The sequence below is a fragment of the Gymnodraco acuticeps genome, unplaced genomic scaffold (assembly GCF_902827175.1).
Source record: "Gymnodraco acuticeps unplaced genomic scaffold, fGymAcu1.1, whole genome shotgun sequence".
Taxonomy (NCBI): Eukaryota; Metazoa; Chordata; class Actinopteri; order Perciformes; family Bathydraconidae; genus Gymnodraco; species Gymnodraco acuticeps.
The window spans coordinates 4,586,706-4,658,794 of record NW_022990501.1 but is presented as its reverse complement, the minus strand read 5'-3'; the positions used below and the strand labels follow the sequence as shown (position 1 = coordinate 4,658,794).

Below are 72,089 nucleotides of genomic sequence, written 5' to 3'. Positions count from 1 at the left end.
GCTGAGCATTTTGAATCGGTCTGTCCTTTCTCCTGCCACTATGCCATAACTCTAACCACCAATGTGAGGAATTTCAGAGGGAGCTCATGACAGATGTGTCACTAGATAATAGAACCGTCACTCTGCATTCATCCAGGAACATTTCTTTATTAACAAGCACTATTTTACAGATAAGACATTGTTGCTAAATATCGAGAAGGCACATTCATCATAGATCATGTCACGATGTCATCTCTGTGGAATCTATTCAGCTGCTAGCTAACTGCCTGTTTAACAGAGGGATGAGTCATTGAAAAGATTGAACTGTCTGCACACTGCTAAAAGAAATAGCTGGGACTCAGGAGCAACACTGCTGCCCAATGACTTTACCTCTTCTCATTGAACACATTGTAATTGCTGGTTATCACTTAGTACACATGTCTAAAAAACACTTTTAGACCCTTTAATTATGGCAGGTTAACAATAGGCTTTACTTAAACTAATTATTACCTTTTTCCCCACATAATCTAGTTCATAAAGAAAATTGATCCAAACCTGCCCTCTAGTGAGCACATCTGTTCCACACAGGCAGACTAACACTTGGGTTACACACTGCCACCATCAATATGACATTTACTGAGGACAATCACCATGCATTTAATGACCGATTCTGTATTGTAAAAAAACACATAATTCCAAGAAATTGGACCGAATTTGAGAAGTCAGGGGGACTTCTCAAATTCGGTCCAATTTCGGTCCAATTTCTTGGATGGAAGCCATCAAAAAGCTCTTCAGCTTATAAAAATCCCAACTCTTTCAAGTGCAACAACTATGTTTGACGATATTGCATGTCTACATTTGTGTGGGCTTAAGGAACAATATGTTAAAGCATAACCACAGCCTCGAGGTCATGTTAGTGAGAGAGTCAGTTCAGGTCTCAGTTTGAATGTATTCATGTTGTCTGTACAATACATGTGTTTATCAGGAATAGCAGAAAATATCATAAACACAGAGAAGATGCCTTTTTCAGTTACTCCCTTTTTAATTTAAAGTAAAACAGGAATATAAAATCATCAAATCAACATTTATAGACAGGGAGATAATATATGACAAGGAAAAAAAACAAAGAATAAAATTGCATTTACATTGTGCATTTATACTTTACATTTTATAAATCTTTGCTATTTATATCTGGGTCTACTCTCTATTACAAACTGGGTTAGTTTAGCTACTGTGTCACTGTACCAGTACGGCAACAATTAAAATCACACACCAAACACGTTTTGTTTTTCTGAATTGTAATCAACAGATTTCAGTGAAGTGCTATTGTATGACTGCAGGTAACAGCCAGAATGAAGCATGAAGAGTCAGGCGGGGAAACAATGCAGAATGTATTCAGTATGGGAGAAAGACAGTGGATCTTTATTGTTAGTATAGGGATTTACCTTACATCCCAAAACATGTTGTCAGACAGAAGTTGATGGGATTGTTGCCGTCCTTCTTACGCGAACATCGGACTCATTTGATGGTCCTCTTGTGTGTATTCACCCAAACATCCAATGTACCAACTGTAAGTTCTGCATCGAAAAGAGAGCAGCTGACGCTCAGCAAACAGAAAGCTCCATTTGATTGGTTGACCAGGAATTATGCAATCATCTAAGCTGCTCCAACTTTAAACGTGTGACTCAAGTTTAAAACCTCTGATCCGCTAACAATCAGCTTGAAATCAGGATTGAGTTAAGAAACAAGCAAGGGAACGTTTTGGTTTTTTTTGCTCCGAAATATTATTTAGAATGTATTTTTCTCTCCTCCTCGGCCAGAACATTTTGTTTACCCGAACAGCAGTCTGGAGACGTTTATAAAATAGAGGATTTGGCCAGGTTGCACAGCATGTCACATTTACTACTCACATGTGTGCTCTTTTTAAGAATGAAGACAATCTTTTTAAGAAAAGGTAATTACATTTAAAAGAATAATGTCACAGGGGTTCAATGATTGACTCTCCCAGACTAGAAACAACAAATAAACCTGTGTTATGATAAGTGACTGTAGGAACTAAAGGGATGAGCACAGTTTGAGAGGGGGAAAGGGCGTGCAGCTTTCTAGTAAAGCACCCACACGTGTAGGCAATAGATCCTTAGGCACCCAGCAGCTAACTACGACACAGACACACAGGAGAAAAACCTTCCATATTTGATTTGAAGTGATGTGATTTTCATTTTGCCATAAAGTCCAGTTTCTAAAGAGCACTGAAAGCAGAAAGAAGCAGAATGAGTTCATAGTGCAAATCAGAAAGCAGGCTGCAAACTGTAAGAGGAGATCATAGTGACGGAAGAGAGTCCCACAGCACTAACAAACGCCACGTCTGTGTTCCGCAGCGCCAGACGGCAAGATACATCCAACATTAAAAAGCTGTTGAAAATAAAATGATTTTCTCTTAAAAAATAGATACTCCTTGGAATGTATGAAAATATTTTGAGCATCGTCCTATACAAACACGTGAATGGAATTCATTTAATTTAGAGAATGTTAAAAGTCTTATACCATTATATATACTTGTTTTTCTTTGATCAGGGTCGTTGCTTATTTTCTAGAATGAAAAACTAAAGAAAGGGGATTTTCTCAGCTGAGGACTTGGCAGCAACATAATCAAAGATGAATGCATTCCAGAACGTCCCATTCCTTTGAGGAGAAACGTAGTGGAACGTCTGTTTACCCACTTTAACGAGGTCCACTGTATCGCTCCAGTTTTCTTAGCCTAGCAGAGTGAGAGTTTGAAGGGAGTGGTTGTTCTCAACCTGTAGTCATACATGTCAATTCAAGATATTGATCCAACTGAATTTGCTAATCATATTTTAGTGCATGTAATGGGTGCGTTTGTCTCACTGTACAATATACACCATTACATTTTAATTAAGCACTTTAAAGTCAATTTTGTGCAGTTTCATCTATTCAGTCTTAATAGACTAAACTCCACCAAACCGGTACTTCAAGGTGGTTAAAACAAACAGAATAACTCACAACTGCATTCTGAGTCAGACTGTTTGCTCCCTTGAAACACACAGCTATATTTAAAGCCTCTCTCACACTGCAGCAATCTCAATGCAAACAAATGATATTTACATTCAGAATTTGCTGGAAATTCCTGCCCTGTTTGCTCAGACACTCACTACAGGAGGGTGAGGTGCATGCTGGGCTTTAGCCGTCCTCTTCTTGGCTCTGGGTCGGGGTCTTCTCTGGATGAGAGGAGCCTTCGAAGCGCTGCGAGGCCATGATGGCTTGGTGAGACATACTCTTCCTCACGATGTCGCCCTTCCTCCACAGGGTGATCTCCTGCAAACACACAAACACTCTTTTTACGAGACACGTTTTGTTAATCAGGCATATCAGCTAACCAGAGCAAGAAGCTAACGTTAGGCTATAAAAAAACGACATAACTGTCACATGACTTCACGTGAACACGGCTAAGCTAAAGGCAGCTATTGTTCGGTGTGATGAAGTTTAGTCGTCTAATTTTGACGTTTAGTCAAGCGCCTTTAAGACATGTTAAAGCTTCAGAATGACCAGAATGGGGTATTTACTGACTGATTTGATGTTGTAGAAGAATATGTAAAACATTTTTAAACTTATATTAACCACAAACCTTATTTTAGGGATCTTCAAAAGGGAGATGGAACAAGCCTGGAACTATGGTGTTGATAAATGATCTAGTGATTTACTCGATTCATCGTTTAACCCCATTATCTCAAAGCCCAAAGGGACGTCTTAAAGATCCAAACCCAGATATATTCAGTTACTGCAACAAGACAGCAGCGAGCAGAAGCTGGAACCAGATAGTTTGATTCAATCCAATGAATCCTAGATCTAGTTAGAAGTGTTTATTATGCATCTGGGAGCTGGAAATACATTACAACAACAAATCTTTTAGTCCATAAACATGGAGGATTACAAAAACAGAACTGTCAAAGGTAGCATTGCCAGAACTTACATTTCCCATAATGCAACGCAATATGTCTTTCATTAGAACCTGATTGTATTTATTTTGAATCAAATCCAAGTCCAGTATGGAATAGGGCTGCACCATTTAAAAAAAAGCTGCATGTAACTTTTATTGTGGTCACAATATAGGGAATGGGATTGACCATTTTGTATCATTATTGTCATTATCATAGAAACGTATATAATGATCATGGTTTGTTGTTTTAACAAGATCTGTACCTAACAAGTATTTGTGTTAAGAATACTAATGGCAAGCCGGGATAACTCTGGAACTCCTCAATACTTCCTTCAAACATTATATTTGACCAATATTGGGCTTCCTAAATATTGCACTAAGATATATCTTCAAGCCCAAGCCAAATTCTGTCACATGTTAACTCATTATGGGTTGATTCTGAAACTCCCTCTGGTGCTACAGGTGACGTTACACACCTTCATGTGATATGTGCAAGCTGAAGTTTACATTTGCGTGTGAAGAGAGTGATACAACATGAAATGACAGCATTACCAAGCACAGAATAATACTCTTAATTGATGTACCTGAGCATCAAGAAACATAATGAAGCAGCAGCTTAAGTGAACAGCCAAGCAATCATGAAGCCAGAGTGCAGCATCTGTACCTGCTGTTTGAAGTAGCGTCTCTCCTCCTCATCGATGAGGACCAGGTTGAGGTAGTACCGCACCGAGTACTTCTTGTTGATGTCCCTCATGCTCGGCGTCATCTCATAGCCTGCGAGGAACAGCCTGATGGGGATGGACTCTCCTGCAGCACAGCCAAGCAGAAGCAGGTAACATGTTTAGAAGTGGCCTTCAACAGATCCTCACAACGGCTCATGAAGACAGGACAAAGCTGCTTTACCTCTGACTGGTGCCCCGTCCATGATCTCATACTTTGCTATGGTGTCGTTCTCGTGGTACACGTTAGGACCTGTGCCGGTTGTCTCCCGCTTGATGATGTCAATCTCCATATGTTTGATCTTAATCCTCACCAGCAGAAAGTAAATCTTCCCTACAATCACATCTTTAAGGTGATACCTGCAAGCAAATGGTATGATCCGTCACACTCAATCTTCTGAAGGGAAAAAGTCTGATCTACATTTCAGTAGATTATTTGACATAAAAATACATACTTGGATTTATTGTACTCAAACTCTATGTGTAGACAGTCCTCGATCCCCACTTCCATCTTGATGGAGGAGTTGAGCTCGGGGTATGAGCTGAGTGTGTGCACCACGATTTCCAGCTCTTTGCTGATGTCATTCAGCCTCCGGCTCACTGTGGCCCTCAGGAAGTAACTGGAGAGAAAGAAAGAACGATCACATGACTATGAAACAAGACTGTAACACTGTTGTCACAGAGAGGCCCTGTAAGGCTCCACATTACAACTATGAGTGTTACTAATATTCTCCTCTGACCTGGAGTCCACAAAGAACACATACGTGTGAAACTGTTCCTTTAACATTAGCGTTTTCCATGTTACACGCAAAATGTTCACAAGTATGTCAACACGTCACCATAGAGTGGTGCGAGACGATGTGTTTTGATAGGTCGAACCTGAAGATAGCAAGACAAGAGCTCCCTCCACCAAAAACGATGGGATTTTTCTTTGGACTTTGTAATATTGCAGAACATTTCTGAAATATTTGTCTCCAAATATTAACACCACTTTGACTATTTTTCAAAGATGAATGAAATGATCAGAATTGAAGAGCTATTAACAAACTACATCCCCACCACTAAGGCAGCTCATGATGTCTCATTTAAGAGCCAAAGAAGCTCAAGACATTCACCAGTGGTATGCCTACTGACTGACTGTATTTGATGTTAACAAGTGTAGAGATACCATGATGACAAGTATTCAGTCATTACTGTTATCTGAAGTGTTGAATAAGTAGAACAAAGACATGTTTTTTATAAAGTCACGTAATAGATCGGAATGTTGTGACATTGGGTTATAAATAAAATGGTCTTGACTTACACAAACACTGAAACATGCAATACATACATCTGCCGCTGTGTCCTACATTAATGCATCATGAGATCAGCCGATTGTAAAGATACACTAAAACCAATAGTTGAGGAGAGTTAAGATTCAATGCTATTACTATTAGATGATTCGGTGCATGTTCAACCTACATTTCAACATAATATACAAGGCAAAGGATTTATGCAAACAAAGCTTACCGTAATTTGACGTTCTGACCGGTGTAAGACTCGTAGGGTTTCTCCACATGTGTGAACTCAAAGTCAAACGTCTGTGACTGAGTGAGCTCCCCGGGCCGCGCCAAGTCCTTCACCAGAGACACAAACTCATGGTGGTTCCCTCTGTCGTAGTACAGCTCTGCAGAGGACACAACAGAAGCAGACAGATCCAGAGGAGCAGGTTGAAACATTGTAATAAAGCGTTTGCACTATCTGTAACTCCTCCACCATATTAACTAACTCGCTTTCTAAAAAGGCCAATTTTTATTCTGCCACTTTGCCCTTTATCCCCGAACCAAAGTACTTCTGCTTCTTCTTTATTTCAGACAAATGGTAGTGAACATAAGAGGGAGGGACGCGTGCAGCATTGTTGATAATATCAATACGCAACTGTAATGTAACAAAGTAACACCCTACTGTTGATGTACAATCACACTAAAGCTTATTTACAGTATTTTGCTGTAACACTGTAAATGTCCCTGCTGTGGGACTAATACAGGAGCAGGTGGCCTTTGTTTTGTTAACGGAAAATGAAAATAGAACAGTACGCCCTTTTTAGTTTGTAAACAAGCTGTAGTTGGGCTGAATATCTCTTAATGAAGTGAGCGGCGTTACACAGTGCAACCTTTGTGGAATTAGCCTCTGATTCTAAATGCATATTTCACCGTTTTACTTCAAAACAACCAAAAGTTCCCGGCTGATCTCATTTGTAAAGGAATGCTCTTGATTCTTTGATACATTCCTGAGTAGATGAAGGGTGTTTGAAGTTTTGTTTATCAAATTAAAGTTTTGTAATGTACTTTTGGTAAAAATCAATGACAAAACTTTGTTGTCAGTTAAACAGTCCAAACTGGGACAGGGGACACAAATTACACTTGGCTGGAAACACTGTTTTCAACACATCTATTCTGTAACCATGAGAGGATTACAAAATTGTAGAAATATTAAAGTACTATCATCAAAGTGCAGTGTAAGTATCAAAAGTACTCATAATGCTAACTCATAAGGGAGTGCTTAAGTTTGAGCCCCACTGCAGTCAGCATGTCGTTGTGTCCTGAGACACTTCACCACAAAGTGCTCCTGTGGGGATTGTCCACAGTATTGAATGCATGTAAGTCGCTTTGGATAAAAGCGTCTAACAAATGACATGTAATGTAATAATGCAGCTGAATGGTAGGACACTTGTCAACGTTAGACTTTTGATGTATTATTATGGGGTCATTATTGCTGATGCATTAACATATAAAAGCATGATAATGGTTCAGCTGGTCAATGTGGTTTTACTTACTCAATATATTACTGCGCGGTTCTATTTTGTTACAAATGTTTTTTTTCATATAAACTCGTAAATGTCATAGTAACTCGTAGCTTAAACTGTAAAATTAATGTTTTGAAGTTAACAGTATCTATTTTCATTTGAGGAAAGAAGTATCAAGAACAGTAACTAAATACACTTACTTGGCTACATTTTCACACTGCTGAATCAACTTCAGTTCCAGTTTGTTGTTTTTGGTTTGTAACATCATGCTCAGTGTTTGCTAATAGCAAAATAGCAACTTTTATTCGCAACCTGCGACTAATTGCGTTATGTGTAACCTGCACTCTTATCCAGAAACTAGTTACTACTTCCTATGAAAGTCACAGTTGTAATGTGACAGGACAGGTTTTAGAAACAAGGGTCAAAGGTAAATGAGACAGCTAGCCAATGGCTGTGTCAGCTGATGTTAGCTTGCACCAACATCTGTCACGAGACCTGACACTTCAAACTGACACTTGTGGGCCGCAGTGTGGCGTTCAAGTGCTTCACTCGTGAAATAATTAACGTTACACTTTGGGAGTGTTTGGTTGTGTAGTGAGCGCCTGTAGCTAGCTCTCTAACGTCTCCTCTCGTACTTTGTCTCTCGGCAGGCCCGCAGCCGCTCACCTATCTGGCCGACAAACTCAATCTTGATGCCGTTGTGCTCGAGCCTCTTCCCCGGGTACTTCAGCGTCACGTTGACTTTCCCCGACACCGTTTCCCCATCGTAGAAGAGAAAGTATTTGTCCTTCCTGCCGTCTTCGGTTTTGTGCTCAGCTTTCTTTCTCGTTTCGGCGTCATTCAGAACTATATCGATGTCCGCACTTTGCCCGAAACCAAAGAAGCTCATGGCTGTCACTGTACTCTAATGCAGCACACAGGCTCGTGCTCCTGTGCAAACTGCTCCCAGATTATTGAATATTTCCAGTTACAACAGTGTGAGTGCGCATGCGCGACTGTCACGTGAAGGAAAATCTTCTCGTTTTTAACGTTTTTCATAAACAAAAGTGGCATACTCTTCATTAACACGACGATATATGGTTGTATGTGGCTATTGAAATTAGATAAATTATGTTGTAATCGCTACGTCTGCACTTTTTCGGCGCAGTATCAACAGGCGGAAGAAACTCACTCAGTCTTTATTCCCGGAGTGCTGTCTTTCAGGTACTCTTCACTGTCATGTAGAAAGGGTCGAACCCAAATCATTGTGCGTTCGGATCAATAGTTTTCTCCTTTATAATCAGTAAATGTCCTGCACTCAAAACGTAATCAAGTAAAAGTACAAAAGAGACATTAGATAATACTCAAAGTAATACAAGTAAAAACACTTTACGCAGAATGGTCAATTTCAGAATCATAATGTAGGCCTATTTTATAAATAGATTACAATAAGTGATTTATTAATGTGCTTATCTCTTGTGGCAGATGGTAAATGTCGAGCTAAATTTAACAAGGCTACTTTTTGTACTGTTGGTTAGCTTAATCCATAATCATGTCCTAATTTATTAGATGATTTATATTGTATTGTATAAATTCACATATAAATACAAGAATAAAGGTAAAGACTGGCCCAGAGTTCCCTTTCATGCAAGACAAATAGGTAAGAACAATATACCTTCTCTTATTAAGCCAGAATGAATTCCTTCTTCCTTGTTCTATTTCATAGATGACATCTTGTTTCACAGCGGTTGTATTGTATTTAGTTTGCGTGTGTATGATTGTTTCTAGATTTTAGGTCTTACTTTTATAATGTAAGCCATTCCATGTCGATCACCATGTTGATAGTGTGGTTGACTTTGGAAACACCAGGGACAATGATGGAAATATGTGCCTTGAATTTTTGGCTAAATCCCTAAAAATATGTATATGTGTGGGTTTTTTCATGAATTGTAGAATCGTAGAGAAAAAAAAAACAATAAATAGATCTTAATATTGGTATTAACCTTTACTCTTGATTTTAACTTGTTTACTTTGCATTGACCTTTGTTTTGGATTTTACTCCAAGAAGAAATTTGAGTGTGATGTCAGTGCTGCACCACCAGAGAGCAGAGTTCACTAACAGGAGACAGATCAACCATCTCCACTTAACGTTTCCATCCCTGATTTAGTGTGCAATATTCAGTATTTTAAAGAAAATCTATTCTGACAAAGTACTTTATTTTTTGTTGTTTTAAGGTTTCATTCATACAAGTGTATCTGTGAGAGAATTAAGCAAATCAGTCAGGTTATCAACATGTCATTGTCTCACTGAGAAAGCCTTTAAATCACAAGCTGCCATTAAAGAAACCCCATTCCTTACAAATAACTTTATATTCTAGCAGTTGTACAGTTTTGCATACATAAAAGTGTATCTAATAGTATATTTGTACAAGAAAAAAGCAAAAATCAATGATGTTAACAAAAATGCTTTCACTGAAATAGCGTTAAAATCACAAAGTGCCTTTAACTTGTTAAGCCCTGAGCCTGTTTTTCAGGTCTCAGGCTCGAAAATGACATTCCCAGAACAAATGACCATATCTTCCCTTCTAAAAGGGTTAAATTAATAATCTTTTTTCTCAAAGCAAGGTTACACCTGTGAGTTGGATGTAGAAGTGTCAGAATCAATATAGATGTTTTTATTTTAAAGTAAATTCAGATTGAACACAGTCAAAAAAATTAGATTATTGTGTCCGTCCAAATTTTTTTTTTTACTTATAGTGAAAACCACCCTTGAATGATGGGATGGTAGACTAAAAGCTTTAGAAATCCAAACTACAACATATAATAAGTACCCTGCATCAAGATTGATGCAAAACAAGTGAAATTTGACATTTTTAGCGAGATTTAGCAACAAAAAAAACACTTCTGGGGTCATTTGGGTGGATTTGACCTATCTCTGGCCCCCCTTGCTCGATTTTGCTGATTGACATCTCTTTCTAACCGTCAGAGCCGAACAGTGTGTGTGTGTGTGTGTGTGTGTGTGTGTGTGTGTGTGTGTGTGTGTGTGTGTGTGTGTGTGTGTGTGTGTGTGTGTGTGTGTGTGTGTGTGTGTGTGTGTGAGAGAGAGAGAGAGAGACTGTCGCATAGCCAAGACCGGAAGCTGCGATAACTCTGGTAGCTACCATTAGCAGCTAACTTTTACTCTCCGATTTTTACATAAAAATGGAATTATGGATTATAAATAAAAAAAATTATTACACAGAAACATTATTAATTTATGGATTAACCGATTCCGCCGCGTTTTTTCTCGTTTTAATGCCATTGAACAAGTCTTTTGATCAGATTGACAGCTACGGTGAGACGATCTCCCGTAAAAGCTCCGTAAAGGAATGCGTTGTGATGTCTGTGTTTGCTGCGTTAACATTTTTCGCTCAGGGGTCATTTAGATGCTTCTTATGAGACTTGTGTTTTGTTTTGGTAAAAATGGTTTGTATCGTCAGTTAGCTGAGATTATTCCCGTTAATCTGGTATAACACATTAATAGGTTCTTAAATATTAAGATCCCCTGAGACACAGTGGTAAAAAAAAGGACCCGCCGAGGGGGACCTTGGGGCTTGAGTCACATTCTTAACCTTTCCAGGCCAATAGAAATAATCCTTCATATTAAAAGCATTGCGTGTTGTGTCTGTTTTTATATATTTCATTTAAATCTTCATAAATAGGATGGCAAGGAAAAAAGCTTCTGAAACTTTAAAACATTTTCCCAACTCTTACTGGCCAATACCACATGTTTACGATAAAACAAATATCAGCCAAATATGCCAGTATGCTGATACATCAGTCGAAGAGGTTATAGCACTGACCCACCCACAACATTATTAAATATTGTCTACAAGTAAAGAAACAATAATTGTGTAAGGAATGTATGTGTCACTTTAGATTTTAACAAGACTCTATTAACTGCATATTACATTGTGGTGACTCGTGAAATAATATTATAATGATCCTCCTTTGTTAATAATTTCATTATCTAACTTGACACTATGAAATGACACCCCTGAGTTGCAACATAAACAACTTTAACTTTTGAGACAGTGAACACAGTTGTCACAGCTTGAACATCTGAGTGTCACACAGTGAACTTGTACACCTCAAATTAAACTTTTAACAAGCGCAGCTTTGTATCTGGGATCAGTGTGAGCTGCAGCTCTGATCAACTCAAACATGTTGTCAATGTGTCATGCATCATATCATGCTGTGCTATTTTCTAAATAGGCTGCATCATTCTGTCAAATACAATGTTCTCTCCTCACTGTGGTGTCCGCTCCTGTTTGATAACTGCAGCCGTCAAACTGCATGTATCTGTAGCTATTAGAGCAAATCAGCTGAGGTTCCCCGTACAAATTCAGGAAGGGCACCGGCCCCACCCGGTGTCAACTATGATCTGAAACGTTCCTGGTCAAATACATCCAGGGACCTTTTTTTTAATAATGTCTCTACCTGGACATTTCCTTTGCCCTAAAACATGTAATCAAGCCATAATGTTCAATTAAATTATATTCAAGTGTCGATTGTTAAAAAAAAAACCCTGCTCAAATTCAGTTGGTCAAATTGTTTTGTAAAAATCAGCTCAGGCTAAAATTATATCAAATTGTTTGCCTATGAATTTTTACAAATCCAAATTGAGCTGTTTTTGACCTGACTTGATATTTTTAGATCTGAAAAATAACCAACATAATTTGAGCAACTTATATTTACAATTCATTACAACATATATATTTAACACTAGCGGTATCTTATGGCACAACTGCACAGCCCTGTGTCAACTTTAAAATGTGAGATCAGTAAAACACACTTAAGGTAGTCTTTTGTAAATTCTGAGAAAGTAAAACTTAAATCATATTCATTCAGAAAGATGATTTTCAAAGTCAAATATATCAATGATACTAATAAAGTATTAAATGTCATCTATTATGTGAAATCCACTTTTTCACATCTCTTATTCATCAACATGTGTCCCCTCTAAAGACATTCTGAACGTTTCAGGAAAAAAAGATTCTCACTTTTTGTCCCGATCCATTTATATAAAAACTTGTGAGCTGATCAGATTTGGTCACTTTATGATGTCACAACGATTTTTTGGCTTGTGTGATTAGCCAATCACCAACCAAGGTAACCCCCCCCCCCCCTCCCCACTGTCACACTGAAAAGGATTTCATACACAGCAGGAGACTCTGCAGTAGTCGAGGAGGCTATAAGAAGCAGATAAATTAGGAAATGACTGGCAGATGCAGAATCCACACACACACACACACACACACACACACACACACACACACACACACACACACACACACACACACACACACACACACACACACACACACACACACACACACACACACACACACACACACACACACACACACACACACACACACACACACACACAGCAGAAGAAAAACAAACACACTTGTCTCCGGTAATATTAGAAGTGAGTTTTATTAATCACAAATAGAGTGGCTCTAAAATGAACAAAAAAAACCCAGCAGGCCCCAAATGGACATTCTACTGTATGTGAGTTTGGTTCAGAAAATCATTTTTCCTGACGAGTACCAGAGCTCAGAGTGTAACAGTTTAACAGTGGAGCGCTGCCATACCGCAGTTGAAAGACAATGGTGAGTTAGCCCGGTTTATAATACAGAACACACACTGGAAAGCACCTCTGCATGTGAAGAGAACTCCCCCCAGCACCGATCAGACAGATGTGTTCAGGCTGGGGGGGCATGGAGGCCTACATTTAGCTGCTGCTCATTAATTCCTGTTTGCCTCTACAGGTTTATCAAGCGCCTGAATAATTACAGCTCCATTACAACTGAATGGCACTTTCATAATTTCTGAGTCAGGATCATCGAGTGTTGGGGTGAGAAAGTCTTCTGTCTGTCAGTGTAATACATGAAAACACCTTAGTGCGTCTTTTCAAACTCTTTTAAGCTCATATATAAATGTCCCTGCTTTGGGTATCCATCTTTTTCTTTTGCCTAATAGTGCTATGTGTCTTTACCAAAAATAATTCCCACTATATTTAGGCACTAATACAATTCTATTTCTACAACACCTTCAACTCTATGAAAAAAAGCTATTTACAATTTGCAAATCTAAAGTAGGGGAGTGGAGATTTTGCCATGTCATCATTCCTCTCAAACGCCATTTTTTTGGTGGTTACGTGAACGCAACACGCAAAGCCTCTGACAGCAGTGTGGAGTGGAAGAGCGTGGCGAGGAGAAACTGGACTACTGTGAAGGCAGAAGGCACTTAAGAGGAATGACTTTTGTAAAACTGAGGAGGGGAAAAGTACCAGGAACAGATTCAGCTGGGAACCTAATCGGGATAATAAGTCATTTCGAAACATTTTCTTTTGCAACTTGGAAAAAGACAGCAGTGTTTCTTCTTCCCGTGTGCAAACGTTGGGCAGATCGTCTCTACCATGACTGATACTCAGGTCACATTTCACTACTCAAACATTCATAACGGCTGAACAAGAGATCCATAGGAGCTGTATGGAAATGACATGAACAATATCATGTGTTTGTTTGATCTGATTCGGTTCTGGTGAAGCTCTTGTTCATGACTTATGAGTGATTGTGTGAAATGTTACCTTTTCTCAGTCTTACAAATGGAAAGAGTTTTCATATCGCCTCAAAAAGGACATTTTTTCACCACTTAACATAATCTGGAGAGAAAGAGGAAAAAAACGTACAAATATCTATATACAATCAGTACAAGTGTAAACCCTCCAGACCCCCCCCCCCCCCCCTCTGTATATAACTGTAAATACAATATGAGCTTCAGTCAAACCTAAGATGATCTCTCTTAGCAACTAACTAAAGGTTAGAAGTGTTAGATAAGGTCTACTCTCTAAACAGCACAAATATCAGCAACGTAGATCAGAACAGATCAATATCAACCAGGATTCAGGTCAAAGATCGTGTGTTTAATGTGCTTCATCTCAGAGTGGTGCAGGAATGAGTCCTAAAACCCGGAAATGAGTTAGCATTGTACTACTTTTGGTTCTGTTTTCACAAAGTTAAAGTTTTTTTAATGTGTTTTTGGTAAGGTCTGTGGTTAACACAATTTAACTACTTCACTTACATTACTAAATACTACTAACAGCATCACACCGAACATTAGCCGCCTTTAGCTTAGCTAAAGTGGAGATGTGAAGTGTTGCCACCAACGGTCTGCCTTCTTACAGTGCAGACACTCCTCTGCTCGCTCTTGCCTCTGCTACTTTACTTTTTTCTCCTGATTTTTTCTATTTTTCTAACTTTCCAGCAGCAGTTCGGATCACTGGGACTATTATTCTTCGAGGATAGACAGAGAGATTATCCTGAACACAACATGTAAGCATCATAAAAGGTGTGTTTGCCACAGAGCTTATTTTCTGCAATATTCCAAAATCAAATGGAAAAGTCATGTTGTTTTTTTATTGGGTAACCCTTGCGATGCTAACTTATTGGTAAAACCAACAAAAATACTTGCTCCTGCACCACTCTATGGTTTTTTATGTAGTGTGAGTGTTTTCTCTCATGTTCTTGGTACCTTTGCAGCTCAAGAATAGGCGAGTCAGAACGTTTTGTGTTCTCCGTATCCATGTGTTTCTATTCAGAAATCAAATGGAGGCTTTTACACTGTATACTGTTTAAGTACCAAGTCTAGTTTTAGTTTTTTGGAGTCTGGAGGGCTGGCTTACAAAACCTGCATTATTATGATTAATATTATTATTATTATAGCGTAATACTGAATGTAAGCAAAACTCTTTCATGGACAGTAAATTCAATATATACAAGATTAACAGCAAGCATAGAAGGACACTTAAAACAAGAGAATGCAGCACTGATTGTGTGCAGTGTTCACAGCGTTTGACTGGCACTCTTCAAAGCCTCTTACTAAGACTATCTACAAACATCAACATGGGCGTTCCCGGCGGAGAAATTAAATATGTAAGACCGCCGATCAATGACCACTTTTCGATATGCTGACACAAGTCATTTCTTTCTTCCATTTGCAAAGGTGTAAATGCTTACAGCTTGATGCAAAGTGGTTAACATAATTATATCCACAATCAAAAAAAACAAAAAAACACCACGTGTTAGTATTTTACAAATATTTATAAAAGTAAACCTTTGTCTATAGGCATTTTAAAATATATTCCATCAAAAATAGTCTGACAAAATTCAACAGTAGAAAAGAAATGTTATACAAATGACAAAAGTTTTGAAGCATAAATAGAAAGGTTTCATGAATTTGGATTCTTTCTACCCGGCAGAACACAGAAATGTTTGTCCACCTCGCTCGGTGTTTAAAACCATGCAGTCACTGTAAAGTAACAACTCCATTATTTAGCAAAACAATTCAGTTGGTGGTGATGACAAATGAATCTCAGTCCTACGTGTGTAACAGTATTGTCGTCCTGTGAAGTCTCGTCACCTTTGGCAAACTTGAGTATTTGTGTTTCCGTTGTGCTGAGAGCTGGGAGTGGAGGAGGGGTCTGTCCGTGTCTCACAGTGGGGGGGGGGGGGCGTCCTCCGTCCCTCAGCACAGCCTCGTCAGCCTCTCTTCAGATCACAAATGAAGACTTGTGTCGGAAATCCCCCTGCAGAGAACACATGAGGAGCCAGAGTTAGTATCCCTCCCATTGCTCAGATATCCTTCTTACAGTGAGACCCTACAATGAATACATGCTGCTATGGTCAGTGGTGAAAAGTAAGGAAACTCCATTTTCAGGTTTGTACTCTACTTGAGTATTTTACTTATGCTACTTCATATTGTACTTTTTACACCACTATACTTTTTTGATTACTTAAGACACTTTATAGAATCAGATAAAAGCTTAAACAAAATGTATCTAAAGTAATTAATTGGCATTTAATTACAAGTGAATATATTCAGCAGCAGTACACAAAGTTATTAAAATTAGCTGTTATGAACAATTTAATACATAAAAAATGATAATCAGGTTATTTATTATCATATGTGATTCTGATATGGGCACAGAAATGGGACTTTAAATTCACGTTGAAGGCACTGCTGTCATACTTTTACTTAAGTAAAGTAAGTAGTAAGTAATGTTTTGAATGCAGGACTTAATTTTTATGAGAATTTTTACGATTTGATTTATGTTCTGAATGTGTAGTATGTTTTTAGTGGGCGTTTTATTTTACCACATTTCAGTCGCTGTAAGTATTTCAATGACTTTTATCACGTGAAACTACTTTGTAACTCTTCTGAGCCCTTTTCCCCTTCTGGGTGTAGTATTAGAGCGACTATTTAGTATTTTACAAATAAAGTCAACTTTATTCAGTAAAAGTAGTTAGACCACTGTGTAGAAAAAATACTTGGATACCAGTAAAAGTAGTGCTTTTTTTATTACAAAAGTATTAGCATCAAATGATACATATATCATATATACTTGAGTACATGTACTTAGTAACCTCCCACCACTGACTACCTATATTCTGTTTTTATAGCATCATTTGTAATCTCCACAGATTCTCAATCTAACTGCTGTCCACAAACCTCGTCCTCCGTCCTTACGTAGTCCACTCCGTCTCCTTTAGCTGGAACCTTGTAGCTAAAAGACACAAAGTACGCCATGGTTTAAAAAGGTTACAAATAAAAACATGTATGTGTTGACAGTGTGAATATCAGGAAGTCTTACTTGTTCCCCGTCTGTTTCTGGGTGGAGAAGTATCCTCGCTTGTATGCACAGCAGATCCCCGCTGTTATACTCATGAGCACGATGACCACCACCAGCACGCCCATTAAAATGCCCAAAACATCAATGTCATCTGTGGAGGTGAAGAAGGAACGTAGAAATTAAACACTGATCAACCTGATTGTCCAGACGACAGAGTAAATATAGTGTTGATTATGGTTTTAAATGACAGACATAGGATGTATATATCTTGAAACAATGTGTGTGTGTGTGTCACACTTACAGACTTCCATCTGCTGCGGCGGACACTCAGCGTATCCCGCATCGTTCTTCGCTCGACAGAAGTACTCGCCTGCGTCTTCTTTTCTGACCGTGATGAATTGCTGCATCGGAAAAATCACAACATGAATGGGATTAATACACACATACTGTCAATGTTTGTTTAACTTTTAGAACAAAGATAGATAGATTCTTTCTCTGGGGTTTAGTGAATGGAGATACCTAGAGCAGCGTCACTTTAGCCGCTGTGTAAAAACAAGCTTCTCGTGGTGCCGTCAGTCTTTAAGGCAACATATCAGAGGAGCTGGTGGTGCTACATTATATTAGCCTGTCTGCTGCTCTGTGCAATCACATTCAAACTCAGTGTCCTCATTAGAAGATGTTATCAGAGATTTGATTGGAGAAAGAATGTCCATTATATTCCTCAGTTATTTTTTAAAGGACATTTTATTTTTTAGTAACCAATGCCTTTACTATAGTGACAGATTTAAAAAAAGGGGGAAACAGAGGGGATGACCTGGGAAAAATAGTCCACTCCACTGAGCGGAGGGACACAGCGCTGAAGAGCAAGTGAGAATTGAGGAATGTGCAAGCGAGGACAGTGGATTCCCCTCGTGGCTCAGGTCCTCTCGCACCGTCAACTGTCTCCCCAAAATATCTGCCACCGTCCCCGCTGCCCCCCCTCTGCCCCTCATGCCTGTCCTTGTCTGCACACACACACTGACCAGAGTTCCTGAGTCTGCGTCCAGCGTGTACGAGGAGTTGAAGAACTTGAGGCTGGTCTTGTGGTCGTCGGGTACCTCCTCCTTGTTCTTGAACCACTGATACTGAGACTTGGGGAAGCCCTCCTCCTCCACACAGCTCAGCTCAGCAGACTTCCCAAAAGGCACTGACTTTGGGACGCTGCATTTTGGCATCACGGGTTTTACTGGGGAGAGACGGAACGTGGGGATTGTCAATATACTTAAACATGACATCACATTTTGCTGTTAGCCAAAGCGACTTACAATAAGTGCATTACAGTACAAAACTGGAAAAGCTGGGAGCAGGTTCTTTAGCTCTCGATAAGTCAAACCATTGTAAGAGCTACTGCATTAGCTTCAACTAAGCCACATATCTCATATCTCTGTGCTATGTACTGAAGTGTATCTTGGCTCTCATTTTGGCCAAGGTACAAGCAAAACTTTAGTCTCTAATGGAAGATATGTAGATGTTCTGCTGTCATGATATCAGATGTGGGAGAAGTACTTATACAGTTCAGAATTATATATATATGATATGTTTTATAATGATTGATCATGAAAGTGTTCTCAAAGCTGGTAAAGGTGCAGCTAGTTTGAATGACTTTGTATACTGCAGGGTAGCTTGTGGATTTACTCCAGGTGGAACTAAAGTCTGATTCAACACTTGATTAGATTTCACATCATTCATCCACATCTGTGAAGTAACTGAAGATATTAAATATATGTAGTGGAGTAAAAGTACAGTATTCACCTCTGAATTGTAGTGGGATAGAAGTACAAAGTAGCAAAACATTTACTCATTGATACATAATACTCAAGTTAAGTACCAGTCTCTCAAACTTGAGTAAATATACTCCGTTACTTTACACCACTGCATGATATCAATGGTGAGCTGTTCCACCATGTTGGAGCGAGGACAGCAAACAGACCTGTGCTTGTTTAAGGGAACCTGGGTCCAACCTGCTCATGTTCGCTAAGGATCACAGTGATAACAAACATTCCTTCATGATGCTGCTAGCTCTATGATTGACTTTGATGCTATAAAAAAAACAATGTCACCCCGGTCTCTACGGTTCACTGCACTAACAGCATCGACAGGACCGGACGGGAACATGATTTTCGTCCCGTGCCAAAAAACGCCACCAAAACACGCAGCGCTTTCTTTCTTTAGCACTGCGATTCAGAGCAGATGCAGTTTCAGAGGTTTCCTCTTATAGCACGGAACACGCCTTTGCAGCGGGGCAGGTCTGCTCATAACACATCCTCATATGTATGCCAAAGGGTTGGTGCGACCTACCACACGCTCTCATCTTACAGCATCCAACGTGTGAATCACTGAGCAAGGTCTCTCTTTAAGGGCACCATAATGACTGCTTTCTGCATTTAGAAGAATCCTTATCATAATTAACTATAAATGAAACAAGCTGATGAGGCCGGAATGTTCCAGTACCTCGTACAACAAGGTCGATCACGATCTCATCGAAGGACCTCTGGTCATCCGCAGCGGTGACCTCACAGCGGTATTTGGCCGTGTCCGACCTGGTGGCGTTGGTGATGAGCAGCGTGGCGGGTTCTCTGATCATCGCTCGGTTCTCCAGGTCGCCTGTTTGTGGAAAATCATGTTCAACAATGTCAGCAATTAATGTGTACACTGAAAAAACTGAAATGTTGACTTTGATTAAATGTATTATGTCTCAAGATTTCAAATAACTGTATTAGGTCAGTTGAAAGGAATAATGTTAAGTTTAAATAACAAATATTATTGTCAACTTAATATTATCGCTTTGAACTAACCTTAAACAGTAATGTGACATTTGTGGACATAACACACTTAAAGTCATTGTTTCAGGTATTTCAGTGTACAAAACCGCAGAAAATACTTGTTTGTGCATTTTGTACATTACCGGAGATTTTCTTGTCAAAGTACACATAACTTGGTCCCTCGTTCGTTATTTTCTTCCATTCGATCCTGGGGTTGGATGTAGAAATGGACTCAATCAAACAAGATAACTCGATTCCTGAGAAAACGGAGTGACACGTCAGGATATGAATGCAAGTGAAAAACAGATTTTGTATTTGATTTGTTTGTGATTGGGGTATTGTTCGTCAGCTCTTACTGTCAAACTCATCGGTCCACGGTGCTACGTTGCTGGTTTTCAGCACGACTGCTAATACGCTGAAGTAGCCTGTAACAAAAAAAGAAGAGGAACATGAATTTTCATGATACAGTGATGATGTCATGCGATATGCACAATGCCAGCTGCCATCCAGTGATGTGCTGGACTTATTTTAACACTACCCCTTAAGGAAGGTGGTTGCATGTTCACTTCTTAGATTTCATTGACACATTGAGGATAAATGTCAATCCCACATCAGTGTGATGGTATTATATAATGATGTGTTCTCTTCAGTAATGTTCTGTTACCGCCTATCTTCCATTTTTAGTTGTGTTGGTCGAACCATTGTGTGTGTGTGTGTGTGTGTGTGTGTGTGTGTGCGTTGAGGGTGGGGGTGCTGTTTCTATGCTTAGTGGATAATTGCGCAGGGAGGCATGTGCCCTTTCCAGGGCAAGCTCACCCTGCCAGTAGTTCAACCGCCTGCCGAGCCCTTCCCCGACCCCCCCCCCTCCCTCCCTCTCTCTCTGAGGCTGATGCCCATGTGGGACTGATGGTACAACAGCACCCAAGGAAGATCTGTGTGGGTATGTGGTGGAGGGCTAGGGCCTTAGGAAGGGGGGGGGGGCGGGCTCTGCCGAGTCATCGTGACAGCCTATGGTCCACAAACACAAGTCACTTCCACATGAATGTGAACTGAGAAACATGCTCACAAACAGAATGAAGTGATGCTCTGGCTCTTTGATAGGGTCATTGGTGCAGATTGTACCGTCACTGGAAATCTATGGGATGCCTAATCTCTGTTTGTGCAACCTCTCCTGCTGCCAACCCCCAGCTGGGTTATGATTAGGTGTAACACATACTGGTTTATTTCAGGCAACCTATATCAGAACCTCTGCATGACATGACCTACAACATTCCCTGTTGGAAAGTTAATTCACGACCACCAAAGGACCTTGAATGTTGCAAACAGTATGCAGGAATTGTCCGTTTCTAATTAGTGTTGGAAAAGGTCAGGGGTCTCTTATTAAAAAAACTGCTCAAACAAGGATAACCTGACCCCCACCAACTGTCTCCTGGACACACAGTCTCGGGTCACCTGCCGGAGCCGACGGGCTAAGCTGATTAGCCTCCGTCTTTCTGGAGAAGAAGACGACAGCTTGTTTTTAGCTGCTGACAGTAATAAGGCAGTGTGGAGGTCAAAAGTAGGTCACAACTCCTTTAAAATACAACTTGGAGTGTGAAGCCCAGATACAATGAGGGTTTACCACAAATGTGTTGGTGACAAATGAAAGGTAACTCTTTCTACACACAAAAGGAAAGAGGAAAATAAAACTTCTTTCCACATAAATATCCATATTCCAGGAGCAAAACTCAGAATCAAACTTTAACAAAGCATTGTAAAAGAGCACAGAGGAGAAGCTGCACTCCTTTTAGAAAGTGTGACAATCACACTTCAAAACCAGTGGAAGGCTGTCACTTATTTAGCTCCATCTCTGCAGCGCTACATGCAGAGAGCACACACAGTTAAAAGCTGTGTGCAGAGGAGAAGGACTTTTAACTATCATGTTTCTGAGAGCTCCTTGTACTGTTGCTATATTCTGGTACAAATGCAAAGCTCCTTCTGATGAAAAGTGGCTGAGGGGTAAAGTGTTTTTCACACTGATGTCTAGGAAATATTTACAAGGAAAACTGGGTCACAGTGTGAGTGGTGCAGGAATGAGTTCTAACACATGGAAATTAGTTATCATTTTACCACTTCTGGTTCCTTGGTCTCAAAGTCAACGTTTTTTTTTAAACAACATAAATGATGTCAGTAAATACCCGAACAGTGAATATCTGGAGCTTCTATGTGTCATAAAAAAGGGGTTGCTAACAAGTAAAAAAAACGAGACTACTAAACGTCAGCACACCAAACATTAGCACCCTTTAGCTTAGCGGTGGTGATGCACAGTCATGACACTGATGTAGTTTGTTTATAGTCTAGCGCAGGGATGGGCAAATGGCGGCCCGGGGCCTCCTCTTTTTGCGGCCCTCAGATTAAATTTATAAATAACGTAATTAATAAAAAAAAGAAAAAAAAAAGTACTTCTTTACTTGTAGTACTGATACCGTCCACTAGACTCCTAGTTACGCGAGCTGCGTACATGATTTCGTTCAGCAGCCAAATACCGCAAAATAATCTGTGACGCGTTTGTGTGTATTGTGTTTGTTTCCCGGGAAACCCTCGCAAGAAACACCGGCTGTTGTTATGCCTGCTGTGACGTTAAGTTGCCGCTTGTAATTATGCCTTAACAAGCTTAAAAGTTGTTTTTATCATCTCAATTTGGCGAAACAAGTTTAATATTCTAAAAACCAAGACTTTGTTTATTTGAAATCAGATGAAAACAAACTGCACGGACCCTGCCGTGTTATCTATGATTACTATGCTTTTCATTCATAATTTCAGCGGGAGGGAGGGGGAGCGGCGCTGAGGAACAGCAGAGTGCGGGTTGACAGGTGCCTGTCTCTGCATTCCCCGTATTGTGCGTCAGCAGAGGCTAAAAGTGTCTTATGTTCAAGTTAGACAACTAATGTCTGGGTTAGTGTTCATGACTTCATGTTTATGTCATCTCAATGCACACACATTTTCCGTGCTTTCCAATAGCTTAAAAATAGTTTTATTCCACTGTTAAATAACCTGTTCAATACAAATATGCCACTTGTAAAAATTAAATAACATTTCTGTGAACTGATATTTAGTGAGGATGTTCCCTGAAAGATTGTAAAATGTCAATGAAGATGTCAGACTTAGTATATTTGTTAATAATTACATACAATGTGTGTGTGTGTGTGTGTGTGTGTGTGTGTGTGTGTGTGTGTGTGTGTGTGTGTGTGTGTGTGTTCCAAGTGAATCTGCGGCCCCCTGGTGCCAGTACATCAATGATGTGGTCCCCACCACCATCCAAGTTGCCCATCCCTGATCTCGTTAGGTTTTTATTCTGGAGATTGGATTTATACTTTGAAAAAAAAAATCACAATATTTTGAGATGATCCTGCTGAACAAATCCTGTAAGAATGATAAACTTGTGTTTGCCACAGATCTTACTTTCTGCAATATAGCGAAATCCAATGGAAAAATCCCATTGCTCTTTGTCGAGGGAACCCTTGCAATGCTAGCATCCGGGTCGTGACAGATACTGTATGTGCTCTTCAATTTGATTCCCTGTCAGTTAACTTCATAAATCTATGTACCTGTATAAATATGCTTTTTACTGTTACTAACAAAAGCTTGAGTATGTGAGGCATGTCAGTGCTTACCAGTGGGTTTGAACTGCAAGTATATGGCATGCACTGTGTAAGTTAATACCAAATCTAACTAGGCCAAGTATGCCAGGAGTCCAAACCATCAGAATAGGCCGTGTTAAAATAGAATCCAACATGACAATACATTATTCCAGGTGATTCATTTAGTGCTTTGACTTTCCATTAAGTGCAGGTTCTTCTGTTCGGACAGAGCTAATGGAGTCTCTGTCTGTGTGCTCCTCCTTAATTCGGAGAGTATCAGAGCAGATTAGGTGACTAAGTGAGCTTGACGTAGATACACAAAGCTTGAGAGGTCTGCCATGGAAACAGCTGTCCAAGAAAAGACCAAACCCCCCACACAGAGAGACTGGCCCTGTAGTTAATCTACATTATAACCCAGGTTAGTAAACAGGGAAGCAAAGCAGCCATGACTTCTGACTGAAATAATACAAAGTATTGTAGTGTATTTGAGACCCTTTAGTTTGGAAATAAGCATTCAATGCGGGCATCTTCAGATTTTAAATATAATGCTGTACAATGTTAGAATAATAATCTTCTAAAAGTAGCATTAAACGACCTCCACTCCAACTCCTCCTTTTATTAGTCACCCCATTTGACTTATAAGCACTTTCAAATCAGCATTTGATACAATATAACTGACATGCATCCCTGAGGGATTAGTAGAGGAAAAGCTTGTATACATTGATAAGTCAACAAACAGTAAATGTATCAACTATTTTCATAATCCATTGAGTCATTCATACTCATATATACTAGTCATGGGCTGTTGACTGTTGCTGGGACAGACAGTGTGCTTGTCCTTTAAAAATAATAATAAATTATTATAATTATAATTATTATTATTATATAAATATTATTTCCTTGACAATCAATAGATTATCTGAAAAGTAATATAGGCATTGTTAGTGGCAGCCCTAGTCATTTATAAAGTGTCACGTCCTAGTGCTGAATTCCTAATAATTACCTGGCACAAACTAAAGTGTATACTGTATGAACAAATTAAGTGGTAGTTTATTGTAAGTGTTTTTATCATGCTGATGGAAGTGATAGTGAAATTAGAACTCCCCTTTTATCTCCATTTGAGCAACTCATTACATGTGTGCTTTATTTGAGTTTCCTTTAATCAAAGATGTCACCAGCTGGATGGTCCGGTACAGTATCTGAGTTTAATGAAAGCTCAGGAAGTGCTGACAGTGCGTTATCCTGCAGTGTGTCCGACATCCTAATCATGGTCGTGTCTCCTTGAACAACCTCTGAGGTTTCCTCCTCATCTCTCCTATTAATGGCACCAAAGATAACTATACATTATTAACTGGTATATTCTCTGACTCAAGCCGTACGTGTGTGTGTGTGTGTGTGTGTGTGTGTGTGTGTGTGTGTGTGTGTGTGTGTGTGGTGTGTGTGTGTGTGTGTGTGTGTGGGTGTGTGTGTGTGTGTGTGTGTGTTGAACATGATTAGCTTTTACACCATGCAGGTGCTCAGTGACCTACATATGGCATGCATTTCATTTCTCTCTTCCCCTTCTTGGATGCACACAGCTGTGTGGGATCAGGCATCAAAGTTACATTTTAATCTTCCTTACTGTCCTCCTGATGGACTCAGGGTTATCTTTGTAATCGTAGTGTAATGCCTTCATATCCCCTAAGGTTTCACATCCCTGTATAATACAATAGGCACAGAGGAGCTGGGTATTTCCTGATGCCTGCACTGAGATGAATCCTTCCCTTCTCTGTTGTTCCCCCTGGGAAGGCACGCTTGTTTCCGCTGAATCCAGAGAGGTGAGGCAGCTACCAGAAATAGAAAGGTTCAATTAAGCAACCTGCTAAAATCCCTGAGGAACATCTCCGCCTCGTGCCTGTGGAGAATATTCCCACGCCCCTCAGGAAGCTCAGACATCAAAGTACACACACCCTGTTTCCCTCACGATCAACCAGTTGCTACTCGGGAACTCTTCACGTATTTCAGAGCTGCTTTAGTTACACAGAGCCTCTCAGACAAGTCTGTGAAAAATGTGCTGTTGATGTTCTGTTAATGTTTGTATTCATTATTCTGGATTTGATTCCCTTAACAGCAGTGCTGCCTGTTCAATAACAGCAATTCATTTCTTCCCTAGTCCAACACCAACGACTTCTCAATAAAACTCTCAAGCTGACCGAGCAGCCGCTGACATCTCCAAGGCTGTGTCCTTCAGATGACTGATTTTCTTTTTACTAGTTTATAAAAATGACAACATGAGATACTATATGTGTCACATTTCTTCGCAAACACGTGTAGAGGCAGGTGCAAGGAGCTAATGTAACACATAACATGGCCTGGATACCCTGACACATGTTCAGCACCATGTTACCAATTAAAATATGTAGAAAACCAAGAGGCAAACAACAATACGGCAGCCAAGAGCGAAGAAAAACACATCGTAAAAACCTGACTACAAGAGCGAAGAAAATGGGGCATGAAACATGTTCATCATCAAGTCAAAAGCTAACCAAAGTCAACAAAAACACAAGCAAACAAGAATTAGCAATGCAAATATGAATGTTGTAGAAGGTCATGACACTTAAAGTAATCAAAAGTCTTCACAAAACGGAACCAACTACTAATAATTTAAAATAAAGACAAGGCACATTCATGCTCTTTTTGTGGGAAATGAATCCGTTAGCTAAATTACACTGATGGTTTAAAAAAGTGATGGTTCCAAAGTCACATCTAGAAGTTCCTTGTAGCAGCTAATCCTCACATTTCAGAATCTCAAACTACAGGCATTATCAAAAGTCTTCTTGATGATTAGTCGACTAATGTTTGAGCTCTTTTTTAATACATTTTAAAATACACAAGCACTAGTTAAGTAGGCAATATAATATACAATAATGACCAGAATAATTAGGAATTTCACAATTCTGCAAAATGTCTAAATCTAAATTCAGAAGTTTTCCACATGAAACAGACCGACTTTTGTAACAATCAATCTTTGGATACATGTTTTAAATAATGACTGAAGGATTTGATACTTTAGGAACATCTTTTAAAAAGGTGGACATGTATTTGTTTTTCTACAGACTAGGTTGTAGATGTTGGTACTGCGCAGTTTCTGGTTACAGTGCTTAAAAGTTCAATGTGAGCCCTGGGCAACAAGCAGCCAGGAGAGAGGCCCAAAAGTGTTCTGAGGGAATGTTCAGGGCAGTCCAGAATAACATGTTTTGGACTTTGAAGCTTGGGTGGCGAGGGCTCTGTCTGAGGGCTGCATGACGACTTGAAAAAAGGACTTGGTCATTTGAATTATGGGCGTTTCATTATCATGATTCAGTAATTCTACATTACTGTTGTTTGTTTTACTATTATTACTTAATACAAAAAAACATTCTTTTAAAAGGTTTGGCATGTTTTTTGCCTTTCTGTAACCCCAGAGAGGTAACAAAAAACATATTAATCTCAAAATTAGAATACCTACTCCACAATAGGGCTGTCCCGAATAAAAAATGTCGGGCTCCGGATATTCGGTAGTAATCAGCAGCGAATATTCGGCCTGCGGGGGGGCAGTTGGGTGTTGAAGCGAACCGCTTCAACATGTGTATTTCGGTTTGTTCACGGCAGGGGCGGACTGGGACTACAAATCAGCCCGGGACTCTCGACCGGCCCACCTCGGTACCGCAAGTAGCTACCGCTGGTAAATTGTCGACGGGGGGTGCTAGTGACTTGTCCGACCGGCCCACTTCAGTACCGGCCCATCGGGATTCGTCCCGAACGTCCCGATGGCCAGTCCGCCCCTGGTTCACGGCATTAATTTAGTTATTCTACAGTATTGTTGTTTTATAGTTATTTGTTAATGTATACAATCCAATTTGTGTTCTCAATCAATGTTTATTTATATAGCCCAATATCACAAATGTTACATTTGTCTCAGTGGTCTTCACAGTTTGTACAGTGTTCTTTGAAATTGAAAAGGATATTGCATTGTGTTTGTTACTTTCGTTGCAGTTGTATATGTCTTAAGTGTAATTTGGCTTGGCTTCCTATTTTGTATGGACATGCTTTTATTTTGAAGGAGAGTTAGCGCTGTTGACAGGAAGTTGTTGTTGCTATGGAAACAACGTGACGGAGATTAACAGAGAAAAGTAATATCTACATATAAAGACGGAGAAAGTAAAGTATGGTCTTACGTTGATATTGGAGTTTTCAATAAATTCAATTTGGCAGCCGCAGTGCAAAGCGGCCAAAATTTTTAATCATAACAACATTGTAAAGTCACTGTCACTTTATTTATCGCAACTGCTACATTATTGAAAATCAAAGATATGCAAAGTAATAAACAGAATGATACGAGTTAGTATAAAGGCGGTGTGAGGCGTTCTGTGACACCGGGGCTGACTGGAGGCACGTTGCTGAAGCCTCTCATGTGTTTTCCACCACAGAGACCCTCATTTCCATTTGATAAATGTGTATGATGTCAGCTGGGACACAAAGCCTGACAAATTAATTCATAAGAGCATCACATATTACCATAAGCTTCTTTCTGAGAGACGATTACAGCTAGATCATAGACAAAGTGTGCTCTGCTGCTCAAGTTCCCATCGCTGATACTACCATAGTAACCCAATGCTTTTTCTGTCTTGCTTACAGACCCCCCCCCCCTCACTCCCCCAACGGTGACCAACACTTAACAGCATCCCACCTATTCTGGTAGCTGTGGGAGAAAGTGACTAAACAGACGGATCCGATCTTCCAGGAAAACAGTGAGCTTGTGGCATGATGACGGTAAGTGAGGGGGGCATGGGGTTAAGGGCTGAGTTGGCAGTGACACCCCAGGTGCTTGTATTGTCACAGCTGTGGTCCTCCACTAGTTTAAGGTGGTTGAAGACCACTACCCCCTAACGCATGGTCATTACGATATTATTGAAAATGTCCCGTTTTAAGATGAAGTGCATCTCTGTCAGTGCTTTGGATCTCTGACTGTAAAGATATGTAACTTCCTTCACTTTGAAGGGTTAGTCCAAGGGGCTCCAGAGGCTGCGGCAGTATAGCTTGGCCCTTAATGCAGATGTTTAACAGTTGGAGAAAAACTACTGCCCTCAAAGATCCCTCTCCCTTGAGTGAAGAGATCTGTAGTAATCAAAAAACAATCTCCTCGCTTTATGAAATCCCCTTCTATCTGTTAGAGAAAAACAATCTAAACCTTTCTTTTATTACATACTGAAGCCTTCAACTACATCCTTTTTTTATTAGAGATAAATAAAATAAAAAATGATCTAAAAGGCATAACACATTTAGAAGTCTACATTTACTTTAACTATCACATGACTTAAAGAGCCTGATGGATAACTGTCAATTCATGTAAACATATCTAAAAGTATGTCAAAAGCACAAGTAGATTGGTTTAAAAAATAATAAGGCAACTTTGCCATTGAAATGCATCAGATGTTCCTCTGCTGAGCAAGTGTTTCCCCTTGTTCCAGTCTGTGTGCTAATCTGCTAAACTGCTCACATAGCTTCATATTTACAATACATACATTAGAGTCACAGTGCCGCTCTCTGTGGACATTAGCATACAGTCGGCAGAACTCTAAAGCCAGAGCCAGAGATAAACGCAGTCGAACCAACATTATGTCCCGAATCATAAATTACCTGCATACAATCAGCTTTATAAAGCTGCAGAAGATATAAGTAGAGACCTGAGTAGGATGAACAGGTGGAGATAAAGGAGGTCAAGGAACTCAGTACGTATACACTTAATCTGAGTATAGTTAAAAGTAATCTGAACACAAAAGAAAATGACTATTCTTATTTAAAAGGTTTCATTTCAGTTCCACAAGTCTAGTTGTGATGTTGCAGACAGGCTTTTCCCCCCAAATATTCTTCCCCTGGTGGATAAACTCATTCTGTCTGACTGAAAGTTGTATCCAGGTATCAGGAAATGCATCCTGTCTTTTCCAGGTGTACTCAAACACAATCCAGCTTTCCCCACGAGGGCCGTTTGTGTATTCATTTATTCTGCATTTACATATGGAGCCTCTGCGGGCCGTGGTTTGAGAGCCTGTGAGGCCGGGGCTGCCCATGTGCCTTAACGCTGGTGAGTCCTGTGATCCAGGCAGGGTCAAAGACTGGGCCTGAGCCAATGAGAGGGGGGTGTCACTGAATGCCTGGGAACCTGTCACTTTGTGTCAGTGTTAGCTTTACATCTGGCCGGTTCTCACTTTGACCTCGAGCTAAGTACGCTAGCTCATGGGACTGGACCACAGAGAAGCAACTTTTAGTCCTCTACCTCACAGAACCCTTTGCTAGCCACAATGCTAGTCACTGCACTGAGACATTGTTCCACAGAATGTTCCACACTCAATAAATTGATGTTTTCGAGATATGGACACGTCTGAACACTATAAACCAGGGGTCGGCAACAGGCGGACCGCGGTCCGGACCCAGACCTATACGGACACGGATCTATAATCAATACATTAATGGGGATTTCAATGGGGCGATTCTATTTTAACCACCGCCGACAGGGGGCGAAAGAAACAAGTGAGCGATACAGGGAGAGAAACACAGAAGAAGAGATGAGAGTGCGGCAGAGAGAAGCGGAGACGAAAGTGAGTGAAGAGAAGAGTTAGCGATACAGGGAGAGAAGACGGAGAGGAGAGTGAACAGGCGTGTTAGCGGCAGACAGGGAGATACACATAATAATTACACATGGTGCTCTCTAAGAAGAGGAAAGTGGACAGTGAGAACAGAGCTTTTAACCCTGAGTGGACTCATTCATGTTCATCCTGCCCACTGGGAGCACAGAACCAGTGTGTCTCATTTGTTCAGAGACCGTGGCGCTCATTAAAAGTGCCAAAATGCCACTATGAGACAAAACACAAAGTGTTTGACCAAACATTCCCTCTCAAGTCAGAACTGAGGTCACAAAAAATAAGCAGTCTCAGAGCCCAATATGATCAGTCGACCAGGATCACAATTAAAACTAAATATCGTTCCAGCGCAGGCTAACCGAGGCTAAATGAGCACCTGCATGTGTATGAGAATGGCCCTGACACCATTTCAGCCCAGATCTAAACTGGCAGGACAAGCTCGAGCTCAATTCTCTCACTGAATTAAAAAAAAGTGAGTGAGGGACTGCAATATAAGAGGGAAAGAAAGAGAAACTTTAAAACTGTTCAATTGTTGTGATGTGTAAAGACAGAAGACATTGTTCTATAATCGTCTGAAACTGTTGAGTCAAGATGTGAAACGGTTAACAAAGAAAAAGGGAAACTCAAGCTGCTGCTACACTTTATTTTATTTATCTAAAATTAAGCACTTTTAAGATGCACATATTTTCAAAAGCTATTTTATTTATTTTCTCTATTTTATATTTAAATGCAGCCCGAGAGGAACATTACACATATCCACAGTATTTTACTGTATATCTGTAGTTCAATGTTATTTGACAATAAATATTGTTGTTTTTGAGTTGTACTTTCTTTATTTGATTGGCAGTCAGTTGTTGATTACATGCAGACGTTGATACAGGCTACTTCAATATATATCACACTAATTCATAAAGCAAGTTAGATATTTTGATGTTCCGGACCTTTGCATGGGGACATTTTCTCTAACTGGACCTCGTTGAATTTGAGTGAATACCCCTGCTATAAACCCTCAATGTAACTTAATTTAAAAATGTTCTGCCAAGCCTAACTTCTTTATCCCCTGTGTACGTTATCTAGTTCCCATTTAGCTCTTTTATACTTAATTATATATATATATATATACTTAATTATAATATACTTAACTTGCTGTCATTTAGTAGGAGCCTCACACATATCTTGAACACTGTCACAACCGATAGTTTTCATTGAATTTTGCCATATTTGTTTTCAGCAAATATATCAATGTGCTGTTTACTTTCTCTAGAAATGATGCAAGTGTATTAATGCTAGTCATATCACTCATAAAACAGATGGATCAGGGTTATGAGGCTATAGTAGAGGCTACAATTGTTGTTTTTTTGACAATTGTGCAATTTATCTCTGTTAATATTCTATGACAGGGCTATAAAAACATAAAGTCTATTATAATATATCAAATATACCTGAGTTCCATGCCCAATTGTTTTAGCTTGAACTATAAAATGAAATCCTAAAATCCTGTAAACTGGACAGTCAGATAACTTAAATATTTGGATGGGAATCAAATGTTACACGGTTATAGTCAGGGCCATCCTGAACAGGATCACATTGATATTTCAGCTAAAACTTATTTTTAACCTCTCCCTCAGCACTAACACAATTCCAAAATTGTGGAAGTCAGCGTATGTCCTGCCTTTGCTAAAAGGAGGGGAGGCCACCTTATTAAATAACTATAGGCCAATCTCTAAGTTGTCAGTTCTGGCTAAGGTTCTTGAACGCTTAGTGAGTGAACAGGTAAAGGTGTTTTTATGTACAAATGACATCCTGTCTAAACATCAGTCAGGCTTCAGAAAGCAACACAGCACCATCACTGCCACAATGAAAGTGGTGAATGATGTGGCGAGTATTTTAGATAATAAGCAGAGTTGTGCAGCTCTATTTATTGACCTGTCCAAAGCGTTTGATACCGTCGATCATCGCATTTTAAAGCAGAGGCTAGCCAGTATAGGCATGTCCAGCCATGCAGTGGGGTGGTTTGTAAACTACCTCTCTGAAAGGTCCCAATGTGTTCATTTTGATGGGCTGTCTTCTGAGTGGTTAAACATTACTAATGGTGTTCCTCAAGGTTCTGTTTTAAGTCTACTTTTATTCTCCATATATATCAACAGTTTAGGTGAAAATGTGGATGAAGCTACTTTACATTTTTATGCGGATGATACCGTGATGTACTGTGCAGGTCCCTCCATTAAGGAGGCTGGTGTTAAATTACAGGCTGTTTTTAACATTATTCAGACTCAGCTCTCTGAACTAAAGCTTCTTTTAAATGTTGATAAAACCAAGGTAATGCTCTTTTCTAAAGCTAAAAAGACACCAGAGCCTGTTTTAGATATTGTAACTACGCAAGGAATAAAACTTGAAGTGGTTACCTGTTACAAATACCTAGGTATCTGGCTTGATGGTTGTCTCGCTTTTAAACTTCATGTCAATAACCTGCTTAAAACACTGAGGGTTAGGCTAGGTTTCTTCTACAGGAACAAGTCCTGTTTCTCGCTTGAGGCCAGGAAAAGGCTAGTCACTGTGACCTTTTTACCTGTGCTGGACTATGGTGATTTGATGTATAGGAATGCACCTGCCAATTGCCTGGTCAAGTTAGATGCTGCGTATCACAGTGCACTGAGATTTGTGACAAACTGTAAATCATTAACGCATCACTGTACCCTGTATGCAAGGGCTGGTTTGCTTTCACTAACTGTACGGAGGCTCAGTCACTGGTACATTTTTATATACAAAGCCATGTTAGGGAAACTTCCATCTTATATCTGCTCCCTGATCTCACGGCGAATTGTAAGTGGCTACTGCCTGAGATCGAATGCTGTGGTTTTATTAAATGTGTCAACTGCTAGGACTGTCTTAGGGTAGACAGCTTTTAGATGCGCAGCTCCTCTGTCTTGGAATAGTCTGCAAAAGGAATGGAAGCTGTGCAATTTGGTCCACTAAATGTTTTTAAAGCAAGGATAGATGCTATCCAATCGGAAACTGTTGGAACCTGTAAATGTTACTAGTTATGTAAACTGTAGTCGCTGTAAATATGCTGTATGATGTCCTTTTAGTTTTTCTGTTATGTTTTTATGTTTCATGTGGAATCTACTTGAGCAGGTCTCCCTTGAAAAAGAGATCAATGATCTCAATGGGATTTATCTGTATAAATAAAGGTTTGAAATGAAATGAAAATGTAACCATTTATTTATTTAGTTTAGATTAGTTTAGATTTTCAACTATGTAATTTGAGCTGATCTTCCTGTACAGTAATGGTCAAATGTATTTGATGTGGTGAAAGTTAGGAACATTTCTGTTAGCACTATCTTGTTCCACCATACAGTACATGTGTTCCTGTGTTTAGAAGGAACTACTACTGACTGAATGATCGTCAACGATAACATTAGTTATTCATCGAGTCATGTGAACCATCTTGTCCTGAGACCCTGGCTGCTGTATAAATAGTAGCTTACTGTTGTTTGGTGTCACACTGCCTCTTCACGAGGTCCCTGCAGCAGGGCATGCCAATGGAGACCTTTGTCTGGTGACACAGTTCCAGGCAGTGGGACTGAATGAATGCTTAATTAAACAGAACAATGCTTGATGGGTATTGTGACTGAGGACACAATAACCATTGACCCACACATTGTGGAAGTGCAGACCCAGATTTATGGAGCAGAGATGCAGTCATGAGATCCGCATGGCAAACATGATACAGTATAGAGTTATATTTGAGATGCAGTATTGCACTCTCTGCTGAAACACGCCCCCCTCCTCTAGCTGTCTAAACATGAATCATTAGCCACATGTCTGTCTGTCACCTGTGCAATGATATGAAATCTGCTTATCCAAGCCAACAATTATTAACTATTAAAGCACCATTCAAAAACCCTTTTGTATATATACACCTCTCTGTATTATCTGAGGGTTTTAATATCAAATCAAGTTTTATTTATATAGCACATTTATAAACGATTTTTGGTCGAGCCAAAGTGCTGTACATATAATAAAAATAGCCTACAGTAGAGACACTTTACAGCAAATACAACAGCACAGATTGTTCAGAATATCAGTATGACAATACGACACCCTCTGTCCTTAGACCCTCGCATCGTACAAGGAAAACCTTCCAGAGAAAACCCACAGTTTAAAGGGAACATGGAGAAACCTCAGGGAGAGCAACAGAGGAGGGATCCCTCTCCCAGGACGGACAGACGTGCAATAGATGCCGTGTGTACATCGAAGACATAATACATTTTACAGCATATAGACCGAATGTTAGGAAATAATATACATTTATTAAGGCCAACTAAAATGATACTTTGTGTTTTGTGTGTCAGTGACAAGGTCAAAACTAAATCTAAAACAAGAACTGGAATGGAAATAACTACAATAACCAGCACCTGCGCACCAGTTATGTGCAGCCCTGACAATAACCCTAGTTATAGTGGCGACACATGACATGAAATATGAATGTATTTCAATGATAATGTGGACTAAGACGGCACAATTCAATTATAATTTAACGTACATCTCAATCACAAATTGCCATGTCCAAATTGAAGTGAGCGCAATATTTGGGAAAGGAATTATTGTGGGTCTTGAGATGTCCAGGTCTACAATCTGTATTACAGATTGTTTGGTAAACAAACAAAAATAAATGGAGTGTTGTGTAGAGGCAACATACATTCTTAATATATTGTTTAGAATAATCAGTGTGAGAAAAAGTTTTTAGAGAGTACTTGTCCATGGACAAGTGAGTTTTGGCAATTTACTTGTCCGAATACATTTTTCACTTGTCCAGAATGGACAAAAATTGGGGCCACTGGAATCTTCTTCTTCGTCATCGTATTTTACATTTTCCCACGGTTTTTACGACACCGCTAACGTAAGTGAGCGGTAAGATTGTACTGCATCACACATAGGGTTGGGTATCGTTTGGATTTTAACGATTCCGGTTCTGCTTTTCGATTCCGGTTATTTTGGGTTCTCGATTCCGGTTCTTTGAGACGGTAAAAATAAGTCAAACTGGGAGACAAATATATTTATGAAAACATTAAGTCAAATCTTTATTCCTATTTACAAATCACTTCATACTGTTTAATTTCTTACGGTTATTGAATACAATTATATAAAAATAATCTCTGCATTGTTTAGTTAGTTCTAAGTGGTGCAGTTTGAGAATATACAATTGGCCCAGTCTCCTCTGATGTTACACTGCAACCTGCCTGTGAGACCAACCACACATGTCCAACACATGGGCCTAATAATAATAATACATTAGATGTATAGCCTATAGGCCTAGCGCTTTTCTACAACTCAAAGACGCTTACACATGTCCTGCAATACACATGCTGCAGCTGCCCAGCTGCTCACTGTTTGTAAAAGTAAATACATAGTATTTTCATTTCAATAATGTACTTTCTATAGCCTGCTTCATAAACAATACTGACATCCCTGTGCTCCTCCGAGTCTGGGGGTCCGTGGATGTGAGGACAGCGCGAGGACACAGACGGGGAGGCTGCTTTACTTCATAAAGGAAATGGCGGTCAATATTAACAACACAGGAGCTAAAACCATGGATGTATAATAAGAACTGGATACAGCGTGGGAGGCGGGGCCTCATTCATTCCTATGAGAGTTGCTCATTAGCGCATGATGACAAAATGGCCCAACTTTTGAGAGAGCGAAACGTCACAGATTACCCAGCATGCCTGAGAAGTACCCGTATGTGCACTCATAGAGCATGCGCAACTTTAACCAAAATGCTCGTTCACATCAAGCACGTCAATTTGCGTACACGTAACAGCACCGTGCGTTCATGACAGCATGGTAATGGATTGTTGTTATCATGGATTTGATATGAACGAGGCGGCAGTTAGCAGCTAGCGGCTAGCTAGTCATTATGCTAATGTGACATCAATCGTTATGTACTTATATTACGCTGTAACAGGATCTAGTGATATCCAAGCAACAGAACTTCATTTAGCATGAAATAATGATTGCACTGTATATATATATATATAAATATATACTTATAATAATAAGTAATATTAACTTTATTTAATACAACATTTACGGTACAAGATTTAATCATACAGCCCATGTAGTATGATAATGAATTACAGCAAACATGTGCAATATATCCATTATTACAGCTCCGTGGGATGGCAGTAAGACGATATGGATCCGTTCTTATTGTGCATCCATGGGTAAAGATAAACGCAACTCACATTGGTTTCTCAAACAGCATCTCTGTAAACTACGTGTATTCACTGAATTTCACTCTCTGCCTTTAACGGCTCGTTGTAGCTCCAATAGCTCCAGCCCCACCCTCCCTGTGAGCACAGTGTGCTCTGATTGGTCGGGACACGTAACATGAACGTGCCGGGCGGCGCGGTCTCGTAGGTTAGATGCGCGTTCATAATGCAGAGGGAAAGAACTCTCAGAATAACGTTATTAGCACATTTTTACAACTTGAGGAACAAATGTTTTTAATAAGTGTTCATACTGGGTAGTTTATTTAGTTTTAAACAAATTATCCAACGAGTTACAGACCACTCTTTCCCAATGTAAGTCAATGGGAAAAAGTGTTTCCGGGCCTGGCAACCAAACGGAAGTGTAGTACCGCCGTTTGGCCAGCACGAATATTTTCATCTGAGTCCGGCGCACTTCCTGGGGGCTTGACTAAAACGCTTAATAACCTTCATTACGTGTTAGAGAAAGAACATAAGAAAGTTTGACAAAGATGAGGCTGTTAAACGGGCAGCGGATCCGCTGTGTGTAGAAAGAGAGAGAGAGAGACGCTGAGCTGCACCGTGCAGCGATCAGCTGATACGGAGCATAGAGAGAGCTGCAGTCCGCGGGCCTCGGCCTCGCCTCCTGTCCTCACAACTCTTATTAATCCCGGTACCGGACAATTGTTATTTGTTCCTTCTCGGAACCGAGTTTTTCTTCCCAACCCTGCCACTGTGCTACACTTCCCGCCCCGCCCCGCGGCAAGATGCATTTCCTTACGGCCCGTCCACACAGCGGCGTGCGTTGACGCTTGCCGGCGGGCGTGTCTGACACTCGACCAACAACCAATCACATGAATCTCCCGCCCCTGACACACAAGCAGCGGTTTGATTGGCTAGAGCTTGTACTGGCATATGATTCGATTGGCTGACGCTTCTGCCGAGGCGTCAAAAGTTGAACATTGCTCAACTTTTGCAGCGAGCCACGCCAGCAACGTTCCGCGTCGCTTACCACGATGCAGTTCGGCTAAAAGTGACGTCACCCCATTCAAAGTGAATGGGCAGAAGCGTTGGAAGCTTCAACGCACGCCGCTGTGTGGACGGGCCGTTACGGAGCCTACACACGGCGTTACCGCTTGGCGGTGGGCGTGTCTTGAGCTTGGGGAGTTAACGCGAGCAACGCGACCAACAACCAATCACATGAATGTCCCGCCCCGGACATACAAAGCAAAGCATTCATGCTACATCCATGCTGGCTAAATATACTGTCTATGCTTGCTAGCTGTCCATTCAAACGAAGTACACTGGATATAAACTCCCCAAACAGGCGAAAACCTACCAGTGTCACCCACTGTCTCTGCCACCTCCCCCCATGCCTGGCTCCTCCGGTTTGTATCCCTGTATGTAAAGAGGGACTGGTCATATAGTACCGGGTGATTCCCTACCGCCCGTCATTTTCTCCTCCATTTTTTGACATATGGGAAATAACTGCGGTCTGGCTCTCCCAACATACACACGGTTTGATTGGCTAGCGCTTGTACTGTCAGATTTGCATACGCGGGATTTGATTGGCTGACGCCTCCGTCGAGGCGGCAAAAGTAGAACATTGCTCTACTTTTGCAGCGAGCACCGCGAGAGAAGCTACGCTTTGTTCCCACAATGCAGTTCGGCGAATCGTGACGTCACCCCATTCAAAGTGAATGGGCAGAAGCGTTGAAGCGGCAACGCACGCCGCCGTGTGTAGGGGCCGTTAGGAATCGACAAGCAGAACCGAAACTAACACTTCTAAACGAACAATGGTGGACACGTACAATTTGCGAATGAGTTCTGCCTTTTGTAAACTGAATGTATCAATCATTTGTCAATAAATCAGGCCGAAAAACGTCACTTGTCCGCCGGACAAGTCAATTGAAAGATCTACTTGTCCGATATTGTAAATAACACGTCCCGGACGGTGGGACGTGTACTTTTTCGCACACTGAATAATATGAATTATTTTTCATTCCCTCTAATATTATGAATCACATAGCAATTGCAATCACAGTCAATATGATTGCACTTATTTATTTTCTCCAAATTGTAGAACTAATTTGCAGGTAATAGCCTACAATCATGAGGTGTCCCCTCCTCCCTACAGTGAGAGCAGGTCAGCATTGAAAGGCCCACACTATTTATAGAGGCTGTCAGCAGCAGCAGCCAGAGCCCACGCTGTCTGCCAATTGAGATCCCTCCCAGGTAAGAGGTGTATCAGCCGTAGCTCTGCAGGCCTTCGCGACACACAGGGAAGCGTTGAACACGCTTCATGATTAAATGATTGTCCGCTCATTACTGTAGCCCAGCTCAGCCTCTCGAGGGAGACGGTGAGAACGCCTTGTCAAATCAGATGGAAGCTTAAGACCAGGAGGTTCAGCGGGCCTCCCCTGGCGCAGCATCTCTGTTATGCGAACAATCTGACGTGCCAAACATGTTGCATGTCCAAATGAATTGGGGAGCTCCATGGCGTCAGCTTAAAGGAGACCTAAAAGGACGGGGTTGGAGGAAAATTAAATTCACTGCAACAGTTTTTGGGCTGCAGTCAGAGTAAAATCCCATGCTTGGTTTGGAGCTGCTGCCACAAAAATCTGAGTTAAATCGCGCCACACTCAGTGCCAGAATTAGCTCCTCACAGATGGCATCAGCGGCGCTCATTGCAAATGCTTCACATTCTAGTCCAGGCTGCCTGACCCCTTCCTTAATCCTAATTAGGAATGCAATTTCCACGCAGGCCTTTTCAAGCATGATGAAAATAAATGTTTGCATGGCCACGGCACTGGCTTAAGGGTAGTGTTATTCTGCGTCCACTGATTGCGACGCCATTTTAAACACTAGGGCAGGGTTTTATAAATGAGTATTGCTACTGTGCACTAACCTATATCCTCCCTGAGAGTCAACAATGAACTGGTCAGATAATAATACACGGTGGTAAATCCCTGGATAACATTCGGCTGACTGTCCTTTCAACCAGACCTCCCCCACCCGTGCACTTACACACACTACACAAACACATTCAATCCTCAATAGGAATATTCACCCTTTTCTAAAGCTCTCCATCAGCGGGCCACAAAGGATTAACCAATAATTCCTCTACAACGTATAAGGATCTGGAAACACTCACATCTGCAGATATCAGACTAATATGGATGCTAGGATATTACCATGGGTCTTTTTTTGACCAGCCAGCAGAGATAAGAGCTCATTGTTGAGAACGTGGACGGTGAGCGTAGCTGACCACGATGAGCTTAGGCTCAACTGACAACTGAACAATAACACAACAGCACACAGCAGAGACATGTTGACTTAGCAGCTTCGAAAGCTTTAATCTGCCTCACTTCCTGCGCGCTCCAAGGAAGCCCGCTGTGGGGTGAAAAGAGCTCATCTGAAAGGTTGCTTTTTGCAATTTACAAATAAACTTCAAAACACTGCTGACTTTTTATTTTGATCTGTTTTCATGAGTTGTATATATTCCCCCAACCTGCATATCCCTAGTTGCTTTTTAGCGCCTCAGCACTGGGAACATCTCATCGAGGCTCATTGTACCTAAATGACACCAACCGACTAAGCATGAATGCCAACAGACAAATGTAACAGTGAATTCAACACACACAACAAGACAAGTGCACTCTTGTCTTAAGTTGTGTACTGGCACTCTTGTCTGGCACTCAGGAGCATAATGTGTGAGGAAGCTTATAAAGTCTTCATAACAGTGCCTCTGAGCAACATTTAGCTTAGTCATCAAGATGTTCCCGCTCAGAAACAGCAGAGCCAAGACAAATGCCAGAACTATGGTCTAGTCTTACATCAGTGGCACCCCACAGCTCAGACTATTCACTGGGCTTTGTTTTCACTCAGGGACCAAACACATCTTGTGTAGTGAAAGTCTGAATCCTGGAAATGATGATGCATGTCCGGTCACGGATGGAGACGATTAAGGAGAGTTTATTAGACATCACATGTAATATGTCCCTCTTTTGTACAATACCACATAGAAAGAATTGCCTGCTGCCTCTGTGATAACAAATGGCTTAACTCAAAAGCACAGTCAAGCAACATTCAGGGGTCAAACATGTTTCTTCTACAGAGATTTAAACTTTGACAAAGATTTCCTTTGAAGCAGCAAACTATGGCAACTGGCCTACATGTTGTTTAATGCTGTGGGCAGCAATTCTGACTGTTTTCATCGTAGCTCAGTAAGCACTAAGGTGGAGCACACAGGGAGCAGAGAAGAATGTGAGCTCGCCCAAAGAGTGTTTTGCGATAACTTGTCGCAGGTGAAATGAACTCTGACAGGAAGGCGTGGTCTTCATTTTTCACACAAGAATGTCAACAGCGAAAGTAACGTCTCAAGGGCTAGATCCGTTTAGAAAATAGATGCAACTCTTTTTCTATTTTAGAGTCTCTTAGGAAAGCTCTTTGTGGTTTGTGGAATATGTAAGTTACACAACAAGCATAGTTATTGTGTGTAGTAAGAAAGCATGCAGACGTTTGAATTTAGAGAGTATCAGTTCAATATTTAACATTTCCTCAACTACCTTTCTTTATACATAACTCAAACAATATGAACCTCAAGGTTTGCATTTTGCTCATGTTTTTTCCTATCTCTGAATAACGCCCAATTGAGGGTGGGGCGTCTGGTCCTGAGCCACATACTGAAAACAGACTTTCAAATTCCATTTGGCAAGACACATGACTGGGAATAAATCATGACTGTTATTCAGTTAAGGAGACAGTTGTTTATGAACATAATGTGCCTAAAAAACTAAAATAAATATTGAGACATCAAGGTTAGCAATTTCCAAGCAAGAATTTGCCAGCGAGCAGCCCCCTCAAACAACAAATGTGCATAAAGGCATACTCTGGACTCAAATAGTTTGCACAGGCTGGCCGCGCTGTGGGACGGGGAATGTTGCTCAAACAACAGCTGGGGAGGGAAACCATCTGAGGCTTCTGCTGCTGATCCCCCCCCCAGCAGGAGCAGCACTTCCATCACCTGCTCAGGGAGGAATCCTTGATGGGTTTCCGTGGGAAATACCAGACTGAGGCATCAGACAGCCAAACGAGTGAACATTTCATACCTCCCATTCTGACTCTGGGCTCTTACGTGAACTATGCCACCATGGCTACAGTCACACAGGAAGTGAAGGTGTGCTGAACACGGTCACAGTGTGACTCATTGGTCTGGAAAACAATGGCTAAGTTCCAAAGTGCTTTCATGGTAAGAATAGAGGACAGCTGGCGACCTCATCACCTGCTGTCTCTGCTCGCATCAAACATAACCGCACTGTGGCGGAACACAAGGGCCATGCCCTCGTTAATATCTCGGTACACAGAGAACTTTGACTTTTGTGAAAATTGAAACAAAGTTTACTCAACACACATGGGGAAATAACCACTCCTGTTGTTTCAAATGAAGATGTGTTTTCTCCTATGGCTAAGAAGGCCAGGATATTTCACAAAGTTGATAAGGGCGACACTTCATTGAAATGAACCATTATTTGCAATATGGACTACTGCAAGATCGAGATCACAGTTAACGTAAGATTAAGGGAAATAATGGACTATAGACTTATACAAAATATTTCTTTGGTCCAGAGCTTCCCCCTATTATCATTAAAAGAAAAATGTGTTGATAGTGTGAATTATCAACATGGTCATTCCATCCTAGCGAATCACACGCAACAGCAAAACAGTCAAAAAGAATTGCAAAGATATGAATATAATGCACTTTCTGGTGTTTACATGCAAATACAAACACATCAACCTTCACACATCCGACAGTGGATTCAACCAGGATATCCCAACCTCATGGATTGTGCTTCTTTACATGCAGCACAAATGTGAAATGATTCAGCTGTGAGTAGGAAAAAAGTAGCCTAACTAATAACAAGTGAGTCACACTCGGTGAGTAAAATATTCCATCAATTAGGAACAAGTCATCATTAGAGTCCTCTTGTGAGGAAATACAGAATGCACTGGGTCCTGTGGAGGAGTGCTCAGCCGGCCCGGCCCTGATAAGCCATTACTATCAGTGGTTGGCAAAACGCCAGGCTCAATCTGCTTAAATGCATCCATCTCAACATTGAAAGGAAAACAGTATAATTTGGCAGGCATTAATGGTTTAGTCCCATTCATCGTTGTACTCAGATCTGACTGGACCCTTTAGCTGGGACACCAGCACGTCACTGCAGCCCTTTAGAGCCTCACTGCAGATCTCTGTCTGAACATAACAACGCCAACAATCGCCCCAAAGGAAGCCGCCCACAGATGATGATCTTGAGTGTTGATGATCCGAGATAAAACTGTGCAGTCGCTCAGTTCTGCACGAGTGATTCTATGCAAGGGAACGGGAAGGACAGAGGGGTGGGGGATTCATTACGCCGAACACTGGCTGGACAGAGGCTGTTTGGAGACACTTGGAGAGATACAGATTCCCTGTGAAATAGTTTTGGAAAGCTCATGAAACCATAAGATCATTGTTCTCGCTCGAACCACAAAACATGGCTGTGAGGGATCTCCCAGTTCAACTTTGGGGTAGAGAACATTGAGTGCAGGCCTGTTGTATGTTTCCCCTCTTGTTCACCACCTACAAAAGCATGCACATATTCTCAGGCCACATGTGAGCACTGTAATCTTTACCCCTGCCGACTAAAAGGCTTTTGTTCTCGTGTTTTCTGCTGTTGTTTTTTATTTTCGCAATCAATTATTTGTTGGCTCTTTGCTTTTGTATGCTGAATATTTTAGGAACCGCACATCTGTGCTCTCTGTATTCTTGGGTTTGTAACTTTGAGATGTGGCTTTGTTTCTTTTTATGAGCAACACAAGCCGTGGACTGCAACGAATGAAAGACCTAGCTAAGCACCTGAACTAATGTAAATGTGAAACCAACACAAACCCTCCAAGTTACAATTCAGATTCCATTCAGTAACAATTTCCTGTCAAACTGCCGCTTCAACCAGCTATTTCTCAGATACAGTAAATCACTATTGTTTTACACATCAAAGCCTGTTTATGGGTCTTGGTTAGTACTACTGTAGGCCTTTTGTGGCATTTCAACCTTTTTTCCTAAAATATCAGTTTTTCTCCATTGGTTTTGGCATCTTTACACACAGCGAGGATAGTTTAAAGTCTTGACAAACCCCATATAATAATGCTCTTTGATGATTATGGCTCTGTGAAGAATCTCCGTGTTCCAGAGGGCTTCTTAAACTTACATTTTAAGCCATTGTATATATCAATTAATCAGATTTTGGAAATGGAGCATTTTGACAGGAAATGGCATGAGTAGATAACACGGTCATTTTGGGAGTGACTCTTCAGGGTATTTTGAGAAACCGACAATTTAGTTCAATTACAATCTTAATGGCAAAAGATTCAGGAAATCCCTTAACACTGATGGGCTGTGGAATATGTACTGGCTCACCCCCTGTGTGTACCGTCTCTTCCTCTTTATCTGGTTTCTATCATTTAGGTCGATACAGAGTACCCCCCACAACCTACGTGTAAGCGCTGCTGTTTGGTGGACAGTCTTCTTATTTTAAATCTCTACAAAAGGTGTACAAGCTACAAATAACAGCACAGTCACAACGTAATACACTGATCATCTTCAAGGCTTCAGGCTGGTCATTTTTAGTGACCTGTTACATTGATGACACATGCCTGACAAGCCACTGAGTCATGATGAAATCCACCTAAATTGCTTACTCCTTTTCCCCTTGCCCTCTATTGCTGTATATGACTCAGAAAACCAAGCAGACCCACATGCAACGCCCCCCTCTATTGGAGCTCAGACAGGGGCCAGCAACCATGTTACAAACTCGTCGCCTATGTCTGGCATCTTGACAAATATCTGAGGCACTTACTTACCCCAAATATGCCCTCACACACATGTGGCAACATTGCTGTGTGTGCTGAGCTTCTACCCTAGCATGATTCAAAAAGCACAGCCTAAAAAAGCATGGACCATTCAGGCACTTTCTGACCGAACCAAGAAATTCCAATAATGCTTTTAGATTTAGAACCATTTCAACTATGTTTAAGTATTTACGCCTGTTTCTTTATGGGGGCGTTTTATTAGATGCAGAAGAAGAACACTTTGAAGGTCTTAATAATCATCTTGTTGACTGGACTTTTTCACCATTTGTCCTAAAAGCCATGGGTGTGAAAGATCAATACCACTCAGATCAATGCCATTTGAATGAGTCAAAACCAATATACATGTTGGCATGCTCTGAAACAGCATAACAGTGCTATCAATTGCAGTTCAATCTCAACATATTTACCACTAAGTAGCCCAGAAGGGATAGCCCTCACACCATATGGCCAGATAGTCTGGTTACAGTCTGGTTACAATCTGCCGACAGTCTGTCCAGTCAGCTGAATGCACATTGTACTTCTGACGGTACTGATGGCTGTTCTACAGCAGCCGAGCTTTGATCATAGCTACAACACACATTTCGGAATTTGCAGTAAAAAAATATTACCTGTGTGTCTCTCTACTCTCATTTACTGGGTAAATGCTCGAAGCCAATACAAAACATATACAAAAAGCTAGATGTACTGTGTTCATACCTGAGTTTAGAAGGGTCTATTTAGGTTTTTGTTGCATTCTGACAAAGCCAGGTTAGCCTTGTTAACCTGTTTTTAGTCTACGCTAAGCTCAGCTACTGTCTGCTGCCTGTAACTTCATAATAGACAGTAATGAGAGTGGTATCAATCTTTTGTGTCATTCTTTGCCAGAAAGAGATGTGTTGAACTATTCATTTAATAGAAGACAACAAAAGGAAAAGCTTGCTGAGCTCTTAAGTTTAATCTTTTCACAAAAAGTTTAAGGGACACTTGAAATCCATTAAGTTTGAAATGGTCCAGTATCAAACCCAAGAGCATGCTGAACTATATGCTGCAAATGCATATGAACCAAAAACTAATTTGTGATTCATTTTCACAGTCAGCAATGTCGTATATAATTTTAGCTGAACTTGAGATGGTGTTAGGAATGTCTACATGCCTTTACCTCTTTGTATCTCAGTAGTGAATGTCTCACTGATTTGATAACGCTACAAATATACCATATTCCAATCTAGGACCATACATTTAACTTTGTGTCATGTCTGACTACAAGACAATTTCCTAATTTGGGATAAGTAAAATATATCTAATCTAATTAAAACAGCTCCTGAGTCCCTCTTTTAAAATGTGAAGATTAACATTATCTTTAACATGGATTTCTGACCACTGAGAAGTTTTCTATTAGAAGGGATTTATTTCAGACTTGAATGTCATCCTTAAGTAACATATGGTCTAGGCTTGCCAGCATGTGATGTCATTTCCTCATTTTATTTATTTTTTAAGTTGAGACCATCAATGCCTAGGTCTGACTATCTGACCGAGCCCAATCCATCATTTCTACGCTGTGCTGTTTGAGCCCATTTCGCCGTGCCTCCCAGAGGATGCTAGTAACTCACATGGAGTCCTCTGGCAGACGTTTAGTGTCTCTGGCTGGAATTACCAGAAACCATTAGCATGACCTTCTGTCTCGCAGTCTTGTTTTATAAATGGACACAACTGCATGTGCCTAAAACTGTATAAGAAGATGCGACATGCTTTTCATTTTGATAGTCACATGTCTGACAGGTGCCTACACACCCTACACTAGCATGCTGCAGGCCTAACATGAACCCGAAGGTGGTGGATGGGGGTGTGAAACCTTCTAATTAAAGGCTACCAGACGTAATAAATTATTTGCAGCATTGCTATTAATCACAGTTACAGCTCATCCGATTTGACCACCAGTGCAGCCTTGAAATTGTAAACCAATACTACTCTTTTATTGTGCTCCAAGGCGATGACACAGCGCAGAAAACACAAAAGTGTGTATTCAGCATCCTCCACCTGTACTGAGGAGCTAAACTGTAACGGTACGTCCACACAGCAGCTTTTCAAAAATCTTGAAAATCTTGGAGCTGGGCGTGTCTGAAAGCTTGGGGATTTTTTGCGAGCAACGCGACCAACAACCAATCACATGAATCTCCCGCCCCCGACATACAAAGCAAAAAACCCCGGGGATTTTATGGGAGCAATATATATATATATATATATATATATATATATATATATAAACTCCCCAAACAGGCGAAAACCTACCAGTTTCACCCACTGTCTCTGCCACCTCCCTCCATGCCTGGTTCCTCCGGTTTGTATCCCGTTAATAGTTCTGGTCGTAAAGAACCGGGTGATTTGCTACCGTAATTTCTCGTTTGGAATATGAGGAAATGAACTGCGGTCTGGCTCTCCCTGCTTACACGCGGTTTGATTGGCTAGCGCTTCTACTGTCAGATTTGTATAAACGGGATTTGATTGGCTGACGCTTCCAGCTCAGCTTCAAAAGTAGAACATTGCTCAACTTTTGAATCCTGAAAATCCTGGAAATCCTGGAAATCTTCGCTTCGCTCCCCCACAATGCAGTTCGGCGAAAAGCGAGACAAAGTGACGTCATCCCCATTCAAAGTCAATGGGCAGAGAAGAGTTGGAAGCATTGGAAGATTTGTTTAAAGCTGCTGTGTGGACGTACCGTAAGTGTAAGTGAAGAGCTGGGGTCTTGACTCCAGAACACATGTACACAGTAGACTTGCCGGGTGGTCAGCAGTAATTCAAATAGGAAACCTGACAGCGGCAAGGAAGCAATCTCTAAACTCTTAGTATGAAGCTGTGCAAAGGACATAGTGGACCTCTGTGGCGCCTGACTTAAGCTCCACCACAGAGGCCGTCAGACACACAGCCATCCAACGTTAGACATCAAAGTAAGCGCTGAATCGCTGTCTTTAGTTTTTTAACCAATGGGACAATATCCTCAACATGGCGGCGGAAAGCTCTGTACGATATCTTCATTTTATCGTTGCATATTGCGTCAAATTCCATTTCACTGGTTCTTCAATATAATCCAGAAAATGAAATCTGCAAAAAAGGAAGACATGATTTCTGACAATCAAGTAAAAAAGATTGTGCGGTCATTTTCTTTTAAAAACTCCACTCAATTCATTTTTATTTCTCAAATTCTGTCAGATTGAATGAAAGTTAAAAGGCTATCTGATGTTTCCAAATGCAGCAGCAAAGCTCTTAGCAGACACTGGCTACCTTAAGAGCTGATTTTAATATTTTAGTTTTATATTAGGGTTAACCTGGGTCTGGTCCCTGACATTAAAAGTCCCATTATCCCTACATGACCTGATATTGTCAAGCTGAGCTGTAAAGTTATTTTATTTCCACTATAGTTGTTGCTATCTTTCACATTTAAATACAAAACTATTCCTGGAACTGAACTGTAAAATACAAATCTGAGGAAGATGTTTGAGATTGTTGAACTAGTGTGTATAAGTTGCATTCACAATTATGATCACATGTTTTTAAGTCCAATGGTTTGGAATGAGCTGGGATCAAACACCTGAGGTTGTCAGATGACTCTGCCTTGTAGCTATTTTTAGACAGTAATTGCTCTTTTGTTACAGCCTGGTAAACAAAAGATGAATCCAGAGCGATTATCTGGTTATGACTCTCAGCGGGAGCGCAGCCTCCAGCCTTTTCCTTTCACAGCAACAGCGGACATGTAGTCGCCGCTACCATGTCATTAATGAACCTCCCAATTATTTCACTAAGCTGACAGCATCCCAATGTTTGATCGATGGCAGACTCTTTTGACCTATTGATGTACTCCGTCAGTATCCAGTGAACACACGAGCAGAGGACCGTTATGCTTCCTCCCTCCAAGGACCATGTGACCACAGATAGAGATCATCAAACAGGAAACCTCTTTTGTGCTGCCCTGAGCTCAGGCAGCCAGTACACAGGCATTTTGGAGATTATCCTGTTGATCTAGAGTAGCCTAAACATCGAATGTAATGATGTCTTGTCAAAACAAACAACCACTTTAGCAATCTTTTTAGGAAGGGCAATCATTTCCCGAAACAGGACAACAATTCACTTATTTTTCTCATGAATCCCTCTCTTTTCACTACGAGAAACATTCCTTTTTCACACACAGACCTGTGTTATATTTTCATAAAGAGCTTCTGTCCAGTTTTCACTGCCTGCAGGCTGCTTCTAGTTTATGACCAACGGTTCTTTCACATGGTAGTCTTATTGACATTTGAAGCACGCACATGCCATTGCCATTTCTGGAACGTGAGCACGTTGGTGGGTGGTTGCCTTCCAACTTCAACATCTGCTGTAGCTAAATGTGAGCACATACATTTATAAAAGAAGGACAGGGTGAATCCTTCTTTGTGTCAACTTGAAATGGATGTGTGTCTCAGGAGACGTCTCGTCACACCCAGTCTGTTTTCTGAGCCTATGACCAGCAACAGTGCTCAGCTTTCTTCACAACTCCCCCCTTTCTGCTCTGACTTGAGCCAGCTCATCAACAGGGGTCTCTTTTATCTCTCAGGAAAACAGGTGGTTCTGATTGTTAGTCAGTGTGCATACGATGAGGAAGTTTCTGCCTCCATGTGTTTTCTATTTGGAATGTTGCATTTGCTAACTCAGGTTTGGGAGGGACGCAGCAGATATTTTAGGTTACGCCTACACACTGCCCAAAACACCACCACCCACTCCTCACTGCTCAGCTGTTTCAGGTCATTCCACAGTAAGGGCCATGTGCCACTCTGACTTTATCCCATGAGGGACTGTTGTTGCACACATATCCACATGGCTGACTGCTGTGATTTTAAAAGTATATTCAGTGTTTCCCCTATATACAAATAGTGGCGGCGCAGCGCCGCTGCTGAAATATGCGCGCCGCTGCGAGGGGGCACCAGCCAGGTACACAAAAAAAAAAAAACTTTTTTTTTTTAATATTAAAATAATAATAAGTGGCGACCCTTTTTCATTTTTGATTGTTTGTTATGTGGATTTGTGTGTATGTTCAATAAAGGTGTATTTTTGCTAAATCGTGAGACGTTGCCACTGTATGTACTTGGCAGGGCCGATTTTTGGCATAGGCGACATAGGTGATCGCCTAAGGCGCCAGATCTGGGGGGCGCTGCGCTGGTAGCTCTGGGAGGGGAATTTTTTTTTTTTTAACCGTTGGCGCTCATCCTAATTTTCGGCCTTGATGTAACAACAATCATAATCAAGTAAATGTAACACCCTTTTCACCCCGGTTACACTTTTCATTTGCCCTGATGAAGTAAGTGATGAAAGTGGGGGATAATGGCTTATCAGGCGCCCCCAGCTCACAGCCAAAGTGCGAGTGAGAGAGAGAGAGAGAGAGAGAGAGAGAGAGAGAGAGAGAGAGAGAGAGAGAGAGAGAGAGAGAGAGAGATGAGATAGGAGTAATCTAGAGAGAGAGACAGAGAGAGAGAAGACGATAGAGAGATAGAGAGAGCTGTAGAGGATATCCGCATAGTCTCATCTCTACTCTCTCACTAGATCTCTACTACTGATAGACTCCTTTATCTATGTTATTAGAATCTGGTGTGCTAGCTGCGCTAACGGATATAAGAAGTAGATAGATGTTTCTACCACCAGGGTGGGAGGAAGAGCTCTCCTGTTAGACTGAGAGCTCAGTGAGGGTAAAGGGACTCTTGAAGTGTTTACGATAGTTAATTTTCGTCTAAGTTATCTCAGTGGGTCTCAAACATTTTGAACACCACAAATTATGTAAAACATATTTCCCAAGGCACTCCTTTATAATTAGGATAAATAAAAACAGGTTTGAAATCATTCCAATGTATACTATAGGGCAGTAAACCAAAAATAGTTTAAAGTTGGAGAGATACAAAAATATGCATGAATAAATAAATGTTAACAAGGTCAAATAAGATGTGAAAGAACAACAAAAATAAAATAAGTTACATTTATTTGTTATTGGCTATGGTAGGTTATTGGTTATGTTCATATACTTATTTGATTATTAAAATATAAACCGATCTTTTTCATATGGGTTTTTTTAGAGTTGTACCCCCTAGATCAGGTCTCTAGTAATTGTGTGCTCAAAGTGCACCAGATTGAAGCATTTGACTTTAAAATGTTCAAAAAAATCCTTCCGGGGGACATAACCCCGGACCCCCCTAGAGGATGTGACGTCCAACCCCCCAATTCAAACATGTTCATACAATACTGAATACATTTGAAGCCATTTTGACGTATATTACCTATGTCAATAAGTTTCTATTTTTGTTGTGTATCTTTTGTAGAGATTTTTCATTTATTCTTTATATATAAAATCTTGCCTCGGGCAGCAAATTGGCTTGAACCGGCCCTGGTACTAGGCCTCAAGAGCCTTTCTTGTGCTGGCAGACACATAGAAACAAATTGGCGGGGCGCATTAAAAAAATTCCACACGCTCCACGCTCACATTATGCTCGGCCCACGTGCCTTAGCACCGCTGCTCTGACTCCATCGCAGGGGAAACACTGATATTACAAAAAGGGTGTGGTTTTGTACAAATAATTACACAACTCTTAGTAAGGCAATCATTTTTAACATGTGACTGTTGCAATTTCCAGTTTATTTTGCACATTTCTGGCTGTTCTTTTGCTTGTAAATGGATATTTCTTGTGTAATACTTTTTATAATAGTTCTATATTTACTGTGTTTATGTATGCCCCGCTGTATACCAAAGCAAATCAGGGTATTTGGCAAAAACCCTTATTTTGATTCTGATAAGCACCAACAAGCCCATAACTGTCAAATTCCTTCCTGCTGTCATATCTAAACTGAGACCAAAATGACAGATATGATAATTATGTTTCGCCCCTGACATCACTCAGAGGTGCCTCGAGGGAAGAACTCCTGACTTTTAACAAACAAATTCTCAGCAGCAATGGACTCTTTCTTTGCTTGTCTTTCTCTGTTTTACTCTGCCATTTACTGTCTCTTCAGTAAAATGTCAGACTGTATGTGACTCGCCCACAGGGGCCATAGATGCCATTCAACCAGTGCTCCAAACATTTGCTCACAAGCTTTGAACGGGGAGGGAAACATCTGACAACATGCACCTCCTAGAGGAGCCACTATCTGCTGTTATCTGGGCGCACACCGACTCCTGCCATACCAATCAGTTATGTCACACATGCAAAACAATGCCAGAAATGCAGATTTAGATAAATGTTGTAAAAAGTCTGCCAGGTAACGTCAACCCACTGAGCTCCTCAGTGATGTGTGGGTTAGCGGATGTTCAAAGCTTTCAAGTGAGGCAATGACGACTTAGCAGAAACACAGGGGAGGCTCAACAACACTGTAGCAGACAGCTCTTAGCTCTCTTTATCCTAATGGATAAGATAAGGCTGACAGCCATGAGTGAAAACAGAGATAATGCCAAGTCATACAAATGTCAATTGTCAAGGAAACAAAATCAATTAACACACTTCAGCAAGTGTGAAAAGCTGACAAATCAAGCCTGAATGTAATAAGTCTGTTTTCCAGGTATTAATTGTGATACAAATGATAAAGTTGTATGTTGTTGGCCCACGTAATACAAAAAAAATGCAGCAATTTAAGGTCTGAAATGTATGTCCAAAGGTGTTTCGTATGGGAGCATGGATCTCAAAGTTAATATTAGCGCAGTGCTTATCCACTCTGAGCATCTTCCATGCTCCCACATAGCTTGGCAGGAGGGTTCTGGCTCGCTAAGTGCAGACCACTTTCTTTGGAATATTCTAAGTGAAATGGCTCAGGTGAAGCCAACAATGGAAAATGTCAATGCATTCCATTAGATCAGATTGTGAAGTCTTACATGAGCCTCTTCACTCGGCCGACAGATGACAGGGCTGATATCTGCAGCTCTGTTCAGTTGGGCTGGGTGCAGCCTTCACCTAAAATGGCTGGCCATTTAGATGATGGCTACCAAAGAATATCATGAATTGAAAATAAGAAGCACATCTCTCAGACGCAGTAACAACAACACAAGAGTTTGACCTACAGAATAAGAAGCAAATGGCACACTTCCTCTGAATGCCTTACTTGCTTTGTGAACAAACAAAAGCTGAATTTGGAGCAGAGCTTTTACAAGTACACATTTTTATCACAGTCAGCACAAAGTAGCAATTTATAAAATGGGCTTGTGGGAAGGTTTAGTTATGCCAGATTCCTCCTGTTTCTAAAGACAGTGTCGGCATTGGCTGGCAGCCAGTCGGCCACATGGCTAAGCCCTGTCCAGGCAAGACAAAAGAAATTCTTAAATCTTCGCCAGTTCACTAACCCCCCAACCCCCCGAAAATGTCAATTGTGCTGCTACAACACCATGTCACAGATTTACTCAGGGTAATATCATTAAAATGGCTGACTTTGAAATGTATCGCTTGAAAAATATAAACCTGCACAGAGCTTTGAGGTGCATCATGAGGGACAGTTGGAGGTACAGCAACAGACTTCAAACAAACTGCTATAACTAATTAAAGTCAAGAGAATAAGCCAATTGACACATGTGAAAGTTCACAGGAAGATGTGTGTATGTACTGCTCTTTGATCGGAATTCCTGTCCTCTCACACCTTGCTACCTCCAATTGAAAACGAGAGAGAAAATCCATGCACAAAAGCCCAGTGATGCATGCATACACAGGAAAAGAGTATGGAGTTCTCAAATGCATTTAGTAACATTGTTAAGGGTCAAATGTATCTCAAAAACATTGGTTACACAATTAAACAGACTATCATCTTACATTTTAAATATCGTATAGGCCAGTCCAACCACATCTCATACCCCAGTTATGATCTTTAGTATTTTTAAAGTGATTTCCCACATTTAAGCAGTACTTCAGACAAAAAGTGGCATAGATCAAATATGTAGGCCTATAGCTTTACTGTAATAGCCAGGCTCGAAGCAAAGAGCAAAGAGGAGTAACAATCTTAATTTGTCAAACAAAAAATCGCTACATAACAGCAACAAGTGGCGTTTTGCTTTTCTACAACACATGTGTGATTTAAATCGGAGAAGTTCATATGTGTTCCTTTGTTAGTTTCATACACAATATGTCGCCTAAATAGTTATATCACTTTGCTATTCATACATTTAACATCAAAGCACCTATAGGCTTGGCTAACTTGATATTTTCGGCTCACGTGTTCAAAAAATGAACTGCTACAATCTTACAGGTGTTTATCGCTTCCACCTTCAGGGCTGATGGCAGAGGTTAAGGGGTCTTTAATGGTGGGATACCTAAACGAATTGATTAGTCCGCAGGCTGTTGGTGCCCAGCAGCTCAGCTCAGTGCGGTTTGAACGGGTCCACAGCGGCGGGAGGAGGGGGCAGAGGACCCTCGCTGCACGGCTGGCTGACTCCTCCCGCGGACAGCCTGCTTTATTCCGCCGCAGGAAAAACCGTTATCTCGCATCACTACTTTCTACATCTCTGCCATCACCGCGGCTCCAAACCCCACGTTAAATAGTTAACAACACGGACTACCAAGCTGCCGTATTTAATTGACAAAGTCAAACTTCAGAGGTTACAACTTTTGAGGACGACGTGGTGGTTTGCCCAGTCTCTAAACATGCCGCTAATTGAAGCTAAACAGTTGTCTCAGTTAGTCATGCTAAGCTAATGTGTGGCAACATCCAGACACTTTACATGAGCCTCACTACTCCCATTAAAACATGAGTTAGAGAAAGCCTCTGATTTAAGCAACAATAGCCGCTTACAAATATAACTCGTCCTGTAAAAGTGAAGCCATGTTCACAGTAATGTATTAAAAGGGTGACTCTTTCGAATGTTCGTTAATACTATTTGTAACTATATTTACTTAACGTCGAACAAACAGGTCCTGCTGTCAGTTTGAGTTTAACGTTAGTTGCGTCCAGATAGGGTTACTTCACAGGCTATTTTCTGCCTGTCGCTGGTGGAAAATATCGAGCAAACAGAGCCAGAAGTAAACAACATTTGCCGGACATGTTCCTGGAAGAGTAAATGGTTTAATAAGTTATATAGTTAGCGTGGTTTTTGTACTTACAGTGAGTTGAGAGGAGAGTCAGGAGACAAGCCAGACGTGTTTTCGCCATCTTGGAGTCGATGCAATGCTCGCTTTGACTGGCCGTACATGCGCAAAGTAACCGAAAGAGCTTTGGTGTGGATGGAGAGAGGGAGGGTGGGAGGGAGAGAGACATAGGCAGCGAGTGGGGGGAGGGGGCATTACGATAGGTTTCCATAGCTACCGAAAGCATCACTCACACAGACACACATTTATAGTTGACACGATGAAGGAGCCTTTTACTACCTTGGCAATAAGGAGACGGCTGAGAGCTCAGATAGGAAAACACCAGCTTCTGTGTGCTGGAAGGTGGAAGAAGAGGTGGGAGTACTCAGATATTGTACTTAAGTAAAATACCAGGAAATAGGAATACTCAGACTGACAAGTAAAAGTCCTGCAATCAAAATGTAGAAAAGTATTCACATCAAAATATACTTAAAGTATGCAGATTGGCCCACTGCAGAGTATATGTTTTGATTATAATTATTGATGCAACAAAGTGTTATCAAAGCTGGTAAAAGTGCAGCTAACTTTAATGACCTTGTATACTGCAGGACAGGGCAGCTTGTAAATGTAAGGGTTTATTATATATCACAGCATTAATCTAAATTTGTAAAGTCACTAAAGGTATTAAATATATGTAGTGGAACAAAAGTACACAAAGAAGAAGAAGACACTTTATTGATCCCACAAGGCGAAATTCAGTTTCCCCTCTGTTAGGATGTTCAGTATACACACATGCAAACAGGATATACATAAAGGCTGAAAAACTCGCATTGCTAAATGATAAATGGGAAGGTGTCAATAACGTAACGTCCACACGGTTCCGTCACGTGCTTCAACGGAGACGCTTCCCATTCACTTTGAATGGGGTGACGTCAAGCTTTGCCTCCGTTGCTCGCGCTGAAAGTTGAGAAAAGTTCAACTTTTCAGGCGTAGACTGAAGCTCCAGCTAATCAAATGATATGCCAGTACAAGCGCTAGCCAATCAAACCGTGTGCTTGTGTGCCCGGGGCAGGACATTAATGTGATTGGTTGTTGGTCGCGCGCCAGACACACCCACCGGCAAGCTTCAACGGGACGGAATCGTGTGGACGCACCGTAAAGGGGCTGCATGTCCAATGCCTCTGCATGGCCCAGGATGTGCCTCTCCTGCTACCAGTCCACACCAACCCATCTTTTTGTATGGTCCACACTGGCATTCGAACCAATAGGCGCTTTCACATCTGAGTACTTTTCCCCGTACTTTTCCCGTTTAGTTCCGATAGTTCCTGGGATTTTGCGTTCACACCAAAAAGAGAACTTAGTTCATGAGAACTTTTACCCCCTTTTTAGTGCCTGCTAGAGAGGTGGTACTTTCCTGGGGAGAATAAAGTTCAAATTTCTGATTGGCTGGGCAAATTGCAAACCGCGCCCCGTAAAACTTGGAAACGATTTTTGAAGCCGCCATTGTATTTGCTGACATTAGCATTATTAGCATTAGCCCCGCGCACCAACGGAGAGAGAATAACTTATGGCAACACAAAATAAAACATGGGAGCGGTGGAGTGATGAGGAGGTGTCAGCGTTCTGGCGATTTACTCGGAAGGCTTCTACTGAAGCCAGTCCCCAACTCCGGGGACTTCCGGCCAGGGACTTCGGGTGGCAGTATACGCCGTGAAGTTGTTTGCGGCCTGCCAGTAAACCCAAAGCAGAAGAAGAAGAAGTGACGTCAGCGGCTTCATTTGCGTAATCTTCCCTCAGGGAACTTATTCCGGTGTGAACGCGATCGGCTCTTAGTTCCATGGGGGTACTAAGTGCCGGGAACTAAGTGCTGGGAACTAAGTACGGCAAAGTACTTGGTGTGAAAGCGGCTAATGACTATCTAGTTCCCAAGCAAAGTCCCTACACACTGAGCTACTGCGACCCATTAAAGCTATTAGTTAGGCTTCAATAGTGTCACTATCAATCCATCGTTGAACAGTGCGTGACCACTGGTTTATGTCTTTTCATGAAAATAAAAACATGAATCCATAATTATAACTCGTGCCACACATGTTGGGCTATTTGAGCTTCCATAGCATGCATGTAAAGTAAAAAAAGTTGAGCTGGCAGCCTGTGATCAATTGCATACGGCAGGCTTTCAATAAATTATATTCACATTCACTGACTATAAATCATAGCCGTCAGGCACTGAAGGCATATGTTCAAACCAGTGACAGGCTCTACAGCCGTATCAGCCTGGAGCTCTCTTACCCTATTCACATGAATCCTGTAAATGCCTGTTTATGTCATTCTCTATGAGAAAATGGTCTGCCCGGTCAAAGTGTGCACCTTGGTTGAATGACGAGATGAGAAGTTTAATGGTCCAACGAGATGATGCTAAAAAAATGCAGACAGAACAGGTTCTCTATGTAACAAACAACATTACTGTAAACTGAAATGCGGTAACCAAATTGAATATATGTAGAAAGAGGGAATACTACATGCAGGAAATCAGTGATTCTACGAATGATGGAAAGAAATTATGGAAAATATTGAATAACATAATGGGGAGGAACTCAAACATGCATCCTTCCTTTATAGAAACCGAGGGTAAATTCATTACCAAGCCAGCAGATATTGCAAATCATTTTAATGATTATTTTACAAATAAAGTAGATAAGCTGAGGAATGCCATGGGTGCAGTCGAGGACAACGTCATCATTAAAGATCGTATCATGAGGGAAAAGCAGTGCATGTTTGAATTCCACAATGTTACAGAAGAATATGTTGAAAATATGCTTTTACATCTGTCCGATGATAAATCTCTTGGGATTGACAACTTGGATGGTAAACTGCTCAAAATGACGGCCAAATACATATCCAAGCCATTGAGTCACATTTTTAATAAAAGCTTAGAGCAAGGCGTGTGCCCCGAGATCTGGAAGGAAGCCAAGGTCATCCCATTACCCAAGGATAAAAGAAAAACCTTTGCTGGTTCCAATAGTCGACCTATAAGTCTCCTCCCAGTGTTAAGTAAATTAATAGAAAAAATAGTATACACCCAAATTCAATACTACTTTTCAAGTAACAATCTGACAACGAACTACCAACATGCCTATAGAGATGGTCACTCTACAAGTACAGCACTTGCACAAATGACCGACGATTGGTTCAAGAGCATGGATGATAAGAGGCTTGTAGGAGCTGTGATGTTAGACTTTAGCGCAGCTTTCAATGTAATCGATCATAGTCTGCTGCTGAACAAACTCAAATGCTATGGCTTTGGTTCTGTCGCTATGTGTTGGATGGAGAGCTACCTGACTAGGAGAAGGCAGCGAGTCTTTTTCAATGGGAGCTTTTCTGAAAGTAAGGTGTTGCAGTGTGGGGTTCCACAGGGGAGTTCGCTTGGGCCTTTGTTGTATTCTATATTCACAAATGACCTTCCTTAAGTATTAAATAAGTCCAGTGTAATAATGTATGCTGATGATTCCACAATGTACAGTACAGCATCAACATGCAGTGAGTTAAACTATCTACTTAAAATAGAGATTAAAGCCATAGCAGACTGGGTCAACAATAACAAACTGGTACTCAACATTGCAAAAACAATGGCAATGGTGTTCGGATCCAGACATATGTTAAGCAGCAATCCTCAATTAAGCCTGACGCTGGCTGGTCAGCCAGTGGAACAGGTAAACGAGATTAAATTGCTTGGCATTGTTCTTGATTCTGGTTTACGGTGGACAAAGCAAATAGACAGTATCGTAACTAAAATGGGAAGGAGCATAGCTGTGGCGAGAAAATGTACAAAGTATGTAACACCAACCACTTTGAAACAAGTCATTCAGTCTCTGGTTTTGTCACATCTTGAGTACTGTCCGGTCATATGGTCATCAGCAGAAACACATTTACAGAAATTACAAATAGCTCAAAACAAGGCTGCCAGACTAGCTCTCCACTGTTCGAAGCGCACTCATATTGGAGTTATGCATAGAAACCTATCATGGCTTCCAGTTGAGAAACGTCTGCAATCTCGTGTTATCACTTTTCTAAAAAAATCCAATTTAGCAAAAAAACACTGTATTTTTATGATCAAATAGTTTACACAAGAGACGAGCATGACCATAAGACTAGACAAGCTACATCAGGCCATCTGCTGGCACCTAAACCCAGGACACATCTCCTGAACTCTTCTGTGTCTTATAGAGCTATAAAGGAATGGAACTCATTGCCAAACTACCTTGCTGAAATAGAGTCCAGAGCCTCTTTCAAGAAGAGATTGAAGGGCCATCTACTAATGACCATGTACCCTTGTGAGCTGTGAACCCTAATTGAATTTGATCGCATGTTGTTGATGATATTGGTGATGTTAGAATAGAATAGAATAGAATATATCTTTATTGTCATCACACATCAGTGCAACGAAATTCAGTTGGCATCTCTCAATGCGATACATAACATAAATAATTAATGTTAATGATGTCAGGACTTATGTCCTAAATGTTGCTGTATTATTGTTGTATTGTTTTAAGTGTCGGACCCCAGGAAGAGTAGCTTTTGTTGAGAGCAAAAGCTAATGGGGATCCTTAATAAACATAAACATAAACATGTCATAGTGGATATGGCCTGCTCTCCTGTTCATGTGACATGCATTGCTTTGATCAAGAAATATTCCTCTGTTTTAACCTCTTCAAACTGTTTTAAAGTTATAAATGTATGTAGTGCAGAAAGGTATATTGTGACTGCATTTACGAAATAAAATCTGACGTGATTGCAATATGAATACTTTATTAATGTGATAATTATGTCTAAAAATAGAACTATGTCTAATTATGCTAGCATGTGTTTTGCATCTATTACGTAAAACACTCAATTCAAGCGAGATTCTAATATGAATCAGGTGCAGTTATTTTAATCGCACTGTTGCCCTGAGGCTGTGCTCTCTAGGTTTCCATTACAAGTCCTTCTGTGGCAGTCTTTTATGTGTCACAATGTTAAGTGTTTATTTGGTGAGCTGTTTTTAATACCATCAGAAATTACAACCAGTTTTTTTAAAATATATTTTAAATCATGCCACCTTGATTTTCTATGCGAAGACAAAATGTTATGTTATTATGAAATTACCCCTTCAACAATGTTAATGCAAAGAAACAATATGATCTAAATCTGAACATATAATTACTTGATGAATTTAACAAGTGGATGTTTATTGCGAGGTGTAGGCCTACATTTCTTATGAACAAAATTACACAAAACTGTAACATTTTCTTTGACATGCTAAACAATTACTTATGTGTCATGGACTATTGTAAGCAGATCCTCAGGTGTTTGTAAAAACACAGATTAATTCAAGACAGGTCAGAAAACAAGCTTGGATAAAATGGGTTACAGATGTTTTCATTTATTTATATCTAAGCTTGATTCTATTCCTTGCAACAACATTTCGAAAAAAACTCAATCAACCTAACAAATAATTATATCTCTTGTTCACACAACATCTTGCAGTTGTTATATTAACAACCCCAACCTATAGCAACATTGTTTTCGCAAACCATTTATTGAATGTTAACACAAGTTGAATTCAAAATCCACCTACAGTTTGGAAACATGGTTAGCTGATCTGATTTCTTACCATAACTATGTTTTCTTTAAGGACCCTAGCAATTACTTTTTATGCTAGGACATATTAATACCCTAAAAAACATGTATTTATATGATATAAGGCAATGTAAAAGAGTAATACGCAAGGAGAAGTGGAGTTTAAACTTTAGTTACATGTGTTTTCCATATTGGATTTAGCAAAGACCTGTTCTGATCTTTATTTAAGAATGTTTTAAAATATAAATTCTTCCTCAGTGTGACATTGTCCCAACTGTTATTGTTCCTTAATACACATGTTCAGTTGTTCCCTGGAACACTTTACTCTGTTGGGCTGGTTATCTTTACTTTGAGTGCTCTTTGTCGGGGAACACTTGGTGGTGAATAACTGTACATGATCATGGAAGTGTTTTTCTCTCTTTGGTCTCTAACACAGAATAACACCAAAGGGCTTTCATTACTGTGCTCCCACTGCCCATGGGGGATGATGTAAACTGAAACTGTCAGTTTAGAATTATAATGAAGAATTTAAAGCCATATATCTTTTTGGATACCAATCTATTTCAGCTTGTTGCATTACTGCTCACATCTTTTAGTTTGACTTACAATTAATATCACTTTAATTGTGTTCTTGCTTGTGAATACTTCCTGGTTGTTGAATAAACCCTAGCAAAGTTACATTCTTTATTAAGTGACACACAGACTTAAATATACACTGAATGTATTTCATCATGTTTTCTTTTGAAAAGCCTTTTTTTCTACTTTTTACTTCACCCATTAAGCCGTTGGTAGTTGGTCTGACTGTGCAGAGACATCATTCATGGATCAAGCAGCCAGATGGTAGTATCTAATATCATCCCATTGGACCTGAAATTCCAGCCTCAGTCTTTTATTACTGTCATTCCAAGTTAAGCCTGCACTGTGGCCCAAGCAGTACCTTCAGTATGACCAAATTACAATTAAGCTCATCAGACTTTATTCTTTTATATAAAAAAAGATCTTACTGCAAAAAATGATCAGCTTGAGCTTGCTAATCAGGATTACTGCGATCACCGCTGTTGGATGGAGGAATTAGATAAGTATGGAGCTAAATGAATAAAACATACGTTTATAAATTGACAATGAAAATAAGGTGATCATATCCTGTACTGTAGGTAACACCCTTGAACAATTTTCCCACTCTTTAGTATATTTAGAAAACTAATACTATCCAGAGCTTTACATTTTCCTTATTCTTCCCTCATGAGTGTAGATAACTATTTCATATGTTGACAAGATTGTTCTGCTTCCCACACACTCTTCAATACACCTTAATTGGATTGTGTGCTACATCCTGCAGCAGTGTGAAATGTCATATGTGCCTGACATACACTCCAACCTGGAAGATAACATATTAAAGTACAGACACACACTCTCCTGAATAGTCTCTTCACTGAGAGAGAACAATCAAATCTTCCATTCAAATTAGAATAACTTGGTAAAAACCGTAGTTATAAAAACATGTATAGACTATTCGGTACCACTTTACAATAAGACTACCCTTATAAAGGATTCATAAAGGGTTTATAATTAGGTTATTAATTAGGTTGTAAACACTTTATTAATCATTAAGAACCATTTATAAACCAGTTCTAACGTAGTTTTCATACATCAACACAGGCTCACTATTTGGCAAGATGACTAAGCCTTATATTGGCTACCTAGCTTACTTCGTCTTCATCATCAGCCAACATCCTTGGTATCTTTTGTTCACTGAGTTGATTCTCCCCCCCTCCATCTTGATGTTTCTTGGCATCTCTTCACGACCATTTATTTATGAGTTACTAACATTTATAACTGCCAAAAGGGAGCCTTGTAAAGTGTAAAACACATTCCCATGTATTAATGAGTTACAACCAATTGTTATTGTAAAGTGTTAAACAAATCACTATTTATAATGAGTTACTACCATTTATAATTTGTTTAAGTTATATTAAGCCTTAAAGTTCTGCATAAATTAGGGCGTGGTCACATTGAGTGACAGGTCTGTCCAGTGACTACTGCTGTTAGCTTTCTGCTCTGCTAGCAGCTCCGTGATGCTACAGGGACTCTGCCTGCTCAGCTCATCCGGGGAACATAACTTGAACTCGGCCGTGTGTGTTGTGCTGGTGCCTTGTGGACTATTCTTCATTAGACTATTGTGACTCGCTCCGCGTTTAAAACAGACGGTGCATGAATGCGGTTTTGCGGTAAGTGAAATTTGAGTGCTTTATTTGTGTTGCTTGTGTTTTTAGTCAGCTAACATTAATGAATGTTAAGGCTTGGTTTAGCATGTAGTAAGCGAGTGGTAGCTACATCTGTGCTAACGATTGCTAATCGTAGCCTCCCAAGTCAAAACGTAATTCTTTCACACACACATACGGGTTTTGGGCCGAGGGCGACACCGTACTTCCGGAATCAACCATTTCACACGAGGTGCATACAGAATATCATAGTCTATTGCCTTAATCAATATAGTCAACTCTAAAATACCACATATATGCATTGGCATGATAATATTATTGTGACAAGTGGGGTATTCACCTGGTGTTTCCAGAAGATAGACGTAGATGCCAAAATCGACCGAAGGCCACTTTTGAGGGTCGTAATTCCATACATTGTACATCCAACAACCCACACAGCTCTAGTTTACGCTGGTAACGACCTAGAGCACACCCCTCAAGTCCAGAGATGTAATCCGAAGACATGCAGCGATTTCTTCGGTCGTTAATTCAGAAAAAAAACCTAGTGCGCTCTGCCTGGCTACATTAGCTAGCTGTTTATATTAGCATCGCCAGGATTTTTGCACCTCCAGAAAAATGGCGTCTTTATAAAAAAATATATGGCGCGCGTTGCATTGTGGGTAGCTATGACGTCACTGTGTGTGAAAGAATAGAGAAGTGTTAAGCATTAAGTGGGATAATACTGTAGAACAAATGGCTTCAGTTTGAGGTTGGTAAAATAAGGTCATCCTTCTAAGTTAGAGATATTTTATTAGGTAGGTAACTTTATGCATTGATAAGGTTAATTTAAATTTGCTATGATCGATTATGTAGACAAGCTAACATCAACGTAGTGTTGAAGAGTGGCCTGGTGTATGTGAAATTAACATCACGTGTGTATATATTACAAATATTAATGTCATATTTCAAGATGATTACTGTGATACATATTACGATATGGTTGGTTGAGCTGGAGTTCATTATTGAGCTTACACGTTAACGTCACAGTCATATCTGAAAAACGAACCCAAACCTTGTTCTTTTTATTAATTGTATTACCAAATTGGTACATAGCATAACATGCTAGCGCACGCACTGGGCGGAGGAGGTGCAATTTAGCCTCCCTGGTCCCAATATGGGGTGGAAGATTAAAGCCACCTAACTGAATAGCCCTTGACCTGAACAAACTCCTTAGGCTCTTGGGAGCAAAGGAGGGGTTCGGTCTGAGTGTCGCCCCGCTACGGTCACCCCGGATCAAAAGACAACTCGGGTGCACCGACAGAGCGGTCAACTCAGACACTCTCTTGGCCGAAGTCAAGGCAAGTAGCAACGCTGTCTTCCATGAAAGTGCTTTCAGGGAGGAGAGCTCCAGAGGCTCTGTGACCAGAGCACCAACGGCAGGTCCCATTGTGGGGAGGAGGCGTGCACCACTGGCCGCTGCCTCCTGCCCACATAAGTTGCTGACTGAAGGCTGACCTGCCTCCAAATCCCTCATGGCAGGACGAAATGGCTGCTGCATACACCTTAATTGTGGAATGAGCCAGCCCACTGTCCACCAGTATCTGTAAGTAGGCAAGAATAGAGCCCAACGTACATGACAGAAGCTCTAGGCTCCTTCCTTCACACCATCGCCGGAATCCCGCCCACTTTGGCCTGTAACCAGTGGCGTTTTTATATGTACAAAAGTGGTTGGGCACAAAAAACTTAGATGTCTATATAAGCTTCTGCAGTGACGTCCAGTGAGGTTCATGGCTTCTGAGGCACTGGCACTGATTCTTCAGGTTTACAAATATTATATTTTGACCTAAATCAAAATATAATATTATTTTCAAAAGCTTTTTTAGTCTGATGCTTCGATTAATTTTAAACAGACAGTTCAACAAAAGGATACCCAAAAAATGTAATTGTATCATTTAAATATTTAATTGTTCTCTCTTAGTAAGATCCCATTTTCAATAAAATTGCGGTCTTACCTTGACGTGAAGATGAAGTCCATTTGCCTGTCCTTCTGGACAAAAATCACTATTTTGTAAAAGTCCTCCTTATCTTCTTGTAGTTTCAAAAGTGGAATCATAAATCTAATCGATAGATTTATGATTGAAAATGATAAAAGTACGGTAGACATGTGGATATTATCCGTGCATTTATCTAACAGGTACGTTTCCCACAGATCTTATTTGGAGCTATTTTCTAAAATCCCATGGAGAAATCTCATTGCTTTTTTGTGGAGGGAACACATGCGCAGCTTACTTCCGGGTTTTAGGACGCGTCACTGCAGATCTCTCGTCTCCTATTCACACACTACACTTTTCGCGGCACACGTACTTACAGCCAATCAGCTATGAATTATGTGAGATGACGTATGGTGGGGATGGCAGCTCAGTGCCCCTATGGTCATTATTTTTTTGCCACACACATTAAATTGAAAAATACTCTGAGCATGCGCAGTGTAGTTTTGAGTGTCACCATTGACTTAGACAGTGAGAGGGAGGGGCATAATCGGGTTTTGTCCCACATGGCTCAAAACTACGGTGGCCCTGAAGTGCAAGACACCACAGCATTTCAGAAAACACTATAGCATTTCACAAAACACTACAGCATTTCACAAAATGTCACAGCATTTCACAAAACACTACAGCATTTCACAAAACGCCGCAGCATTTCACAAAACGCCACAGCATTTCACAAAACGTCACAGCATTTCCGAAAACGTCATCCGTTGTCTCCCTTTCAAATGTGGTTTTCTTGACCTTTGTGCTGACCCCCACCATAGATCCATTGGCCCTTCAGCATTGAAGTCTTGGATTGACCAGACTAATAGATTTCTAATGTTAAATGAATTACAAATGAAAACCATTCACATAGAATTAGATATTCATTATTAATGCTGTAAATTACCTTTTAAGGATTTGAAATGCTGTAGGCCCAACATCACTGCTTGCAGCTCTAGGAGGTTGCTGGGCCTCCTTTACTGGAGTTACAACTGGGGCGGCGAGTGGGGAATCTGTAAAGATATTATGGTGAAGTGTGGGATTGTGGAAAGGAATGACTCTCAGACTGGGATACTTGCAATTAGGGGTGGGCGATATGACGATATATATCGTCGAGACGATATTAGGTCTCCACGATATGCCTTTTCAGAGATATCATATCTATCGTGATAGTGCACCAGGATAGGATTTTCACGGCGGCCATGACGGTCGGTCTGGCCGTGAAGCCCCGAAAATAATTGTACGTTGATTGATTGATTGAAAAGTGTATTAACAGCTTGTATATTGGGTACAGTACAGTACAGCTCAAAACATACAATTGTTAAGGGGATGCAGACCAGAGAAAGACTTTCGTCTTGTTTACATCAGGGTCCCCCATTTCCAATTCATCATATCATTTAAGACATATTTGACATATTTGACATACAGATGGCTTATTTACAATTTACATACAGGTGGTTTTTTACATACAGATTGCTTATTTACAATTTTCATTTTAGATTTCGTTCTAATACATCCTAACCGGACATTTAAGACATACCAAGTCTACAGATATACAGTTAGTAACAGAGTCTAAAATGCGAGTATATACATAGATGGGGGGGGGGGGAAGCTGTCCATTGAACGACAGGTTAGGATTTGTACCATTACCGGGGCCAGTTTTGCAATGCTCTCCCCCGAAGGTGCTCTTTAAGAGAGGTTTTGAAGGTAAGTATAGTTTTACTTTCCTTTACAGTTGTGGGAAGAGCGTTCCACCTTGATGTGGCATAATTGCGAAACGTGTATTCCCCCTTTTTTGTGCCAAATCTGGGTTTCACATGATTTGTGGAGCTCCCTCTGGTGTTATGATCATGGTATTCCTTGACCTTTGGGAAGAATTTTGACATGTACATGGGTACCATAGAGGTGTAGGAGGAGGAGGAGGGGGGGGGGGGACAGAGTACCGTTTACCTCCACCATCTGTTCTCTCCCCTCCAGGTAGGATTGCATCCAGCTCACCGATAGTTTATCAAAACCAATTGCTTTTAGCTTGTCAATCAGAGGCTCCGTTGTAGCTTTAGCCGTTGATATGCTAGCAGGGTGGCTAACAACATGGCGGATATTTGTTCCCTCGGATCTCGGTTCTCTTCCTCTCGTCACTGCCTCATGCGTGTCTGTCTGCCGAGGCGTCCCCGGGGGAATCTCGAAGTCTCCGTTTATTCCTTGGTCTCCGCTGTCTCCACGGTCTCTGTTGTCGTCGCGTAGTTGTTGTTGCAGCGGAAGAGATGCTAGTTCTGATGCTAATTGTGATGCTAGCTGCTCGAGCCTGCAGGACTGGCTTCTTGTCTGCACCGGGCCCGGATTCAGATGGATGTCTCCCGCTAACAATAAGACCAAGACGATCATACTTCTTCGGTCTAGTTTGCCTGACGGGGGTAAGTACTTTCGCGTCGGGTTTGCAGTTAATAATGCATGAATGCTTGCACTTCCAAAAGCGAGGTGTTTCCTTTCCCAGGCGTTGAGAAGGTAAAAGTCATTGTGGTTCATTTTATCCCCGCTTTCATTACTCTCCTTCTCTAAGTGATGTTGCCTCATTGATGAGTTGAGGTAGGAGTCCATAATCCATATTGTCAGGAGGATGAAATATGTAAAAAATCGTGAGGAATAACCGCCAAAGCGGGAGCTCTCGAAAATGCGACCACTCATAGTGAAACCGGATGGTAATAACGTCCTACGGCCACCATGGCCTGCGTGCCCCTGATACTGTTAAAATCTCGAAGTTGCTTTAAAAGTGTCAGAATAGTGGTTTCTGAACTGCGTTATGCTGCGTTCAAAACGGACGCAATGCGAATATTCTCACCCTAACCGCTGGAGTTTCACCGCGGCTGTCAGTTGTGTTTACTCCTGTCATTCAAACAGGATGAGCTGGAGAGGGGGCGGGGCTTATATCCATGTAAACACTGTGGTGGAAACCAACTACGACAAAATTAACCTATTTTACCGTGATTTAATTGTAATACACGTTTCAAAATGATGCCGAAGTAACTAAATACTGATAACGGTTAGTAAAAACCAAGCTGTCTAGTCAGGATTCAGACAGTATTGCACTTCATTTATTGTCTTGGTTGATTTTGTTGGCTTATATTTTATTTGATCAATAAGGTATTTATATTGTTTTTCCCTTTTGAAACAGATGTTCAGTTATGTTAAAGTCTTTGATTGCACTTCAAGTCTAAAGTTGACTTTTTAATTGTTTGGCACTGACTTTTCCTCATTGATGTTTTATGTTTTAAAACTGCTTGTCTAGCTGACATCTCTCAGTGGATGTCTGCTCACCACCTCAAGCTCAACCTTGACAAGACTGAGCTGCTCTACCTCCCGGGAAAAGATTGTCCCACTCTTGACCTAACAATCAACATCGGCACCTCAGTTGTTTCCCCGACTCAGACTGCAAGGAATCTGGGTGTGACCCTAGATAACAACCTGTCCTTCACTGCAAACATCGCTGCTACAACCCGTTGCTGCAGATACACGCTTTACAACATCAGGAAGATACGTCCCCAGCTGACACAGAAAGCGACTCAGGTTCTGGTCCAGGCTCTCGTCATCTCACGCCTAGACTACTGCAACTCCCTCCTGGCTGGTCTACCTGCATGTGCCATCCGACCTCTGCAGCTCATCCAGAATGCAGCGGCTCGTCTGGTCTTCAACCTTCCTAAATTTTCCCACACCACTCCGCTCCTCCGCTCCCTTCACTGGCTTCCGGTAACTGCTAGAATCCACTTCAAGACACTGGTACTTGCTTACCATGCTGCGAATGGATCTGGCCCTTCCTACATCCAGGACATGGTTAAACCGTACACCCCAGCGCGTGCACTACGCTCTGCATCAGCCAAACGACTCGCTGCGCCCTCACTGCGAGGGGGACCCAAGTTCCCATCGGCAAAAACACGTGGGTTTGCTGTCCTGGCTCCAAGATGGTGGAATGAGCTCCCCATTGACATCAGGACGGCAGATAGCTTGCCCATCTTCCGGCGCAAACTGAAAACTCATCTCTTTCGACTCCACTTCGAGCGTTAGAACTATTAACAAAGCACTTTTATACTAATAAAGGACTGGCTTACCTAAAGCCAGTTGAGTAGCACTTGAAATGTTTGGCTCTATGAAACCTGATGTACTTATATGATTCTGTTTTCTTCAAGGTTGTGTCTTCCTGGTCGAATGTACTTATTGTAAGTCGCTTTGGACAAAAGCGTCAGCTAAAAGCAATGTAATGTAATGTAATGTTTTACTTAGTTATGTTTTACTCTCCTTTTCATGTTTATTGATGTTACATCACTGTTAGTGCTACCTAAAACAGAAAGTGAATTTTTATACTGAGAAACTGTGCCTTGAATATTTTATTTTATTTAGCAAGAGAGTGCACTTTACTTGGTGAAGAAACCAGTGTTAACGTTTGTTGTCAACCTACCTACTTGAACACTGAGGAAGCCATATCAAAATTCCTGTTGAATTGTTCATTCAGGGATTCATTGCAGAATTAAAACCAGCTTGAAATTGTATTTTGGTCTGTTACTCCTTTTTATTTTAGTTTTTGTTACCTTGTAGGTGATTGTACTGTTAAGCAGAGGTGGGACCAAGTCATTGTTTTGCAAGTCCGAGTCAAGTCTCAAGTCTTTGCGCTCAAGTCAGAGTCAAGTCTCAAGTCTTTGCGCTCAAGTCTCAAGTCAGGATGGGCAAGTTCAAGTCAAGTCCAAGTCCTAAACTTTGATAAAACGAGTCTTAAACAAGTCATTATGTGCTTTTCACCAAATGTAATGACATCCATCAACAGAATAATACTTAATTATCAAACTGCTCTTTATTAGTCACATTAATAATTTAATAATCAATTTTCTCTCTGCTGGTAAAGTAACGTGTGTTTTTCTAATTTGAGAGGGATCAGTAAGATAAGGCTACCGTGACGGTTTGATTCAGAAGGAGTTTAATGTATAAGATCCCTGATGTTGAGGTAACCAGAATGTTTATTTCCACTGTGTACAACATGTTATAAGGGACCCACAATCTATCTTTATGCAAGGGATAATGTGCAGCGAGGCGGTCTCTATAAAGAACACCTGAATCTAGATCCCTCTGTAGGTGGTACTTTAACTATGTTTTGATGCTAATACTTTTCTACTTTTACTTTATTTTGAATGCAGGACTTTTTATTGTACAGGGTTCCTGCAGGTTTCGCCAACTCAAATTTAAGACTTTTTAACACATTTTTAAGACCACTTTGAATAGAATTTAAGACCTATTTCACGGCAATAAAGTATGAAGGAAAATTGATATGAAAGAAGAAATACGTCCCATAATTACTTACAAAGTAAATGTATTCATGTTCAACATAAGAACAATGACTGAACATAACAGCATAACAGTACAGAACTGTGTTAGCGTGTTAGACAAAAAGTGTGTATGTGTGTGTGCTTGAGTGTGGGTGTGTGTGTGTGTTAGGGCTGTGCAATTAATCATATTTTAATCGCAATTACGATTTTGGCCTGCCACAATTACGAAAACAACATAATCGAAAAAAACGATTATTTTGCTTTGCTAGGTTGTGACAGTGCATGACAACATATTTGATCTAATTAATTTTTTAGTAATGTATCATTTATTTAATACATTTTTGTATTGGTTTTTCAGTTGAATTATACGTTCAGGGTAATCAACAGTTAAAAAGATACTGTTCACATTATTATTTGTTTTAAAGTTCAATAAATGGATTTAATAATCATGATATTAATTATTGACCAACATAATCTTGATTATTGCCATAATCGAGCAGCCCTAGTGTGTGTGTGTGTGTGTGTGTGTGTGTGGTGTGTGTGTGTGTGTGTGTGTGTGTGTGTGTGTGTGTGTGTGTGTGTGTGTGTGTGTGTGTGTGTGTGTGTGTGTGTGTGTGTGTGTGTGTCTGAGAGAGAGTGACAAGAGCTATATTCAGAGCTCTGCTGCCTTGGCTACACTATTTCATCGTTGCTGTTGTATGATTGGTGTTTAGCTACGGTATTTAGCGTCTACAGCACCTCCGCTTTTAGGGTTGACGTAGACCCAAACTTCGCCCGGAGGTCCCCCGGTGTTGTTGCGGGAGCTGCTGCACTAGCTAACGCTGCATTAGCTGCTGCTGCACTAGCTAACGCTACATTAGCAAAACAAACGCTAATTTCTTTTGCAAAAGATGCAGCGGGCTTCAAACACATTCCCTCCACTGGTTTCAACCAAGCACTAAATTAGATGTTTTCCAACCAAATACGGTTGAACTTACACTTCCCCATATTTATTTGTAAGTAGATTCGAAGATAGGCTACATGAGCTGAAGCTTGGTTGATAGGTTACTAGCTGGGTGTTCTCCAATAAGGGGCCGGGAGAAACAAATGTGTCATTTTACAAATCCTGCACTCAGCTTTGCTTTCTCCAATATCATTGAAAAGCAGCCAGATGGTGCTTCTTTTTTCGGTTTTCGCTCATTTCTTGACTTTTTCCGACGCGCTTGCATTTAAATCCGGCTCTGTGCAGCTGGCCTGTACCACTACACATGCTGTGCCCCCCACCCTTCTTTCACATAATGGTATGATCCTTGTGTGTCCTCGCATATGATTGGCCGCATGGTGGCCCAGCTAAATAAAGACCCGCCCCTGCCTGCAAGGATTCTCAGCAAGAGTAGGAGCGGCTGCCGGCTGAAGATTCTGCTCTCCCCAACGGGAGTCTGCTCTTCTAACGGCAGCTTGCGATCGGCGTGTTGGAGACCTCTAAATTAAAGTATCAAGTCACCTCAAGTCAGAAGGCTCAAGTCCAAGTCAAGTCCCGAGTCATTGGTGTTCAAGTCCAAGTCGAGTCGCAAGTGTTTTGTGATGTTGTCAAGTCGAGTCTCAAGTCATCAAATTTGTGACTCGAGTCTGACTCGAGTCCAAGTCATGTGACTCGAGTCCACACCTAATATATTTTTCAATATCACCCACCCCTACTTGCAATCATTTTTATTGAAGGCATAACACAGAGGGATCATAAAGGCAGGATGCAGGGTTCGCCCTTGTGTCCTGGGTGGAGAGACCCCTCTCCGCCGGGACGCTTCCTCCCCCCGTCCGAGAGGACGGCGCACCCCACCCTGCAGCCCTCTGCTGACGCGGAGCTGGGGCAGAGGCCCGTCCGTCGGGAGCGCCCGGCCTTGCCCCGCGGGTGCTGGAACTGGACCCTCCCCGTAGATCCGGCCGGGGAAGCAGGACAAGCAGCGGGAGCCATGGGTGCTCTGAACCTGCGCCTCTCTCTCCTCCACGACAAACGGGGCCGTGCGGCCCGCCGCAATGGCGAAGATGAAGGGCACATCCTGGTCCTCCATCTCCACCACCGCGATGTCCTCCTGGTCCTGTGCCTCGTCCGGCAAGACATAACACGCCTGCTCGAAGTGGTCCAGGCGATGTTGACGTCTGAGCCGCGGGAGCGCCCGGCAGGCACTGCAGGACGGGGAATGTCCGCCACCCTCCACGACGTGGTCAGCCCCCAGACATTCTAAGCACCATCGATGAGGATCGGCGCCCGCGATCAAGCCAGGGCAGGTAGGGCAAGGCCGAGCTTCCAGGAGTGGTGAGTCCATTATTATTTCTTCTTCTTCTTTACGTTTAGCTTCCTATTCAGTTGTCTGCTCGCTGAAGAGAAAAAGTATGCATTATATGGAGTCAGATTTGGGTCAATATTCTCGCGCGTAAAACAAGCTACTCACGAGCGGGAAATGTGCTTTTACACGCGCATACAATGACCCTCGCGCGCAGATTAAACCCCCGCGAGCGGCTCTGCGCCTGCGAGCGGCTCTGCGCCTGCGAGCGGCTCTGCGCCTGCGAGCGGCTCTGCGCTCGCTCGCGAG

At 41.0% G+C, this 72,089-nt stretch overlaps 2 protein-coding genes across 3 annotated transcripts; both read right to left on the bottom strand.

Moving 5' to 3' along the window:
- Positions 1-127: 127 nt before the first annotated feature.
- Positions 128-8,445, bottom strand: LOC117552956 (vacuolar protein sorting-associated protein 26B-like). Of its 2 annotated transcripts, XM_034226679.1 has the most exons (7): positions 8,105-8,445; positions 6,163-6,319; positions 5,109-5,273; positions 4,838-5,013; positions 4,599-4,741; positions 3,150-3,312; positions 128-2,228 (listed from the first exon to the last, which is right to left on the bottom strand). In XM_034226679.1, the coding sequence occupies exons 1-6, from the start codon at positions 8,325-8,327 to the stop codon at positions 3,178-3,180; spliced, it is 999 nt and encodes a 332-aa protein (XP_034082570.1). In that variant the 5' UTR covers positions 8,328-8,445; the 3' UTR covers positions 128-2,228; positions 3,150-3,177. The 2 variants fall into 2 exon arrangements, with proteins under 2 accessions (XP_034082570.1, XP_034082569.1); XM_034226678.1 differs by having other exon boundaries at positions 128-3,312; positions 8,105-8,442.
- Positions 8,446-12,874: 4,429 nt separating this feature from the next.
- Positions 12,875-54,595, bottom strand: jam3b (junctional adhesion molecule 3b). Its single transcript, XM_034226593.1, has 9 exons — positions 54,400-54,595; positions 20,254-20,322; positions 20,041-20,154; positions 19,587-19,739; positions 18,119-18,321; positions 17,398-17,497; positions 17,118-17,247; positions 16,976-17,030; positions 12,875-16,052 (listed from the first exon to the last, which is right to left on the bottom strand). The coding sequence occupies exons 1-9, from the start codon at positions 54,593-54,595 to the stop codon at positions 16,017-16,019; spliced, it is 1,056 nt and encodes a 351-aa protein (XP_034082484.1). The 3' UTR covers positions 12,875-16,016.
- Between the last annotated feature and the right edge of the window lie 17,494 nt (positions 54,596-72,089).

What these genes read in the sequence shown, in the direction of transcription:
- LOC117552956 (XM_034226679.1), bottom strand. Translation starts at nt 8,327, where the DNA reads ATGAGCTTCTTTGGTTTCGGGCAAAGTGCGGACATCGATATAGTTCTG. An exon ending in GGTCAGAACGTCAAATTACG is followed by an intron (nt 5,274 to 6,162) that starts GTAAGCTTTGTT and finishes CTTTCTCTCCAG; the next exon opens with TTACTTCCTGAGGGCCACAG. An exon ending in TTTGAGTACAATAAATCCAA is followed by an intron (nt 5,014 to 5,108) that starts GTATGTATTTTT and finishes ATTTGCTTGCAG; the next exon opens with GTATCACCTTAAAGATGTGA.
- jam3b (XM_034226593.1), bottom strand. Translation starts at nt 54,595, where the DNA reads ATGGAAACCTATCGTAATGCCCCCTCCCCCCACTCGCTGCCTATGTCT. An exon ending in ACGCAGACTCAGGAACTCTG is followed by an intron (nt 17,498 to 18,118) that starts GTCAGTGTGTGT and finishes TTTCCGATGCAG; the next exon opens with CAATTCATCACGGTCAGAAA. An exon ending in GCCGCAGCAGATGGAAGTCT is followed by an intron (nt 17,248 to 17,397) that starts GTAAGTGTGACA and finishes TCACCTCCACAG; the next exon opens with ATGACATTGATGTTTTGGGC.